General features: G+C 36.9%; 1 protein-coding gene, 5 non-coding genes and 1 pseudogene across 7 annotated transcripts in view; 5 read left to right on the top strand and 2 right to left on the bottom strand.

Moving 5' to 3' along the window:
- Window positions 1-7,042, bottom strand: part of ZNF184 (zinc finger protein 184) — a 20,454-nt gene extending 13,412 nt beyond the window's left edge. The window contains exons 1-3 of the mRNA XM_012638583.1: window positions 6,659-7,042; window positions 6,214-6,366; window positions 2,048-2,115 (exon numbers count right to left, since the gene is read on the bottom strand). Of these exons, the coding sequence (XP_012494037.1) occupies window positions 2,048-2,115; window positions 6,214-6,220 (75 nt within the window). The 5' untranslated portion in view covers window positions 6,221-6,366; window positions 6,659-7,042. The remainder of the gene's footprint in view (window positions 1-2,047; window positions 2,116-6,213; window positions 6,367-6,658) is intronic.
- Window positions 7,043-13,597: 6,555 nt separating this feature from the next.
- TRNAS-AGA lies at window positions 13,598-13,679 on the top strand. Its single transcript has one exon. It is a non-coding gene; the product is annotated as a tRNA-Ser (tRNA).
- A 17,284-nt stretch (window positions 13,680-30,963) lies between these two features.
- Window positions 30,964-31,045, top strand: TRNAS-AGA. Its single transcript has one exon. It is a non-coding gene; the product is annotated as a tRNA-Ser (tRNA).
- A 13,859-nt stretch (window positions 31,046-44,904) lies between these two features.
- On the top strand, window positions 44,905-44,976 carry TRNAQ-CUG. The gene has a single exon. It is a non-coding gene; the product is annotated as a tRNA-Gln (tRNA).
- Window positions 44,977-58,434: 13,458 nt separating this feature from the next.
- On the bottom strand, window positions 58,435-58,516 carry TRNAS-AGA. The gene has a single exon. It is a non-coding gene; the product is annotated as a tRNA-Ser (tRNA).
- Window positions 58,517-62,334: 3,818 nt separating this feature from the next.
- Window positions 62,335-62,416, top strand: TRNAS-UGA. Its single transcript has one exon. It is a non-coding gene; the product is annotated as a tRNA-Ser (tRNA).
- A 6,236-nt stretch (window positions 62,417-68,652) lies between these two features.
- Window positions 68,653-70,286, top strand: LOC105805674 (annotated as a pseudogene). The gene has a single exon (XR_001137222.1). The product of XR_001137222.1 is annotated as an arginine/serine-rich coiled-coil protein 2 pseudogene (transcript).
- The last annotated feature ends 1,803 nt before the right edge of the window (window positions 70,287-72,089 follow it).

The following is a 72,089-nucleotide window of genomic DNA, read 5'->3' as shown; positions in this document are numbered from 1 at the left end:
AACCCAACTACATGATGTCTGTAAATAACTCACTGTAAGTATAAAGATAAAAATAAGTTAAAAGCAAAAGGATGGAAAAAGATATATTATGCTGACACTAATCAAACATCAAAGTAAACTTCAAGGCAAGTGATAATACCAGCATTAAAAAGGCCATTCCTCAGTGATAAAGGGGTCAACTGATTAAGAGTACATAACAATCCTAAATGTATATGCACCTAATAACAGAGTTTCAAAATACATGAAGCAAAAACAGAATGGCAAGTAGAAATAGATAAAACCACAATAGCCTAATATATCAATACCGTTTTCACAACTGATAAAACAAGTAGATGGAGAATCAATAAGGATATAAAAGACTTGAACAATACTATCAATCAACTTGACTTAACTGATATCTGTGGTATACAGAAGAATGGCCCTCCCAAAGATGTCCATGTCCTAATCCTTAGAGCCTGTGAATATGTACCTAAAATGGCAAAAGAGATTTTGTAAATGTGACCAAGTTAAGGGACCTTGCAAAGGGGAAATTATTCTAAATTACATGGGTGGGCCCAATGTAATCACAAGGGTTCTAGGACTTCCTAGGGTCCTAGGGGAGAAGCAAGAGAATCAGAGAAGGAAATGTGAAGATAGAAGACAAGTCAGGAAAAAATTTGAAGATGTCATAGTGCTGGCTTTGAAGACAGAAGGGGACAATCCAAGGAACATATCAGCCTCTAGAAGCTGGAAAAGGCAAGGTAATAGATTCTCCCCTACAGCCTTCCAGAGGAATGCAGCCCTGACAACACATTTTGGACTTCTGAGCTCTAAAACCGTAAGACAGTAAATCTGTGTTATTTTAAGCCAACTAAGCTTATGGTGATTAATTACAGCAGCAATAGGAAACTAATACATTTGTAAAACACTCTACCCAACAATAGCAAAATATACATTTTTTTTCAAGCACTCAGATGGAGCGTATGCTGGGAAAAAAAAGTCTAAATTTGAAAAGATTTAAGTTATACAAAGTATCTTCTCTGATTCTAGTTTCTTTTCTGATTATAGATTATAGTTCATTCTCTTGATTGTGGTGATAGTTTCATGAGTGTATACATATGTCAAAATGTAACAAATTATATACTTTAAATATGTGCAGTTTATTGTCACAATACACCCCTCAATAAAAAAAGCAATACCAAAAGTACTTGGGACTATTTCTTAGGTACAAAGGAAGATTCAGTTGTAGGACAAGAAGCAAGCAGAAGGGAAAATCGAAGAAGATAAAGGAAATCGATTAAAGGAGGGCTTGAGGTTGATTATGGCTGATGGAGCAACTGTTACCTTTTTGATCTAAGTTCTTAATCAGTTATCCTTTTTTCCTAAAACATTATCAGGTCACTTTTTCTCCATTAAAAACCATTAATGGTTTACAAATGACCTACAGAATAATGCCTTCAACTTCTCATCCAGACATTTAAGGACTTTCATACTGTAACCTTATTCGACCATTTGTTTACCACTTGCCAAAATAAACCATCTCCTCCAAATTTTTCTGAATCTTGTGTAACACCTGTGAATTCTTGTGAACTTCTGATTATAATCTTCTCCATACCTAGAATTCAGCCCCCAACCTTACTTGTTCAAATATCCAAATGTCACCTGTTCTTTGAGAGGTAACACAAATACGCCATCCATGAAATTCTCCTAACCCGTTTAGATCACATACATTTTTCTGTTCTCTGATTTCTACAATACTCATTTCACCTTTCTTATAATTGCCTGTTTTGTTTTTTAGCACTCATTTTGGTCTATTCAAACAAAGGATCAAGTTTTGTACTTCTTTTGCTCTCCCATCCCTGGAGCATAGCAAGATACTAAACAAGAGATTAAGTGGGGAATATATTAGTTAAAGCTGGAGAGGTAGAGCTACAAATGAGGTCACTGGGCAGATGAGAGCCCAGAATGAATTTCCAACATTGGTTTTTGGACAAAAATACCCCTCTGCAAAAGAATGTACACTCTCATTGTAAGGAATAAAATAGCATTTCAGGAAATCCCAACTCACCTGAAAACTGGATGATGGGAATAGAGTATGTCCCCCTTGGAGAAGGGCAGAGTCTGAAGAGGATAGATCTAGGGGAAGAAGAAGAAGCCAAAATGAATTGTCTACAATTTAGCTACTCCCAGCAATCCATAAAGCCCATTTACTTTTCTGTTTGAAACTAACAGAAACTATGCCATCTCCTTTACATTTCAGAATCAGAAAAAAAGATACAAGAGAACTGCTAACTGGGGCCCTGTTTAAGATTTGCTTTAAGATTCAGTTTTGTCCATAGATACTTAGTCATATGGATCACACAACTCAAGCTACAATCCTCATTGAGTCAAAATATTTCTCCTGCCTTTTCTTTGTTACATATAAAATATGAAGAAATAATCAGATTACTTTCCAAAAGTCTTCATATGTCCTTTGAAAACTTTGCTATTAATGCAAATTAAATATCACAGTGACATACACTGTTTACACTATCCACCTACCAGAATGTCTTAAATTAAACAGACATAGTCAATACTAATTGCTGGCAAGAATGCAAAGCAATTGGAACTTTTGCACATTGCTGTGAGGGGTGGGTACATTTATCAACCCTTAGGAAAGTATACACTAAAGTTAAACATAAGTATCTAAGTTAAACATATGTCTACCCTTGATTCAGCAATTCCACTCCTGTGCATACACCAGTAGAATTGCTTGTGTCTATCAAAATACCTGTACAAGAATGTTCGTTGCAAGTTTATTCATAATATCACTAAACTGAAAACAACCCAAATGTGTTTCGACAGGAAAAGATATAAACAAACTGTGGTATATTCATACAAGAGAATATTATTCCAAAATATAAGAGCTACTAACATAACTAACAACATGGATACATCTCATAAATACAATATTGAGCAAAATAAGCCAGACACAAAAGAATGTGTATAGTATAAGACTACATATATATTAAGGTCAAAAGCAGATTAAACTGATCTACAGTGATGGAAGTTAGAATAGTGGTTACCTCTGGAGGGATTAGTGACTGGGCAGGTGCACAAGAGACACTTGTGGGCATTAGAAACATTACATATCTCGGTTACACTAGTATGCACATATATAAAAGTTCACCAATATGTACATTTTATACATCATATGTGTGCACTTTACTGTAATGTGTACCTCAATAAACAAAATGAAAACAAACTTTGCTCTTGAGGAGGTCTATTCAGAGTACTGATTGATAGGAAAGCCTGATTCTCAGAACAAGTCCTCTGATAATTTCTCATGTATAATTATGCAAGTCCCTTGTTTTCTCTAGGCTTCAATTTCCTCATCTTTAAAAGTGTGGAAACAAATATCTGACAAATATACCTTTCAAAATGTTGTTAAGGAGGAGACAGTGGTGGGGAAAATTAAACTAGGTGTACTGTTTCCACAAAGAAGTAGGCAAGAAGAATTTTCTCCCCTTTGAAGTTGAATGTATGCAGAAAGACCAGTGAGGGAAGGTATCTCTGGAAATAAAATCTAAATTAGAGACATGAGGTATGAAATAGAAAGAATAACAATACTATAAGAGATATCTGGGAAAAAAACAAGAAAAAACAATCACAACATATAAAGTTCAGGAAGGATATTTATGACCACAGACACAAATGCATCAGATAGGGGCAATAAACCAAGTGAATTTACACCTGGAAAAAAAAAAAAGAGGGACAGATAGTCTTTTAGGTATTATTAAGGCTTGTTGGGATGGAAGTCATAATGGAATAAGACCCTCAAACTATAGAACCTTTTTAAAAAACTAAAAATACTAAAAAGAAACTAAATATAAGGACATTGGGGAATAGCAGAATAAAAAGAAAAGCTAAATAATCAAAGGCACAGGACCCATATCATTTCAGAGGATCCAGATTGCACCATTAGGGTGCAAGGACAGTCTCTTTGGGATACCACCACTAGGGTGGGTCAGTGGCATCTGATTTTAGGCCCAAGATTCAAATTCCAGAGAAATCCCACTAGCCTACTGTGGGTTTCATGATCAAGCCTTGGTTCAAAGAAGGCTGGGTAAAGTTTACTGAAAATGATCTGATAGAAAGAGATAGACTAAGGGATGGATTACTGTATGCAATGCAATAATCCTGAGTGTGAAACCTGATGGAAACTGTAGATAAATCAAAAAGGAGAGAAAAAACAAAAGCAGCACCATGCTGACAGCAGCATGGCATTGACAGCTTAGGCAAGTGGGGATGATGAATATCAAGAAAACCTAGATGGTTTCAATTGCCTGGATACGTATATAAGTTTCATTTTGTAAAAAATGTGTTAATCAAGAAATTCTTGATTTATCTTAATGGTGTCATGCCTCGGAAAATAGAGAAAGCAATAAAGGGAATTATTATCCTTGACTCAATTTTGGCCAGTATGGAAAAACTTTTGTAACAGAAATCTTACGAAAAAAATGAAGATGTCATCTTGGAGTTTTTAACAGTGAAAGAATTGTTGTACAGTAACAAATAGGTATCTAAGACTTTAGGAAAATAAGGTAAAGAGAAATACTACCTGAAATCTTACCTGAAGGTAAGATGCTTTTGAATCCAAGTAACAGAAACCAAGAGAACCAACAATAGTAACAGTTACAGAAACAAACTGTGTTTCTTGCACATAGTAAATGCTCAGTAAGTGTTACAAATAGTATGATTACAAGGGATAGAAGGTCAGGAAAATTAATCCTAGCTACACAATTGTGAAAAATCTCCCCCCAAAAAAAGAAAAAACAAAGACTTTTAATCAAACCATTTTGGCTGATTTAATTCTTAGGAACTTAGAATTTAAAAGAACATCATAAAAAGACATTAAAGGCAAAAAAAATTGAGAAAAGTATAGCTCAAACCTACATGAATAATATGGGTAATGCTAAGACTTCTTGTGATACTATTTTTAAAAGATGCAAGAAAAAGGACTGACTACATGATAATAGGCTAAACCAAACGTGACTGCATAACCATATCTAAAGAATGTAAAGACAATGACAATGCAGAGGGAAGTCTATAGTGACATGTCACATGGTTTTATCCTTACCTTCACCTGTTTGATTACATGTAGGAAGAAATAGAAGGAATACTCATCAAATCTGCTAGTGACATAAAGTTGGAAATGACAATTAAAACACTGAAGAAGTAAATTAGGATTCATAATTATTCTGACAGGCTAGAACACTTGGCCAAAAAATTGAGCAATCATAAATATGAAGTCCTGAAATTAAGGATAATAACAATTCCATTACACAAGAATGGCAATGTCTAGTTCTTTGCAGTTTATGTAAAAAAGATCTAGGATTTAAAATATAATATTGTTGTTTTCTTTTAAAAGCAAATACAATCTGATGCCAAACAGCAGAAGTATAATCCAAATCAAGAGAAGTAGTACACCATACTTTCAGGTATTCTTCAAAGGACATCCAAAGAATTATGTTTAGTATTAGGTATTGCATTTCAAGAACAATGCTGACAAGCAGTAGAGTTTTTGGAGAAGAGGTCAAGATATATCACATGGACCCATCAAAGGAACTGAGGCCATATTGCTCATAAAATAATTTATAAGGAGGAGTTTTAACAGCTGAATTCACGTATCTGAAGGGCAGCAATGTAAAAGAACTTTTGCTTTGGGGCACTAATAACTAAGAGCAACACAAAAGTTACAGGGACAGGCACTTCTAATATAAAAAACTAAAAAAAAAGAAAGCCAACAAGGGAATAGTCTGCACTCCAAATGGCAAGTTTAATGCCACACTTGTTCTGGTATAGTCTTGACAGACGGCCATCTGCCAAGTATATTTCAAAACTGATTCTTGAATTGAAGGGATGATTACCAAGATTTTTTTTCTGACTACAAGATTATCATTCTAATGTTTAATAAATAGGAGTCATATGGGGATCACAGATATTCTGAATCGTTGTTCCTTTTCATTCCTCAATATGGATGCCAGGAAAAATTAACTCTTTCCCCAAGTTTCTCCCTATAAGGTAAATATGAGTATCTCCCTGAAATGTAATTAGGTTTCTTTACTTACCCCTAAACATAGTGTTCCTTCCTTCCACCTCTTCTGCCAGCTCTGACATCCAGTATTTGATCCTCCAGTCATGACTGTTCTCTAGCTTCCATTACCCCGTTCTCCCCTGATTTGTCCCCATTACCTTCCATCTCAGGAGCTCATCTCGTTCCTCGGGAACTTGGACGCCAGGGTTCGCCAAGCAGCCTTCCTGCAACTCGTACCTCGCTATGACACTCAGATATCCAGCTCCTCTTTCAGGAAGTCTGAGCTCTTACACACGCTGAGGTTGTCTACCCTAAAAGACACAGGATGGAGTCAGCAGCATACGTCACAAAATCACACCTCAGAGTCTTGCAGAGTGGCCAAGAGGTATTACACAAGAGAAGTACCCCAAGAGAGCACTAGAGAGGCATGTGGCACTCCGATGAACAAAAGGAGTGGTGACTGAGTACGCAGGTTCAGGCTCAGATCCAAAAAACCCTTGGTGCCCATCCTACAAGCTGGCCAGGGGCGCCCACAGACCCGGCCCGTTCCCTCTGGGCACAGTTGCAACTCACACCCCTGGGGTCTGATACAGGAAGACACACCTGTTGCGGAGCGTAAAAGCTGGAAGGTGGACCAGCAGGGCGGGGCCCAGCATATGACTTCCCTTTACGCCGGAACAAAAGAACAAAGCCCTCCAATGGATCAGGGCGGGACCGCCCCACACAGAAGGAGGCGAGGGGCGCCCCCCTTCGAGGACTCCCCAGCTTTCTCACGCAGAGGCCTCTACCGGCGAAACCAGAAGGGTGACGTCATGTGCCTGGAGGGCTGGCAGTTGCCATGGTGATACCTGGGCTCCCCTCCCCCTGGCGCGATCCACACACTCGGCTCCCGGGTCCAGAAGCCCTGTAACAGTCACCAGACCTAACGAAGGGAGCCACAGCAACTGGACTTCCAAAGCGCCCCTTTCAACGCCTACAGCTGGCTTCAATGGTCACTTCCGGCCGTGCGGAGACAGCCCCGCCCCGCACGCCTGCTGCGCTGACCCGCGCCCAGCGGACACACAGGACTACGCTTCCCAGAATGCTCCGCGACGATATTTCGGAACTTCATTTCCCAGAAGCTGCAGCAAACGTGGACATTCGCGTGGCGCGGTTCCTGGCGTTCTACCAGCCAGTCATTTGCCCCTGATTGTTTCCAGCGTCCGTGTTCGCAGAGCGATGACTCCCAAACTTGCCCGACTGGACTGATTGTAAGAAAGACATATTTACACGCATAGAATTTTGAACCGCAAACAAGCGCTTCACGATGCTTTATTACATGTTCGACGTTCTATTTTGTGTTCTATTCGTCTTAAAAATATTGGTAGTTATGCATTAAAATTGCTCTCATGACTCTCAATTATATCGCGACCCACATTTTAAGAAATGCTTAAGGAAACCTAGAGGTGATGTTCCTGTGTTTTACCCCTTAGTATTTCATTTTATATGCCTATGTCAGTCAGTACATAGCTGTAAATGGAGCAAAAAGCCAGTCTGTCAATGTGTCTTTGGCTGGAAAGAGTCCAATAAGTTAGTAGGTTTTCATATTTTTAAAGATGTGATCCTTGCACTTTACTGTGCTTCAGTGCGTCTCCAACATTTGGATAGAAGGGCCAAGGTCAAGTCTCAGCCTGTTGCCTGACAAAACACTAAACCTGAAAATCCTAACACTGAGTATACGAAAAACAAACTTACAGTCAAGGTAAAGGGAACAATATTTAGAAGTCTCTAAGAGCAGATTTCAGAAAAGGTCTGTAGGATTTAGAAAAGAATTTCAGTAAACAATCTGGTTTTCTCAGCAGAATACAAGAAGACATGGCATGAATGGAACAGAAAAGCTGTGAGAGAACAGGCTTGTAATAAAAAGACACTAGATACAAAGGGATAAGAACATATAGCAAGCATATTTAAAATGCAGCAACATAAAGTCATATTGGAGAAAAACTGAATTGATGCTGTGGGAAAGTGAATCACTTAGGTATAGAATATTCTTTTGAAGCTTCTCCATGATTCAAAAGAAAAAGATGAGTGAAACAGAATAAGAGAAAATGATATGAAGGACAGAGGATAGAAAGCCAACATGTGGATAACTGGCAATTGTAAAGGAGTGACCAGATAAAAACCAGCTATCCTTTAACACTTCCTATGTGCCAGGCATCATTCTAAGTGTTTTACATCTATTAAGTTACTTAATTCTTAAAACGATCTAATGAAGTTACTTCTTTATTATTATTTCTACTTTACAACAAAGGAAACTACGGCACAGGTAGGTTGAGTAACTTGCTCAAGGTCACATAGCAGCCAGTAAATAGGGAAGCTGGGACTTGAATTTTAGTAATATGGTCCCAATCACTCCCTCCTAATCTCTAACACTAGATTCCTTAGTAAAGAAATACAAAAATTTCCAGAGATTAGGAAAGAATACATCTGTATATTAAAATACTTCATAATGTTCCAGGAAGAGAACGAGCGAGAGTGGGAGAGAGACCTAGGCATCTGCTGGCAAAGAAAATTTAAACCACAAGGGGAAAAAAAATTCCTACAAACAACCAAGAAAAAAAATAATTATAAAGTATCAAAAGTCAAAATGCCTTTATCTTCCTTTCGCTACGCTGGAAGCTAAGAAACAATGGAATAATAACTGCAGAATTTGAGGGGAAATATCTGTAACCCAAGAATTTTATATCAGCCAAGTTATCTTCCATACATAAAGTCCCAAAATAAATTTTAGTACCGAAAAAGTTTTAGATAATACCACTTTAAATTCCTTTATTTGGCAGATGCAACTATTTGTAGTAATTTGTTATGGCAGGCCTAGGAAGTTAATACAGATTTTGGTACTGAGGAGAGGGGTGCTACCATAACAAATACCTAAAAATGTGGAAGTTATTTTGGAATTTGGTAATAGGTAGAAGCTGGAAGAATTTTGAGGCACATAAATTATAGAAGCCTAGAGTGTCTTGAAAAGATGGTTGATAAAAATGTGGACTTTAAAGACAATTCTGGTGAGGAATGGAAGTGATAGAAGTAAGGAACATGGTAGAGAAAGTTTCACTCATCTTGGAGAATGTGTATATTGTCATGAATAGAACATGGGTAAAAAAAAAAAATGAATGTTTAAGAGAATGAAAAGACAAGCCACAGACTGGTAGAAAATATTTGCAAAACACGTGTCCGATAAAGAACTGATATCCAAAATATAAAAAGAACTCTTAATAAGAAAACAAGCAAACCAATTAAAAAATAGACTAAAGCTCTTAACAGACACCTCACCAAAGAAGACATGTAGATGGAAAATAAGCACGTGAAGACATGCTCTACATCATATATCAGGGAAATGCAAATTAAAACAACAATGACATACCATCACATACCTACCAAAATCTGGAACCCCAAAAACAAGTACTAGGAAGGATGTGTAGCAACATGAATTCTTGTTTCATTGCTGGTGAGAATGCAAAATGATACAGCCACTTTGGAGGACAGTTTGGTAATTTCTTACAAAGCTAACCATATTCTTACCATAGGACCTAGCAACTGTGCTCCTTGGTATTTCCACAAATAAAAACTTATGTTCATATAAAACGTGCACAAGAATATCTATAGCAACTTTATAATTTGCCAAAACTTGTAAGAATGAACCCTAATGTAAACTATGGTCTGGTCTTTAGTTAGTAATAATTTATGAATATTGGCATATCAATTATAACAAATGTACCACATTAATACAAGATTTTAATAATATGGAAAACTGGGGGAGGAGGGAAGAGAAGGGGAGTATAGTGGAAGTCTCTACTTTTTACTGAATTTTTCTATAAACTTAAGACTGTTCAAAAAAATAAAGTCTATTAATTAAAAAATATATGAAAGTTAAAGGTGCTTCTGGTAAGGTCTCAGCAGGAAATGAAAAAGATGTGATTAGAAACTGAAGGAATGGTGATCCTTGTTATAAAGTGGCAGAGACTTTGCTGAATTGTACTCTATGATTGGGTGGAAAACAGAATTTGTAAGTGATGAACTTGACAATTTAGCTGAGGAGATTTCCAAGAAAAGTGTGGAATGTGCAGGCTGGTTTCTCATTGCTGCTTATAATAAAATGCATGAGGAAAGAGATAAACTGAGGAAAGAATTCTTAAGCAAAAAGGAACCAACACCAGATGATTTGGAAACTTTTCAACCATACCTTATACAAATGAGGCTTTCCTGTTGATGATAACAGGAAGATATATATAATTTCTATCTTCAGTGATTTCTCTATCTGCTCTTATCAATTGAGTCTACACATTAAAAGATACACATTAAAAGATAAACAACCAAACAACCATAGAAGTACCATATAGATGCTCCCTGAGTGTATAGGCAAAATATTTATTGAACACCTACTATGTGCCAGGCACCAACAAGAAACACTGTCTGCAAAGAAGATAATTTAGTGAATAAAAAGCCAAAGTTTATTTTTTACTTGATGCCAAGCTCTATTTTAAACATTTTACTTGAATCAATTAATTTAATTAACTCAAAGTGCCAAATAGAGAACAGAACAAAATTGAAATTCACAGAAAATGCATAGGTTAATAATTTATATACAACCCTGCCTTATTAATGTGTCATTTTGCACAATAGGTAGGATTTTGGTAATGACCAGATTTTTTTACTCAAAAAATACATAATATCTTACTGTGTCATTAGAATAAGTATTAATGTATATCATACTTTTTAGTGGCAGGAAAAATATTATATCCTCCTCAGGAAGATTTTTCTAAAAGAAAAGTATTTACTGAAGTTTAACAAAAACACAAAAGCATATGAAAAATGATCAATAAAACTCAATAGATTTACACAAAGCAAACACCCCCACATACTCAACACTCAATTTGAGAACTATTAAATAAAACCATTACCAGAATCTTAGGTATTCCTCTCAAGGGAAATAGGACCTTCCAGTCACTGCCTCCCAAGAATAATCAGTATCCTGACTTCTAACACCATAGATTAATTTCACCTGCTTTTGAACTTTCAATAAATGGAATGCACTACAGTATGCATTCTTTGGTCTTTTTTTCACTCAATATTAGTTTGTGAGATTCTTCCATGTGGTTGTGAGTACTTGTAGTTCCTTCACTCTCTTTGTGGTATGATATTCCTTGTATAAAAAAAAACCTTGGCTATTTATTTATTTATTTTTGAGACAGGGTCTGGCTCTGTTTCCCAAGCTGGAATACAGTGGGGTGATCATAGCTAGCTGCAGCCTCGAACTCCTGGCCTCAAGCAATGCTCCCATCTGGGCCTCCCGAAGTGCTGAGATTAAGATATGAGCCACTGTGCATACTCTTTTAGTCTTTTTTGCTATAAATGGACATTCGATTTATTTCCAGTTTAGGACTAAAATAGAACCTGGATTAGTTTTTGTTTCCTGCAACTAAATCCTGATTCTACCTTTACTGAGATGCATTCTGTCACGTTTTTATTTTCAATCCAGTAAAACAAATAAGATCGCAGCTGTGGCCAGCCCCTATTCCCAGTCCCTGTTCATTGTTACCCTAAAATAAACAAACAACAAGTTGATTAGTAATTTTAGTTCAAATATATCACTAATTGCTTTCTAATTTGCTGAGTTTTTAAGCATAAAAGATTTTTGATATTTCTTTGGTATCTAACTTTATTCAAAGCTAAAGTTCCAAATGACTTTAGCAAATATATATGGATATATATGCTTGATAAAAATGTGTACACCAAATAGGACACAATACGAATGAATTATAGACAACAATCTTATAGCATAATTAATATTAATATTTATATGAACACCTGGCTACCCTATCAAAACTGCTTCATGTCTATCCCCTCTAAGTAGTCTTCCATAAAACTAGTGAATTCTTACAGTACTCTTTTGAGCCTGTGGGGACGAGAGAATCTTTTTTCTCTCCTCTGGAGGTTGGGTATTTGAGTCTGAGAAATAAAGCTGACAGTAGACAGATTAACAGAAGAAAAAGCATACAAATTTATTATGTCTATACGAATGGGGGGGAGGAGTCCCACAAAGTAGGAGACTCAATGAAGGGCCAGATGGTTGAAACTTAAATAGCATTTTGAGCTACAGACAGAAATAGGGGCTTTAAGGCTCCGGGAAGGTGGTGGTGAGAGCCTTGGAGAGGGTGAGGAAGGAACTGCACTGCAAAGCTTATCTTACTATACAGATAAAGTCTCTCGGCTAGCAGCCCTCAGAACAAGTGGTGAATAGAAGAATAGAAGTCTATCTGCGCGTGGTGTCCTGAGCATGGAGACCTTTAGTTTTCTTTCCTGTGATATGAGTTAATCTTCCCTGGTTAATGTAGATTCTAGGGAGGGTGTTGTTGGCAATCTCATTCCTTTTCTGGAGGAACTTTCAGGTCACAGAGACCTTAGTTCTGAGACTGCTTCTTTAGTTCGAAGGACTCAGGAGGTCAAAACGCCACACTTCGGTGTATGTTTTCCGAGCCGTAACAAGGCTCCTTAGAAAATCTAACTCCCTGTCTCCTTCCCTCCCTTCCTTCCCCTCCTCCTCTTTCTCCATTATTCTCCTTCTTCTACCTCTTACTCTCCCCGCCCCTTTTCCTTTCTCTCTTCTCTCTTCCTTCTTGTCCCATTTCATCATTTATCTATTTAGGCGACGTGATTTCTTCGCTTGTGATCATTTTTCTCATTTCTTAGATTAGTACATAGTAGACAAAAGCCAATTACAGTAATTTATGCACCCGAAGGTCTCAGGAAAACTCTATGACAGTGTTGGACTCTAAGGCCGAAACACAAGAAGAGGAAAAGAAAACATACGCATTGGTTAAATTTCGAGAAAAGGAGTGCCTACCTTGGCCAAAGATCAAACTAGGATTTTCCTTTTGGAATATAACTTGGTTCCATAGGAACTCATGAACTATCTACAAATTTCGTTTTTAACCCGACTGGAGCGTCGAAGCTCATTGTGAAATGCAAAATGCTGTGCAAACGCAATGGGATTGATGCTCTCTTAAGATTGACAGGGGCGTAGATGCTTAGGGACGTCAGAGCAAGGAGGAGCAAGGAAGCTTTTCCGCATGATTTTCTGTCCCTTCACCTGAGACACAAATCAGCAGTAGTCTCTCCCTGAAAGCCATTAGCATTCATCTAAGTGCCGTAATGTCCGGAAGTTCCAATCAAAAGCTGTATACGTCAGACGTAGAACTAGGCTAAGGGGCTGATTCTACTTCTTTGCAAGGTGAGTTTGGTTCCAGGTGAGGGAAGTATAGAAGACTCAAGTTGTCTGGAAACGCTATTGCTGATACCGTGAGGACTCCCTGCGGCAACCCGAGGGAGGTTGGCCTCTTTTATCAAACTTTAACTTACTTAACCTGAGAGTTTGTATTCAACTTGCGGAGTACCGTTTCTGGCGCAGGAAACCATTTTTATCAGGTTTTCTTCTTTCAACTGTTTCCTATGTTAGCGGGCAGAATTTCTCTTTTAGGATTTGAATAAGTGTTTTGAGCTCGTGTAGTCGTGGCCGAGTGGTTAAGGCGATGGACTAGAAATCCATTGGGGTCTCCCCACGCAGGTTCGAATCCTGCCGACTACGGGATGTTTTACTTCGCGCACACGCCCAGGAAGGAAACTGGAACGTAAATTTGGTCTCTCTTTGAGAGAAAAACTCGTGATGGAGCTTCTGCGTGCACTTTAGGGAATGGATCAAGAACTTTCACAATTTTTTTTCCTCAGCGGAGCGCAGGTCCCGCCTCCGTATTTCCTGCCTTCGAAACCCGGCTGGAAACCTCGGTGGAGTCCAAGGACGCCCCTTTCAGGGTTTCCAACTCCCTTCTATACTCGCGAAAGCTGAAACCATGGTTAAATAGACGGGAACCAGTGCGCCATAAAGGAAGCTAGAGAGGGCGCTTTTTTCTTCTTTTGAAGTTCTCACAAAGCGCCATCGCTGGCTGTCCCGCCGTGCTGGTCTGTTCCGAGGAATGAAGGAGTGGACTCAAGGCAGGGCGCGGAGGAAGCCAAATCGCATTGACTATAGTGAATACCGGAAACGGATGATTATCGAGCAAAGAAATAGGGAGAACAATGAGTAATTTCATGGGGATTTCCTTAGACGTGCTTTCTTCTTTTGTCACGTCTTAGTTAGTATAGTGGTGGGTATCCCCGCTTGTCACGCGGGAGACTGGGGTTCGATTCCCCGACGAGGAGTTGATTTGCCTTTCAGGAAAACATGCGTCTTAGTTCTTCCAGTAAAATGTTGGATTTCTTTCTTTAATAGGGTCCCCTTAAACTACTGAAATACTAATTGGAAAAAACATGAGATTTAGAAATCACCAGAGTCATACCAAGAGAGAAATAGCAATTCCACAGCGGAGAAAACAGGCACTATACTATGTTAATCAAGGGATCAAATCAGTGTTGTGACAAATCAATATTATAATATCTCTTTATATGAGGCAGTCAGAAGAGACAACGTCACTTTTGTGATATTCCTGGCAAAAAAATGAATAATCTGAATCAGAGAAAACATCAGACAAACTCAAAGTGAGGCACATTCTACAAAATAACTGACTCGAACTCATCAAAAATAGCTATGTTAACAAAACGCAAAGAAAGGCTGAGTATTCTGCATTAAACAAGACCATAAAGATATGACAGCTGAATGCAACACATGATCTGGGATTTTTCTCTTGCTATAGAGGACATTATTGGAATAATTGGTGAAATCTGAATAAAGTCTACAGATTAAATAATACAGTGCTGATTCCTGTTGCATTAATTGTTCTACAGTTCTATAACAGAATGTCTTTGTTTTAAGAAAAAAACACATTTAAAAAATACATACATATTTAAGGAAAAGGGGTGTGTATGTCTTCAAACCCACTCTCAAATAGTTCATAAATAGACATGTATATATATGAGAGAGAAAATAAAAAGAAAATTTAGTAATATGCTAAATATGCTAACATGGGGGGTGGGGTGAAGGGTACTCAGGAATATTCTGCATTATTTTTGTAAGGATTTTGTCAGTCTGAAATTACTTCAAAATAGAAAGTTAAAAGAAGAAAACAGTGATAAAGCTGTAAATTAAAAATATACTCATTTAAATTTAAAAACTCAAATGCACACTTTGAACAATAAATGTGAAAGAGGTGATGAATAGATTAATGCATAGGAATTTAGAACTGATGAAGGAATGGGATTCAAACATTATGAATGAACAAGGAAATTCATAACATGAGAAAAGCTGAATGAGGAATGAATGCCTAAAACAACATTGTTTGATAATGACTACATTTTGGAATATGAAAACAAAATGATACTATGATTCAAAACAGCAATAACTTTTAAGATGGAAAGGTATGATCAAATCCAAATCATTCTATGCTCCTTTATAATGATGAATAAGGTTAGAATTAGAAGTACACCCAATATATACTTTGGACCAATGCTGAATGGTTAAATGCTAAAATCAGTATTTTGGTGAGCCATGGTCAAACCCAAACATCATTGTTCTTTCAGTGAAGGAATACTCTTCTAGCATATAACAATAAATCTGAGATTTTTTTAAAGTTAATTATTTTACATTTTCTCATAAAATTTTCGTAGTCAAATTTATAAGTTAATATTATTGTGCAGCAGTGTCAGTCAATAGATTATTTTTTCAGTAACACTGCTGCACAGTTGAGTGATTGATGCCCCATCCTTTTCACCTAACATTGAATTTCATTTGTCTCTATTACTTCTTTTCTTCATAGACAAAATATTCTTTATTTTATCTAGCGGAAAAATGATTCATCATGGATAAAAACTATAAAGCAATTGTTTGAAGGCACTGACGAGTACTCAACACAAGCAAGGCTTGGAGGGCTACAATCCTTGAGGGAAAGGAAGCACATGGGATGAGTTGCACATTCACAGGGCTTTCCTCCTGAGGGTGTGTTCTATACTACACCATTTTAGAATAAAACTCATGTGAAAAGAAACAGTTGTTTTAAACTGGGGAGACACTGGTCAGAGTTTGGGGCTACCAAAGTGCATAGAACCTGATGGTCAGATTTCAGGTGACAACAGGAACCACAGAGAAGAATCTCAAATTTCTATGTATAATAAACTCTCCATATGTCACTCGCTAATTCCTAAATTGTACATACATAGGAAGATGTTCCAAGACTGTAGAAGAGAGCAGCTGGAAGTCTAATTATCTGTAGAGCTCCAGCAGCTGCATGGTTCTAGGGAGACAGATTATAGTTCTTGCTTCTCCCAGTTGGAGTGAACTCAGTCAAATGGCTGTTGTTTTGAGACTTCAGATGCATTAATCCTTAGCAGTAAGTGACAAACCCTAGCAGTAAGGTCCACATAAAAGGAATAAGGGCTGTTTTCACAGTATGTAAAAAGTAACCTAGAACAATTGTAAGGAAGCTTCAATCTTTGTGTATCCCAGAAAACTCTGAATGTTTGGAAATAAAGCAGTACATGTCTCTATAATCTATGAGTCAAGAAGAAAACACAATAGAAACTTCAAAATGCTTTGAGCTAAATGATAATAATAATAAGACATATCATAATTTGTCTAATGCATTTAAAGCTATTTTAGAGGGAAATTTTTACTTTTAATCGCATGCATTAGAACAATGGAAAGGTTGAAAATCATTGATCTAATTCAAGAAACTATAAAAAGCCAGCAACTTAAATGCAAACAGTAGAAGAAGCTATTTAAAAAGTGCAGAAATCAATAACATGAAAAGCAGACATCTGTCAAAGAAAATCAAAAAAGTAAAAGGTTGGTTCTTTTAAAAGATCGATAAAGTAGATAAACCCTGAATAAGACTGATCAAAAAAGAGAGTAAGATAACACATAAATGATAGCATTAGGAATGAAATAGATGATATTCATACATATCCTAATGATATTTAAAAAATAAGAAAGAGGTACAATAAATATCTTTATGTCAATATATGTGAAACATTTGATGAAATGGACACATTTCTTGAAAACACAATATATCGCAACTGACACAAAGAGCAATGAGAAATCTGAATTTTCCTATACCTATTATAAAAATTAAATCCATAATTTAAAGAGCCATTCACATACACCTCCAGGCCTAGGTAGAGTCACTTGTGAATTCTTCCATACAACTAAAAGATAAATAACATCGATATTTCAGAAATCCTTTCTGAGAACAGAAAAAGAGAAAACATTTTCAACTCATTTTATGACAGCAACATAATTCTGATCCCCAAACCTGAGAAGAGACTACAAGAACGGAATATTACAGGTCAATATTTCTTATAAACATAACTCAAAACACTTAACCAAAATATTGGCAAATCAAATCAAGCATATTTTTTTAAAGTTAAAACATTATAACCAAATGGGATTTATTCTAGGAATGAAAAATTAGTTTAACATTTAAAAATGTAATTTACCACATTAATAGAATAAATGTAAAAACTAAATAATCATCTTAGTAGATATAGAGAAAGAATCTGATAAAATTCAACAATTCATGATAAAAACTCTCAAAATGAGAATAAATAGGAATTTGTTTAGTCTCATAAAGCTTAATTATGAAACACCTATAATGAACCTGAGTTTTGGAACATGACAAGAATGTCCACTATTATCACTTCTATTCAACACTATAGTGAAAGTAATAGCTAGTGCAATAAAACAAGAAAAAGAAATGATTGATATTAATTTTGGGAAATAAAGCTTCATTGTTGAAAGATACCTTGATTATAAATGTACACAACTGAGGAATCTAAAAAATGATTGGAATTAGTAAGTGAATTTAGCAAGGTGCTGGCTTCATGGTCAATATACAAAATATCAAATATGTCAATATATACTAGCAACAAGCAAGTGAAAAATGAAATTTTAAAGATTCCATTTTCAACAGTATATTAAAACATTAACAGGGTAGTAATAAATCTAACAAAAGTGTGCAAGCAATGTACACTGAAAACTACAAAACATTACTGAGATAAATTAAATAAGACTTAACTAAGTGAAGTGATGTACCAGGTTAATATTTTAGAAGATTCAATAGTATTTCAATGTTAATTCTTCCAAAATTGATCAATAGAGTCAATAAAATCCCAATCAAATTTCAACAAGTATTTTTGTGAAAATGTACTATATATTGGTAAATGCAAAGGAACTTGAAAAGTCAAGTTGATATTGTAGAAGATAAACGAATCTTGAAGACTTGTGCTGCCATTTCCAAAATAGGTCATAGATCAACTTAGTCAAGTAAGGATAGTGTGTTTGTTTATTTATTTTTTAGAGAGACAAGGTTTCACTTTGTTGCCTGGCATGAGGGCAGTGGTATCATCATAGCTCACTGCAACCTCAAACTCCTGGGCTCAAGTGATCCTCCTGTCTCAGCCTCCCCAGTAGCTGGGACTACAGGTGTACATCACCACAGCCAGCTAATTTTTCTATTTTTTGTAGAGACGAGGCTCACTATGTTGCTTAGGCTGGGTAATCTTTTTAATGAATGTTGCTGGAACATTTATTTTACCTATAGAGTAAAATAAGCCTTGACTCCTACTTCGCATTATAAACAAAATTATTTCATGATAGATCTCAATGTGACAGAAAAAACAGTAATGTTTCTAGAAGAAATCACAGTAGAATATCTTCATGAATTTGGGCTAGGCAAAGATTTTTTAAAGAAGAAATAAGGAACCTAAATCATAAAATAAGAAGATGAGTTGAGATTTAAATTAGGATATATTGACTGCAAAAGACACCATTAAATGAGTGAAAACACAGTCATGGAACCGACATTGTATTTGTGATATTTATATCTATATCTATATGTAACTGTCAAATGACTAAAGTCCAGACATATAAAGAACCTCCATAAATCAATAAGAATTACATAAACAACCTAATTTGAAAATGGGCAAAAGACTTGGCAGACCTTTTAAAAGAGAGATTCCAAAATAGTCAATAAGTATATGAAAAGTCACATCATTAGTCATCAGAGGAATGTAAATTAAAACCAAAATTAGAAAGCCCTACACATCTACCAGAATGGCTAAAATTAAAATACTGATTGTTGTTAAGAATATTTTCATGTGCTATTAGAAGTATAAATTGGGATAACCACTTTGAAAATAATGTTCACCATAACTAAAAAAGCTAAACATAATACTTCCTATGACCCAGAAATTCCACTACTTGAATATATGATAAATATAGCAAATATAAATAACATGCACAAGAGTGTTTATAACAACTTTATTTGTGTGGTAAATTTGAAATCACTTAAATATCCACCAGCAGTAGAATGGAAATGGAAATTGTGTTGTACAAATACAATGGAATAGTATGCAGCCATTGTAAAGAATAACTACTGATACAATAACATAGATAAATCTCATAGCTATGTCATGCAAAGAAAACACAGAAGAGTACATACTTCACACTTACACTCATAGAAAGTACAAAAACAGCAAAAGTAATTTATGGTGAAATCAGGAGAGTGATTGTCCTTAGAGGGAAGAGTGATTGTCCTTAGGGGGAAGGCATGTACTCACTGGAATGAGACTAACAAAGTCTTCTGTATTACTAAAAATTTTCTATATTTTGATCATGCTGGTTGTTACACAGGTATATACATACATAAAAATTCATCAAGCTGTATAATTAAGATTTGTACTCTTTATAGTATATAAACTATACCTAAATTTAGAAAATGAGAAAAATTAAGGCAAAGTAATGATGGTTTAAGTCAAACAAAAGCTAGGATAATTCTTTATTAGCAGATGTGCCTTACAAGACATAATAAAGGTTGTTCTTGGGCCTGAAGAAAAATAAAGAGTCTGAAAATCGGAATTAATAGATGAATTATTATAGCATGGTAGCTGGTTTCATGGTTGATATACAAAAAAAATTCAAATGTGTTTATATATATTAGCAACAAACAAGGAGAAATTAAAAATTCAAAGTTCCTGTTTCAATAGCATACAAATGTCAGCTGCCTGGGAGTAAATCTAAAAATAATTTGCAAGATAGCTACACTAAAACCTTTAATATAAATACTTTTCAATCTAAAAAGAGGCAAGAGAGCAGGAATTAGAGAACAAAGAACATTTTGCTAAAATTAAAAGAATAACAAGATGGTAGACTTAAACTCAGCTAAATAAATACTTACTTTGAATATAAGTAGACTAAATATTTCAATTAAAAGACAGATTGTCATATGAAAAAAAATTTGCCCCAAACTATATGCTCTGTATAGGCATACACTTTAAACATCTGTATATAAAAAAGAAGCAAAGTAAAAAAATGTAAAAGATATATCAGAACAAGTACCCAAAAAAGATAAACTAGGCCAGGCACAGTGGCTCACGCCTGTAATCCTAGCACACTGGGAGGCCGAAGCGGGTGGACCCTTTGAGCTCAGGAGTTCAAGACCAGCCTGAGCAAGAGCGAGACCCTGTCTCTACTAAAAATACAAAGAAAATTAGCTGGACAACTAAAAAATATATAGAAAAAATTAGCTTGGCGTGGTGGCATGCACCTGTAGTCCCAGCTACTCGGGAGGCTGAGGCAGGAGGATCGCTTGAGCCCAGGAGTTTGAGGTTGCTGTGAGCTAGGCTGACGCCATGGCACTCTAGCCTGGGCAACAGAGTGAGACTCTGTCTCAGAAAAAAAAAAGATAAACTAGAATCCCTTTAGTAATATTAATTGTATATTATAGACTTTCAAGGAATAAGCATTACTAAAAATAACGAGGCTATGTCATAATCTCAAGGGTCAATTTATTAGGAAGATATTACAATCCTATGTTTCTATGCACATAAAAATAGCTTCAGAATATAGAAAGCAAATAATTGAGAGCTGAATAGAAAAATATAAAAATCCATAATCATAGCTGAATATTTTACTTGTGGGTTTTGTTTTTTTTGTTTGTTTGTTTTTTTGATAGAGCCTCACTCTTTTGCCCAGGCTAGAGTGCCGTGACATCAGCCTAGCTCACAGCAACCTCAAACTCCTGGGCTCAAACCATCTTCCTGCCTCAGCCTCCCGAGAAGCTGGGACTACAGGTGTGTGCCATCACTCCCGGCTTATAGTTGAACATTTTAACACTTCTATCAAAATAACTAATGGGACAAACAGACAAAAATTTAGTAATAGAGAAATTTTGTGCAATAAGGTTAATCTCAACTGCAGGATATCTAGGCTTTTGAGGTACACATGGAAGATTTATCAAAGTCACCATGTGCTGAGCTTAACATAAGTCTCAATAAATTTCAAAAGACTGAGATCACACAGAGTATTTCTCTGAGCATAGTGTAATTAAATAAATATAACTAACATGAATAAATAGAAAGTTCCCAAATGTTACAGAAGTAAGTAGTATAGACCTAAAAAACCCCATGTGACAAATAACTTTTAAAAAATGAAACTATAAAATATTTTTAACTGAATGATAATGAAAATAGGATATATCACAACTTATGGCATGAAGTTAAAACAGTGCTTAATGTCTAATTTTTAGCTCCAAATTCAATACTAAAAGAGAAGAAAATTTGAAGTTGAATGATCTAAGCTTTCATCCCAAGAGCCTAATTTTAAAATCTAATAAATTAGATTAAAAGGTTAGAAAGAAAAATACAACAAGAATAAGAGCTGTAATCACTGAAAAAGAAAAGAAAAATAGAGAAAATAAACAAAGCAAAAATTTGCTTCTTAGTAAAACTGTTACCTCAAATCAACTTCTTTTTAATGGAGAAAAAATACCAAGGATAAAAAGGGAACAACATTAAATATCTGACTGATCTCAAGATGAGAGTCATAGGATATTAATGCACAGTTTTAGAACAATAAATCTGACAATAGAGGATAAATGACAGGTTCCTTCATAAACGCAGCTTACCAAAATAGACCCAAAAATAAATTACAAGTTCAAGTAGTCTGAAGTCTATCAAGGAAATGAAAACCATAATTACCTTCTGTACTAGTCTGCTAGGGCTGCCATAACAAAACACCACAGTCTGGGTGGCTTAAACAACAGAAATTTATTTTCTTACAGTTCTGTAGGCTAGAAGTGCAAGATCAAGATGTTGGTAGGTTTGGTTTCTTCTGAAACCTCTCTCCTTGGCTAACAAATGACTGCCTTCTTGTTGTGTCCTCACAAGGGCTCTGTGGCACCAGATGCATCCCTGGTGTCTCTTTGTGTGTTCAAATTTCTTTTTCCGGTAAGGACAGCAGTCAGATTAGATTAGGGCCCACCGTAACAGCCTCATTTTGACTCAATAACTTCTTTAAAGGCTCTCTTTCCAAGTACAGTCACATTCTGAGGTACTGGGGTTAGGGATTCAACATACAAATTTTGAGGGGACACAATTCAGCCTATAACACCTTCTGACAAAGTAAACGCTATGCAAAAATGGCTTCATTGTTGCAGTCTTGAAACATTAAGGAAAAAGTAATATCTCACTCTTCTAGAAAATAGAAAAAGCGAAAACTCCTCCCAATTCATTTTATGAGGCCAGTATAATCTTCATACTAAAATTTGACTAAAGAAAAAATTACTGAGGCAATCTCTGTGTTAAACATTCTAGATGCAAAACTACTGAACAAAATAATAGCAATCAGACCTGGTAATATGCAGAAAGAACAGTCAAATGTTAAGCCGTAATGTGCATTTCAGTAACATGAAATTTTTTTAATATCAAAAATCAATCACTTTAAATTTACCACAAAGTATAAGAGAAAAAAACCAAATCATCATATTGGTAGATGCATAAAAGTATTTGACAAAATTCAACACCATTTATATTACTTAAAAAATTTTAAATATTTAACACTTTCTACCAAATATTGGGACCAAGACAAGCACAGCCACTATCACCACTGCATTTCTTAGGCCATGAAATAAGATGAGACAAAGTATTAAAAGATATTAAGATTGGAAATGAAGAAATAGGGCTGCCATCATTTGCAGACAATATGATTATGTGTTTGGAAAATCTCCAAAAATCTACAAATTATTAGAATCAATAGTGAAAATAACCAGTTCGCTAGATACAAAAACCAATATTCAAATACATGTTGTTTTCATATATACTCACAAAATTTGGACAATAAATTTTTAAAATGTCATTTAAAATAGCAAGAAAACTATCAACAATCTAACAATAAATAATAAATGTATTAAAATGTGTAAGAGTGATACAGTAATAGCTCCAAATCACTTTGCAAGAATGTTTAAATATCTACATAAAAGAAGAGATATAATATATTCGTTGATTGAAAGGCTCAGATTTAATGTAATTGAAATAAAATATTCAAACAGGACTTTTGGTAGACTAGACAAGTTGTTTCTAAAATGTATGTGCAAGTGGAGAGGATCTAGAATAGCCAAGGACATTTTGCAAGAGAAATCTGAAGGACTTTTACTACTACAAAACAAGACTTATTCTAAAGATACGCTGATTAAGAAAGGTGTTTCTGGCATAAAGATAAAGAGACAAATGAAACAACATAGATATGTCCATATAAAACCACATATATATATATATGACAAAGTGTCACTGCAATTCAAGGGGGAAAATGATAGATTTTTCAAAAGGTGGTGCTGAATCAACTGGATATACAAAGGAAAACAATGTGGACATCGATGTTTTCCCTAAACTTATTCAAGATGGATTAAAGAACTAAATGTGCAAGTTAAAACAATAAAAGTTATGAAGGAAAACAGGAGACTATCTTCATGAACTTCTGGTTGGCAAATACTTCCTGTTTAATAAACACAAAAAACAATAACAATAAAAGATTGATAAATTGGCCTATTTTAAACATAAGAACTTTAGTACATCCAAAGACAACAGTGTGAAAAGGCAAGGGACAGAGTAGAAGATACTTGTAGTACATATATATGACAAAGGATTCATGTCTAGGACATATAAAGAACTCCTTAAGAGTTCTCCTTAAGAAAAAGACTATAAGCAATAAATCAGATGGTGAAGTCTGAGTAGAGTCTCCTGGGGAAATGGCTGATAAACTGGTCACTTACAGTGGGGTACTCTTTCAAGGATAGTGCCAATCAGTTTCCTCTCAGTGCAATGCTGATATATTATTTATAATCCTCAGGGAAAACCCTCTATTTTGGCAGAACGTTTCAGCTTCAATGTCTGTACAGGGTATAGTAGATTGGCAGTAACCATCTATTTCCATCTTCTCCAAGTGAGCCCTACTGGTTTACAGAGGCTAGAAGGTTAAAACTGCATTTCCCTAACTCCTGCAGTTAGGGTTCTAGATTTAAGCTTTGCCTCAGAGTTTTCAAATATGGAAAATAAGGCACCTTATGTTTCTGTTATTTTTTGCTCACAAACGTTTTCATGGACTCATGGGGATTTTCTGCAGAGGAATGCAAGGTGAGAAACATTAGTTGTTTGCTAATTCACATCTGGGAGGCCTGGTGTGCTCCAGAACATGTGGTTCTCAAAGTATTGTTCCCAGACCACCAGCAGTAGCGACTGGCAATTTGTTTAGAAATGTAAATTGCTTTCTAACTGTTCTGTGTTTTCTTTAGAGTCTGCAATTGTCTATTTGGCATCCATTGATCATCCATATCACAGGGCAAACCCATAGCCAAAGTTGTTTATATCTCCTGCTATCCAGAGCCCACACTCTGAATGACCTCCTATATCTAACTCTTACTCTTAAAAGGAACATATAATTAGTTATGGCAACACCTAGATCACAACTTATATTTTACTTTAAATTTGCATTTAGTCATGTCGTAACTTGTCGTAACTCTTACAAGCCAAGCCAATATTTCCCCTGCCCTAAATCAACGAAGGGTCAGATCCCAGGCATCTAGGGACATCCCCTGTTTCCTAAAACCTGCCAGAATTATTCAAACTGACCAATCCTAAACTATTTACCCTGACCTGCCCTACCTTTCCTGTGGCTACCCCAATAAACATTATAGCTTATGCTTTCTCCTAACTCCTTTCTACCTCTTCATTGACCCTGGTACTTCCCTATGTGGCCCTGCGTGGTGGGCTGTGCTTCTCCTTTCTAGGAGAATTGTAAATAACATTAAAATTTTCTTTCAATGGCATTGACCTCTCTGTGTCTTCACTCAGTCACCTTTATAAATTAAGACCTGGGCAAAAATCACTGACTGACTTCCTTTCTGTCATGATAAATTAGATTTCATGCTAAATTTTGAGAACTACAGCCCTAGAGAGAATTCCACTGTTGCAGAATTTTCGTCATGCCTCACCTACAGTTCCCTGAAATTAACAACCCTAGTGACAGCATCTTGATTTCCTACTTTCTTGATTGTGGAGACAATAACAGCCTCCCTGAAGACCATTTCTTTGGGAGTTGTTTTGGGAATAATTCCCACAGGCTCGAATTAGATCTGGCATATCCCTTTATCCCTCTCTTCCCAAAATTTGGTAAGCTTCTGTATTCTTTATTAATCCCTTTTGCTTAAAATAGCTTGAGAGGTTTTGCTTTTTAAGTAAATTTTAATTGATGATAATATAACATAATACTGATACAGAAAAGTACATAAACCATAATTATACAGCTCAAGAAATTTTCACAAAGTGAACATATTATGTACCTAGCACCAAGACTGAGAAGCAGAACCATTCCCAAGATCCCCAGGAGGTCTCCTCATAGCCTTTTTCCACTTTCAACAATCACCTTCCTGATTTCTAACACTGTAAATTTGTTTTGTCTGTTTTGACCTACAGTATATATAAACAAAATCATGTATGCCTTTGTGTCTGACATCACTTCAATATTGTTTGTGAGATTATTCCAATATGTGTGTAATTGAAAATTCTTTAATCTTATTGCTCTACTATTCTTTGTATGAAAAACAACTATTTATCCTTTCTATTGTTGAGGGATTTTAGACTGTTTTCAGTTTGGACCTAAAATGTCTAGAATAATTTTGTTTCCTATGGCTGAACTTTTATTCATTTCTTTCAGCAGCATCTATTTTGTTATGCTTTTTTTTTCTTCAGTCCATATATATGAATGAAGAGAAAAATAAACAAAGTCAAGGCTCTCTGTTCATTTTATTCTAAGTAAAAAAGAATTGATCCAATAAATTTAGTTTTCATTAATATTAATCATAGCAATTTTCCTTTTTGCTGAGATATTTTAAAGCATGAGAAGTTTCTGTTATTTCTTCAATATTTAACTCCCTTCAAACTAGAGTTCCAAAGTGTGAACTTGGATCATACAAATTAAGTCATTTTTGTAAACTAAAACAGATTTGAGAAACCGAGGGGAAAAGCACTCAGGGTACAAAACATTGCTCCAAAAATGTAACTCTCCGCAAGCCTGGCAGCTGAAATAGCCAGTTGTATCTAATGGCTACTGAAACAATCTGCTGCAACTCTAAGACTAGTTCTGCTCACTGCCATCGTTGACCAATCAGAACTTGCCAGCTCCTCAAAATCTTACTAGTGCCAAAGAAATTTCTCAAAGAGAAATACGTAACATTTTTCTTTTTTATGAAACCTCTAACCTTCTCTTTGTTCTTGGGATATACTGAAGACCACCCGGTCTGCCTGTGTGCCCCGAATTGCTATTCTATTCTCCCAAGTAAAACATTTTAATATCAAAAATTGGTGTCTATATTTCTTTGACAAAAGTAATTTAACGAAATGTTATACGCTTGTTAAAAATGTGTAGACCAAATAAAAGGAACATATAATTAGTTATGGCAACACCTAGATCGCAACTTATATTTTACTTTAAATTTGCATTTAGTCATGTCGTAACTTGACACGGTTTTTAAAGTATGTTTATGTGATTAAAATCCATTTTGATGGGAAAGACAGTTCAAATAATAGACTGCTCAGTTAGATATGGAGTCTGGCTCCCTTACCCCAAACTCAGCTTAATACTCCTCTCAGAACAGACTTTCTTCCATTAAACCATGGGGTTTCTTAGAGTTGATTTTATCTCTGTAGATAAGCAATCTCTCTTCATCCCCCTTACCCTGCCTTGACTCTTCTTTCACCCCTCTCCTCCCTCCTTTTCTTCTCTGTTTCAATGTCAAAATAGATCCCTCTGTCATCGGTGTCTTCTCTCCCCGCCTCTCTTTCTCCTCCTCCCCTCCCCCTCCCCCTTCTTTTAAAAATCAGATTGAGGTTCTCTAAGCAGGGTAGACAAAATAAGTCTCAGGTCTTGGAAAAGCACTATGATTGAGAAATTAAAGTTGAAATGTAAGAGGTAGAAAAAGTTGGTTTGAGTTGGTTAAATTTAAGGGGAGGAGGAGCCCCTACCTGGACCAGAAATCAAACCAGAGTATGAGCCTGCCCTAAAGATTTACCAGTATCACAGCGAGAGGACCTAGAGGAGGCTTTTCCACATAATTTTTCGCGCCCTCCACCTGGAACACAAATGAGCGGAAGCGATTTGATGCCTTGAATCCACTGCAATGGCGCGCCTGCTTGGCTCGGTGAAGTCCGGACATCCCGGACTAGTACAAAAGCCTGGCTGGAGTCTCGGAGCAGGCAGGCGCTAGCTGGGTGTTACCTGACGGACCTGAAATTATTGGAAACGCTAATGCTTATGTGATGAGGACTCTGTCTCTCTCATTCCAGTGCTCTCGATTCCCAAGGATGTCCGAAAGGTTGACCTCTTTTCCTCAAATTCTCACTTCACCTCACCATTTCCAATAAAGTGGTCAAGGACAGAAGTTTGCACGCATCACCGGCTACGTGATTTCATCAATATATAAGTTTGAGCCTAGACTGTTGTCGTTGTGGCCGAGCGGTTAAGGCGATGAACTGGAAACCCATTGGGGTTTCCCCGAGCAGGTTCATAATCCTGCCAACTACGGGGTGTCTTTTCCTTTGTTTGACAATCTGAAGTTGACAAGAAAGGAACATCCTATATATATTACCCGTCCCTATAACAACTGTGCAGTCTTCTTGACTAACCTTGTTCTGCTCTGGCATTCACTCAAATCCTTGTAGCTACTGGGTTCCCGTGGGGCTAAGGGTCCGGATCTCTTTTCTTCTTTATTTTTTTTCCACTTGTCTGAAAAGAAGCAATCTCTGAGCAAAACGGAGGAAATGCTGCCTCATTTCCTGTCTCGAAACCCCTGCCTCGAATTTTGTTCTCCACGGAATTGTGCCCATAGAGAACACAAATATTTATATTTGTGAAATCTCTCACATATGTCTTATTTAGAAAAGTAAAGTCTATCAAATGCTTTCTTCATTGCCTCGTTTGCAGGGGCTTGAATTTAATATAGCCTGTATATGAGTCTAGAACCATTGCATTATCCAGAAAACAAATTCTGTCTTACTGGTTCAGTTAGCCCAGGATCTAGGACAAGGCTGAACAGAGAAGGTTCCTCCACCCCAGGCATTTTCTTTTTAGCACAGTAGTGTTTATCCTCACTTGTCTCCTGGAATAAAGGGGTTCATTTCCTGCATGAGAATGCTAAATCTTTTTTTTTTTTTCCAAAGGCTGGTCAAGTGGAGCAGTGGGAGTGGAGAAGGAACAAAGGAATCTGTAACTGGTTGTGATCAATTAATGGTAAACACCACTGCACTCGGACCAACCGGAATGCTAAATCTTTTCATTGAATTTTGTGATTCTGACAAACTGTTTCAGTTCTTTTTCTTTTTTTAACATTTCATTTTTACATAATATCTGATTTATGGAAAAGTTGCAAGAATAGTACAAAGAAGTTTCATAAATTCTTTACCCAGATTCTCCAATGTCAATAATTTACCATATATGCTTTGTTTCTCTCTATTGATAGATATGCAAATTTGCATATATAATCTTTTTTTCTAAACAGTTGAGAGTGAGTTTCAGACAAGATGTCCCTTTAATCCTAAATATTTCTTTGTGTATTTTCTAAAAACAGAGGCTTTCTCTTTCCTAACCACTGAACAATTATAAAAATCTATAAATCTTGTTAATCTTTTGTCAGTTGTGCAAATCCTTTGTTTCATGAAAAAATACATTGCATTTACTTGTCATGTGTCTTTGTCTTTGAATCTAGAAGAGTTCCTCAATCTTTCTTTTTCTTTCATTTTGTTGACTTTTTAAAATAAGTAGATTAGGCATTTTTTAGAATGCACCTTCAATTTGAATTTGTCTGGTGTTTCCTCTGAGAGTGAGATAGTGTCCTTCACAGTTCTTCATATCAGGACACACACTATATTGATTAGTCCTAACACTCACTATGCTAATTGTGATGAATTAGGGTCCTATCAAGTTTTTCCACTGTCAAGTTACCTTTTGTATTACTCATCACACGATTTATGCAGCTCACTTATTTTTCATTATATTTGGTTATTTTGAAAAGAAATTAAAGGAAGACAAAATTTAATAGCTGAGCAGATGAACAGGAACAATTTGTCAGAGCCAAAAAACTCAACAAAAGGATCCAGCAATCTTATTTGGGTGTGAACCTCTGTGTTCTGGGTGATAGATAAGGATACACAGGACTATACTTAAAAGGAAAAAAAAAATCAGCCTGTGAAAATTACACTTACTGAAACAAAAGTCCAAACACAGTTTGAACATTAGATATAACATAGGTGAAGAGGAAATTAGTAAATATGAATTTAGACCTGGTGAATGCAAGGTATGCAAAATTCTATGTAAACAAGGAAATAATAAACATTATTTTTAACGATGACTGATATTTAAGATTTAGATACCAGATGACAGTATTATACAGCAGTATTATGCATGGTTGGAGGGTGAGAATCAAATCAAATCATTCTGTGGTGTCATGATTTTGTACCAAAATGAGACATGCATTGAATGCTGAGTGTTAAATCTACCAAATATTTCAAGAGAAAATAATACAATGTCTACATAAACTTTTCCAGAAATTGAAAGAGGAGGAAACATCTTCCTACTCATTTTACGAGGTGACTATTACTCTATCAAAACCAGACCATAGCTTGATAAAAACAAAAATTATGAACCAATGTTTCTTATGAAAATAGGTGTAAAAACTCTTAACGAATGTTAGCAAATTGAATCCAGTAATTTTTAAAAAGGGTAATATGACATGGCCAAGTGGGGTCAAGTCACATTGAAGCAAGTCGCATTGTTTGAGATTCTTGACTAAACTTAGTCAAGACGAAGACTAAACTTAGTCTGCCTCCCCCAGACCAAAACTCCACAGCAGTAGGGGATGGAAGTTATTACCCTATCATTTTTATTAAGATTAAAGGTGCCTTAGTAAGTAGAGCCCTTTATTTAACCCTGCAATAGGAATGCATCATATCATTCCCTTACTGGTTAACATGTTACTTTTCTCTGCTATTCCAAATAATGCGGCAACAGACATCTTTGTATTGTAACCGTGTAAATCATCAGCTCATTTTGTCCAGTTTCCAACTCGCTGATTTCAAACAAGCTAGCCAATCTCCCTTTCTCTCGTCAATGTACTTTATGGGTGTTCAGGACTACCGGAAGACTGATTGTTCAAAAGCGATGGATGAGTGGGGGCTGGAAGTTAGGGTCTGACTCCACCTCGGAATAAGCAGTTTACTTCCAATTGCAGAGACTCAAGTGTCTGAGCTCAGACCACAGCCTAGTCTGGGGAGCTGGTGGGAACTCGCTCAGTGTATACTGACTTGAAGTGTTTATTGTTTGCTTGGGACACTGATGCTCATGCGGTGAGGACTCTTATCCCAGTGTTCTTGACTGTTCAGGCAGCACAAAAGGTTGACTTGTTTTTTTTAACCAAACCCTCATTTAACCTGAAGGTTTGCGTTCAACTCACAAAGCCGATTTTCTTGCACACGACATAGTGTTTATCCTAATTTGTGTTTCTTCATGTCTCTCACGGGGGACGGGGATGTAGGGGAACATACACACATGCACAGCAGACTATGTAGTCGTGGCTGAGTGGTTAAAGCGATGGACTAGAAATCCGTTGGGGTCTCCCCGCGCAGGTTCGAATCCTGCCGACTACGTAAGGTTTGTTTTAGACAATTAAACAAGAAATAGAAGCAAATCACATTGTGGGAAATTCTTGACTAAACTCATCCGGTGCTTCGCCCAGGACACAACTAACTCCACAGCAAGAGGAGATGGAAGCTACTGCTGTATCATTTTTACTAAGATTGAAGTAAAATAAGTAGAACCTTAATCATTTTCCCTTGACCGGAGCCTCCGCTCAATTCTCTGGGAAGCCTCGCATTTCCCTGTCCTCTAAACACGCTTGAAGGCTAGACAACTCTTGATAGTATTTTCTTCCCCTGTGGAAACGAGCCCTAGTCAGAGGTCACAGTTTTTGATTAATTAGTAGAGAGTTTTCGTGAAATCAACGAGTCAACTGGTTTGGTCGCTCGGTTTCGCTGCTTGCAAATCTAGTACGAGAAACACAGTCAGAGGAATCGACGCAATTACTGTCAAAAGAGCAGGCTGTCCTATCCACCAGACAGTTTCGGCTCAGGCAGCAGTGGGTGGAGTGACAGGGCCGAGAGAAGGGCCGCAGCGAGACTTGATTGGTCGCGGACGAGTCCGTATGGATTCAGGTGTGTAGATTCGCCAAATATGATCAACTTAGTAGAACACAAACCTACAGACTCAAAAGATGTAGCCAATAGTGTTTCACTTATTAGAGGTAGACTAGAAAACGTCAACTGCTTAGTGTTTCCTCGTTAGTGTAGCGGTGAATATTCCCGCCTATCTTGCGGGAGCTCAGGGTTCGAATCCCCAGTGGACACCTAGGGTGTTTAGTTATAGTGCTTCCATTATCTGTTATGGTCCCCTACGGGACTCTGGGAGAAGAGCTCTAGTGACATCTGGTCATCACCCAACAACTAGTCCTAAATTAGTTCATTCTAAGACATCAAAGCTACAGATACTTCAAGGCCCAGAAGAGAATCTACGTTTAAATGACAGAGGGTTTGGGTTTAGGATACTTATTGAAAGTTAGTAAGAATATGATTGTCTGGCGTCTGCCTCCTGCTTGCTTGCATGCTGAAAAGAACCACTGAGGCAGCGTAGAAAGATCACAAAGCCCATGTTGGTGCCCAAGTCCATCTCCTAAGCTTTCTCCTTCCGAACCTCTTCCATCTTCTTGTTTTTCCACATGTTCTCTGCTCCTACCTGGACTTTTTCTTCCCAATTTACTTCTGTATGAGAACTAAAGCCGTGAGTCTCTGAATTTACATTTGTTTCCTGAATCTACTGTAAAGCCCAGATAAATATTCTTTGTCCCTGAATGTGCTGGAGAACAGACTGGGGCCAAAGAACTCCACCCTGGAGTCTCTAAGCTATAAGACAGGCATTTAACATAATGAGTACTAGAGGGAAATGCAATAAATTTGTGAACTTTTCTCTAACTGACCTAATTTTCATTTTTTATTTTTAAATCCCATTGCTTTACAGTCTGTGTTGTTTGACTTTCAAATCCAGCCATCTTTGGGCCAAATCAGAAGAGTAACAAAACAAGAAACTAAATCTTTCAAATGTCATACTATGAAACACACAGGAGAGAAACTGTTCCAAACCATGATGTGCACGATAAACTCCCTAAGTCCAACTTTTTTTACCTCACTTTATTTATATATTTCATGGTAATATCATAGTAAAAATAATTCCACAAAGAATTAAATCTCAAAGATTAGATCCCAAAGATAAAATAACTGCTCCAGTCATTTGATTAGTTTACAAATTCTTATCACTTGGAACAGATCTCGTTTAGTAATTTCTGCTCTAACATCATCCTGTTTTATAACCATCCTGTAACTAAGCCTGGCCCCCAAAACTCTTATCCCCTTTACTCTTCCCTTTGAGACACTATAGAGAAGCTTTCAAAATGGGGCTCTCCCTTGCTCAGTTAGTTCAATAAACCCAGTTTACCAAGATTAACAGGCTTTCCTGTTGGTCTTTGTATGGGGCTCAATGTGAGTTTTGTTTTTACTCTCAAACGAGAAACATTTCTGGGCTTGGCATCTAGTGGCCAGCCTTGACATCCATATCCTATGGTTTAACAAACCTTTCTCACTCTTGGGCTCTGGAGTTTTCAGGAGGAGAAGATATAACAGGTGTGGTACTCTTTATAAACTAATCATTTATATGAAGCTACATTCACAATCACTGTTAATATTGCTCCAAAACTGGCAAATCCTCATTGCTGTTGAATGATATTCCCTAAACTTGGGATAACAAAACACTTAATACACAATAGGCAACAACCTCACACTGCAGACTAGCAACTTAGAGATTTATTTACAGAGAAAACTAAATAAAAGAGTTAGGCAGTGGCATTAATTTTCAACTGTAGACAGTGGCAATGAAAGCACTCCTGATCTGCCGCCATGACCACCCCAACTGTTTGACTCCCTGGCTACAGACACAAACACAGGCAAAGTTCAAGTTTAGCCCTACCACTTACTAGCTGGGCGACTTGCTCAAATTATTTTACTCCCATGGGTCACAGTTTCCAGATTTGGAGAAAGAGGGTAAGAGTAGTATTACTGTGTATGGATGTTGTATTTATCATATAAGTTAACATACACAAAGCCCTTGAAAAAATATGTATGTAATAAATGCTTGATAAATAGGAGCTGATATTAAAATCATTTCCGTGTAAACTACTCTAGGCTAAGACTTCTAACCACTTGTTTTAAAAAAAATATTCCCTGTAGTACTTGTGAAAAAGTGACTTCACATCCATATTTAAGTAAGTCCTTGGTGTAGGTATGATTCTACTGTTTGATGTTGGGCAAATCAGTTATCATTTTCTATAATACATCTTTAAAGTGGGACTAATATTACCTACTTGATAGGATTATATTGGTGATTAAATTGGTGAGATAATGCATGTAACGCCAATTCAGTGTCTGGGACATAGTAAAGGTTCAAAAAAAGGGTAGCTGTTAGAGTAAATACATTTTTGTAAATCCCGAGTTCCCTAGAACAGATGGTAGCAGAAGTCACCTCTACCACAGGAGAGGATGGAGTCTGACCTCGATGCTCCGAGCAAATCCAGGTTGGCTGTGGCTTGTAATTGAGGAAAAGAGAATTGCCTTCTTCAAATCAGGATTAGCAGCCAGCTAAGTTTATGCCGCAATAGATCCCCTCCTCCACTTGAGACTGATGTCAATTTTGAGACTGTCTCTGAAATTGGAGGAAGTTATTTGACTCAGAGAGTAACTCTGAGGTAGGTGAGGTGTCAACAAATGTGACAACTGGAAGGCAGTGCACCGTTATCAACTCAGATGACAGCTAGAATGCCATAGTATTACTATACCTCAGTATTACTACTCAGGGCTGCCAACGAAGGTGACGACAACTAGAATGCAGGAGTTTTGCTTACCTTTGGGGTGCATGCAGCAAATAGACAATGATTTAGGAACAACTGAGACTTAGCGGTAGAGGATAAAACCACAGCCAGTAGGATTCAAACCTGCACCGGGAGGCCCCAGTGGGTTTCAAGGCCATTAGCCTTAACCACTTGGCCATGACTACTTAATCTTAAAAGTACTCTGTTAAAGTATTTGAAGATGTGAGCAGTGTGCTAGTCTTGGGTAGTGGAGTTGATACGTTAATAAAGGACCTTTTTGTGTGTGGATGCTAACTAAGTCTGGTAACAAAGAATTTCCTAGATACATTAAGAGCTTCTAGCTCTTAAGTGAAAGTCATCCATAGTACATTGAAATTCAATTGAGGAGGGTGGTATTCAAAGGAGCATTCTGAGACAAAAGATGTTAATTTTGTCTGCCCCAGAACTCCATTTGCTTATCAGTGTCCACGCACCTATTCACATGTGTTTGTCACAGATTGGCAGAAATGGAATTTGGAGCTGAGGGTGGCCCTAATAGCGTCAGATCTACAAGTGCCAATGGCACAGGAAACTGGCTGGAAAAAATGTGAGAGAATCAGAAACCTTGGAGTCATTTGCTTTTGCTTTCATCATTGAATACTAAACCAGAAATATCTTCGACGGCTTTGAACTGCTTTGCCCTTTCCCTGGCTTAACGGACTCCGCCAATTTGAGCAGGGCCATGGGATAAGAGGCAGTGGGGAGAATCCAGCCCTCTTACACCCTCTGAAGAGAAACGCTGGGAAGGTCTCCATCCGATCGGCAAAGCTCACTCCTTTCCTCCTTCTCAAGTGAGGGAAGCCGGCAGTCTCAGGAGCTGGGGGAATATGGAAAAGCTCAGATAACGGGTTACCAGTTTTCCAGTTTTTCAGCTTGAAGACATTCTCTGTCCCTCCTAACACACAAGAGCCTGTGAATGCCAGACTAAATCTAGCAATATTAATATTGCATGATTTTTTTTTCTGGGCTTAAAGAGTGTTGATTCAGGGAAACACTACAGAACTTGGTTTTTATTGTTTGTTTGTTTAATGGGGAAATCTCAGGGATTATTGCATCGAGTTCTGGGAATTGAAGTTCTTCGACAAAGCACCATCATGTAAATTCAGACAAACTTTCAGATACAAATAGGAGAATCCCTTTTATGTCTGAAGCCCTCAGACTGTCTTGCAGTTAAAGTTCTCCCACACTGGTTTTCATTTAGGGTGGGCAAAAGGACAATTACTGCTGTAGCGATTGAATTGTGTTGCCCAAAAAGATATGTTGAAATTCTAACCCGCAGTACCTGTGAGTGTGACCTATTTGAAAATAGTCTTTGCCCGTGTAATTAACTTAAAATGAGGTCATACTGGATTAGGGTAGATCCTATATCCCATGACTAGTATTCTTAAAAGAAGGGGGAGATTTAGAGACACACGGAGACATAGTTACCAGAATGAAGGCCATGTGTGAGGGAGGCAGACATTGGAGTGACACAGTTACAAGTCAAGGAATGCCAAGGATTTTCCTCAACCACCAGAAACTAGAAAAGAGGTATAAAATAGATTATCCCTCAGAGCCTCCACAAGGAACCAACCTGGCCAACATACTGATTTTGGATTTCTGGCCTCTAGAGCTGTGATAATAAATTTCTGTTGTTTTAAGACCTTCCATTTATGGTAATTTGTTAGGGCAGCCCTAGTAAACTAATCAGCTCCCTTCCCTATACCCTTGGAACAAGATCCTTGCTCTTGCCCCCTCAGCACTTGTACATTCCACCATGGAAACTCATGCAAATAGTTACTCCCTTCATCTTGTAGAAAATTCTCTTAAGGAAATAATCCAAATTTTAAAAAATCATTTATGTGCAAAGATACGTAGAATATTTTAGTTATAATAATAAAATAATTAAAATAACAAACATTTCCTACAATGGGGGGGGAGTGATTATATAATTTAGGTTATATCTACCTGGAAGGATATTACAAAGCCATTAAAAACAATATTTTAGAAAAGGTTGTGATAGTTCAGGGAAGAAGCACATGATATAATGTTAAATGAAAAGAGCAGGATAAAAAATGTATGTACTATATAACCTCAATTATGTAAATTTTTGCATTATAAATATTCGGGGGCTAGGGGAGAATCCACTAACATATTACCAGTGTGCTTTCGGGTTGTGGGATTGTGTGTTAATTTTTTCTTTGTTTTTCTATGATATGAAGCAGACATCATTATCCAGGTCTAAAAATAAAGAAGTAGAAATATGTTTTATTGCTGGAACAAGAAAACAGTAATCTCTACATATTAGGACTTTGATGTTACTCAGTAGTCAAACATTTGGTCCAAGTGGTCACATTGTCGAAAGGGACTTCTGGTTAAAGATGGCATCGAAGCCTAGGACTTTACCTTTGCTTTCTTAAGATGCCCATAAGCTGACAATAAAAGCAATTTAAAAATGTGTAAACCCACAATGATGAAGAGAACACGAGAGCTTTTAAATAATGGATAATAAGAAATATTGTTTTCTTTCTAAATTAAAGTATTAACAACTTGATGCCATGGAGATTTATTCCTTACTAATGTAGGAATCCATTTGCAGATTTTTGTGTCAGCAAAGAAATGAGAAACTGTTTTTGTTTTTGTGGCAATTTAGGGGCCCAGTCTCCTTTTACCTTATGGATTTGCTGTCCCCTGAAGCTTGGGGAAATGCACACTTCTTAAAGGCCCAGAGAAAAACACGTTACTTGCATTCATAATCTATTGATTGTAACTAATCATATGGCCACACTGAGATGTAAGGAATCTTGGTAAATACAGACCCTGGCTGGGTAGCTTACTCCCACAGTTAACACTGTACTGTGGAAGAGGGAAAATGAATGTAGGTGGATATCACATTTATCAAAAAATTTTAGGGCCGGGCGCGGTGGCTCACGCCTGTAATCCTAGCTCTCTGGGAGGCCGAGGTGGGCGGATTGTCTGAGCTCAGGAGTTCCAGACCAGCCTGAGCAAGAGCGAGACCCCGTCTCTACTAAAATTAGAAAGAAATTAATTGGCCAACTAAAAATATATAGAAAAAATTAGCCGGGCATGGTGGCGCATGCCTGTAGTCCCAGCTACTTGGGAGGCTGGGGCAATAGGATCACTTGAGCCCAGGAGTTTGAGGTTGCTGTGAGCTAGGCTGACGCCATGGCACTCACTCTAGCCAGGGTAACAGAGCGAGACTCTGTCTAAAAAAAAAAAAAAAAAAAAAATTTTAGGAGATAGAAGGGAGTTGGATAAGTAATAACTAGTAGAGTAGATAAAGCTGAAAACTAACTGTTTGCAAGGTGGGAAGCAAACAACAATAAAGTTGATATCACAGCTTCTTGGAAAGCCTTAGGAATTGGAAGAATCATGTAACCTCAGGCTCATTAGTCTGGACTGCCCTTCCTTCACAGAGGTGAAAGATAGGAAGTTTATTTTTGGGCTAAAATGCTCCGAAGATGCTCTTGACTTAAGGACACCAGGCACAGCTGAAGGTGGGGGTAAAGAGTATATTAAGTATAGGGGGATTTAATGAAAGGCTCTTTAGGAGACCTCCAGCTCCCTTTCTGCACTTGTTTCAGAAAGCACGGACAGCTAAACTTGCACTACTCTGGCCCTACACAAGCAGAAGATTGAAAGATTCCTCTCTTCCAGAAAATTGACAGTCATAAGAAAACTGACCCATAGTGGACATATCAGGGGTCCTGAATGAAATGGCCTATCATGCACAATCATACTAGAACGAGGCCCATTGATTGGCATACCATACCTATAGTACCAATTAGATTTTAGGGCCTACCTCCTAAATATGATTAGTCTGCTAAATGCCACCAGAAATCAGAGGAAAAATAGATACTAAATCAAGCAAATGAAAGAAAGAGACCTTGGTGGTCACACAGATGAATAGGTAACAGACCCAAAAAACAAAACAAAAAAATTATCATTAATATTCTCAGAAAAATAAGAAAACATTTTGTATGGATGAGAATTATACAATATTATTATTTTTAAAAGAGCATTAAGAGAACAAGAACCCTTGGAATTAACAAATACGATAGGAAAAAGTTTAATAGAAGGGTTGGAAGATAAAGTTGAAAAAATTTTCCATAAAAAGAAACAAAAAAGAAAGATGGACAATACAAGAATAAAAGATAAGAAAATTCGAAGGCCAGTCTAGAAGGTCCAACAACGTCTAATTGAAAGAGTTCCATAAAAAGACAACAGAAAATAAAGGGGGTGGGGGAAATTATTAATGAATGCAAGAAAATTTCCCAAAACTACTGCCCAGCACAAAGGACCAAAATCCAAACCAAAACAATAACAACAACAACAAAAACAAGAATTATCCAGAGAGTGTCTATTTAAGAATGGCATTTAAATTAATCACCACACTGATAACTAGAAGACAATAGAACAATGCTCACCAAATTCTAAGTTTTTCCTCACTGGAAATCCCTACCTGGCCAAACTAAATCATTTATGAAGTTAGAATAAATATATTTTCAGAAATACATTATATTTTTTAGGGACTAAGCAGGAAACAGAAAGCTCACAAGGACTTAAACCCAAGAGTCTTTAATATAGGAATTGGTTACAGAGGTGGTGGAAGATCAAAGAAACCAACTGGGGGAAACAAGGCAATGTAGAAATCAGAACCCAAAGGGTGGCATCTCCCTCTTGAACAACCATGTCTGGCAGAATCTAGAGTTATGGAGAAGAAACAACTGCTGCCAGAGATGCTGCAGGAAAAAGGGAAGGAAAGCAAGAAAGACCCTAATTTCTTTCTTCCCTCTGCCCCTCTATATTCCTTTATTGTCTTCTATTGGCAGAACTCAGATAAATGTCAGCGGTTGTCAGCGGAATCTGGGAAATACAGTGGCAGGGGCCAACCACTGGTGCTACAGAGATGATCAAGGGAGGGGCCAGGAATGTATCTGAGTGCAAACCAGCTTCAGACTGTGAAATGCAAAGTCTCAAAAAAATTTCTCTCCTTTCTCACAAAGTTATTGGAGAATATTCTCCACCAAAAATAGGAAATAAACCAGGAGATTTGTCACTCCACAAAAAGGGGATTCTAAACAGGAAAGAGGTAAAGAGACTCTTCAGCAGATGGAGAAGTGTCAGCATGATAGCCGTAAAGCAGACTTAGAGATTAACCAGTCCATACTGAACCAGTTAAAAAAAAAAAAAAAAGGAACTGAAAATGTTTGACCAAATTCAGAATTTTGCAGCCCTGGAAGAGAGTTTGGGGATGAATTAGTGTTAGATACACAGAAAGGAAGCAAACCAACAACAAAAGAGGCAGTATCCAAATCAGGAAAAACAAGAAATAAAATGTAATTGTAGTGTACAAAGTGATCCAGCTGTGAACAATATTTACATGGGCATAATAAGGAAAACACCATTTGGCCACGATACTGTGATACAAATATATTGAAAAGATGTGGGTAGAGAAGTGTGTTCGTGTGTTAGGCTGTGTGGAAGAGCTAAATGTCTTTTTATTTTTCAGAGAAGGAAGTCTTTAGACAATGTCTGTATCTATCAGGACAATAGCAGGAAATGAGGTGTTTACTCAAACTAGAACGTTTGAGGATAATTTGTTTGAATGATTATTTACAAATAAATGGACAGCATGCAAGGCAACAAGGGTAGTACAGTGTCCTAGTAATACTGCACTACTGTTACCAAGCAATCAATAGGCTCGTTGCCCTATGCACGTAGAAGCCAATACCATGGTGCTGTGGAATAGGTCTGCAAGAAAAGAAACTTTACTGCAAGTTGGCTGGCAAGAAGAGAGGAGGAAACACTTAAATCTATCTCCCCAACCTGGGAATGGGTCGAATTCTATAAGCATAGGATAATGAGGAGGAAACTGATTGGATCTTGCAATGGGGTCATGCCAGGAGGTGTGCTCTGACTGGACCATCTCATGGGGTACTGCCAGGGCTTGATCAGATTGGATCCTGGATCCTGCCATGGGTGTCCGCGTCTGAATTTAGTTCTCCCGCTCCTTGGTCTGAGCACATAGGTTCCACCCTATGTGGAAGGTTGCACACTTCGTTCATCTGCGCATGCTCAGGTTATGTGCTCTTCAACCTGGGGGTCCATGGCAACTGAAAAACAACTAACGGCTTTATTACGTAAAAGTTGAACCAGATTGCTCTGGTGTGGTTACACTATCCTTGAGATTGAGGAGTATAAGGTGGAGCCTGAGGACCCGCAGCTTTTTGGAGACAGCTGTGTAGAAAGGGTTTCCTGACAGGTGTGAGGACATATTCTGGGGGGATTCAGACCACAGCCAACAGAACCAGAGGCTAAATATGCCAACCTCACTCTTCACCCTCCCTCTACATCTCGTGTAGATATTCCCTTGGCCAAACTCGACCAGAAGCCAGAGGACAGTTTTACAGGTGAAGAAACTAAAACAGAGAGAGATTAGATTAAGTTCCTTATCAAAGGTCATAGAACTAGAAGCTAAAAGCAACTGGACAGTTACCTCTAGGAAACCTGAATTCTATTTGGGGAGGGTTTAGGCAGGAAAATGCTGTGCTTGTTTGTTTTTGTTGGTTTTTGAAAAATAGGCTTTGTCAATCCATTTGGCTTTTAAAACTATGTGTTGTACAGATTTATTATCCTAATAATGATAAGAGAAATAATTTGGGAGATTGGGGTTCAAAATCAGCTATAACCATGAAGGTTGTAGCTGGAAAAGACTGCCTCTCTGATGTTCAGAGTTTGAGAATTAGTCCTTAATGAATGAATGCATATACTGAATTTTTTGGGGGGGAGTATACTTTTCTTGTTTGAACAGGACAGAATCAGCGCTAAGCAGAAACCATTAAAATTCTCCGTAACAAATTATCTCAGTAGAAGTCCAATTACCCTGTGATAAAAATGTGCCTGTTCCTCTCCACTCTGATTGACCTAATTATGTCTTGAGTCAAGTCTCCCCAAACTGTATTTGCACCCTAAGAGCCCTTTGAGAACTGGTTTAACCAGTATCTCAGCTTCAGTTGTGGGTGCAACTTTGATCTAATTTACACAATCAAGATTAATGAAATGTTCAGCCACGATTAAAAGATGATTTTATTTTAGTAGTATAGTGCTTAATTTCTACTTATAGAATTTGTTTCTTATTAGTTAAAAATAAAGTTAGGTGACATAGAGAAGAATATCAAATGAAGAAGATTCTTAATCTGGTTTCCATAGACTTCAGATATTTCACGAGTACCCTGAGATACTTTTAAAAATGGTGTATGTATATATCTAGGGACATCTTTCAAGGAAAGGAGTTTCACAGACTTTATTCAATATGATCTGGAATCCAGAGTAAAAAAAATAATATGCTAGAAATCTTTGCTCTAATGACTTATTATTGGAAATTAGAGGGAGAAGAATTTTCCATCAGCACTTTGTTTTTTGGGAAATAAATAAAATGCTGATGAGCAAATATGAAGACTCCAAATCAATTTCCACAGACTGGTATCAGTAGCTCCTGATGTGGAACCAGCCTCGGTCTTGCAGGGAACACAGCAAGGCTATTATACTTCCAAATGGGTACAAGCACAATTGGAATCTCCTATGTTCCCTGAAGTCACCCATGTTGCTCCCTGATCTTTACATTTCAAAGCAGATAATTGTGCCCCTAAAGCAAACAACCCTGAAGCTCTGGCCCTAACTATGTTCTCAGTCTGTCATCCAACTTTTTCTCCGGCCTTCTTTTACTTTCACTATGGTGTTGTTGCCCAGACAACTAGTCCACGGACTGTGCCCCTATCTTGTAACTTATAGTATGTGAAAAAATTGAGGCCAAGACTCCCTTCTGAATTGCATCTTTGATTCCTGCCAAAACTCAAAGATCCAGCTTTTATTCCTATTTTAGCTTCTTAGCTTATCTAGGCTCTTTGCTTCCAGTCACCTGCAGTTTTCCCTGTGTGGGTGTTATTTCATTCACAGTTTTAGTCAGCATCCCATTGCTGTAAACCAAAATACACACAGGCAGGGCCACCGCTTGATGTCCTGTTCAATTCTATGTTCATAGAACTGGGCACAGGGCTTGGCATGGCACAAAAATTTCTCCTTTCCAAGTCTATATACTCCTAGGACAATTGTAGGCTGTGCAAGCTAGACACTGGGTCTGGTAATGTGGCTCATTAGTAAAAACAAGAGGGAGTTGTATCAGTGCACATTGCAAGCCCGAGTTCTGAATTCACTTTGAAGAAATAATTACATTTAATTGGTAAGATAGAGTTCCTGTATACTCCCCACTCAGTTTCTCCTATTATTAAAATCTGACATTAGTGTGTTTGATTTGTTACAAATAATGAACAAATATTTGTATGTTATTACTAATTAAAGTGAATATATTATTTAGATTTTTTTTTAGTTTTTACCTAATTTCCTTTTTCTGTTCCAGGATCCTATTCAGAATTCCACATTATATTCAGTCATTGGCTTAGGCTCTCTTGGCTGTGGCAGTTTCTCAGATTTTCCTTGATTTTGATGATCTTGACAGTTTGAAGAATTCTGATCAGGTATTTTATAGACTGTCCCTGAATTGGGATTTATCTGATATTTTTCTCATGATTAGATTGGGCTTAGGGGTTTTGGGGAGGAAGACCACAGAGGTAAAGCACTATTTTTATCACATTATATCAAGACTATATACTATCAACATGGCTTATCATGCTAGTGCTGACCTTGGTCACCTGGCTGAGGTAGTGTTTATCAGATTTCTTCACTGCTTACAAACCCTCCCCCTCTTCCATATTGTACTTTTTGGGAGGCAATCACTATACAGAGCCCACAGTTAAGGAGTAGGAAGTTATGTTATTTGGAATTGTTCTGCCCAGGAGATTTCCTTGAAACACTGAGGTTGTTTCCACATCAAGGAAGCTATTGATACCAGGCTTCAGGAATTGGTTTGAAGTCTTCACATTCACTTATAGGCATTTTATTTATTTCCCAAATGTCTCTTTTCTCCCATTTATTTGTTTATTCAATAGTTCATAAAATTAGCAAGGAATCATAAATATTTACTTTCTACTTTGGGTTGTAATCCAACATTATTTTATTTATTGTAGCTCAAATTGTTTCAGCTTTGGCCATTGCAGGCATATATTTTTACATTTTTTTTTTTTTTCAGAGAGGTCAGAACTTGGTACAAATCCTAGCTCTTGTTATAAATTTGTTACAGGGACCCGAAGTTTTTCAAAAGCCTGCAGTGGGCCACAGTTATTTTGAAAGTGCTTGTGTGCCTCGTGTTTCTTGTTCCCGAGGCTCCTGGAAATTACCTTTATTTATTCCACTTGGCAGGAGGGTTTCATTCTATCTTGTTTTCTGGTGAGTGGATCGGGGTGGGGGGCGGTCATGGGGGGCTGGAAGAAGATGGAGCCGATGAGATACATGCAGATGTTCTCTTTGCCACTCCTGCGACCAAAGTCGCTCATGTTGCAGAGCACACGGCCCTGCCTGCAGGGGCCAGTTTTAACCTGGTAGTGACAATGCTGCTTCATTCAAGCCAGAAAGATTTCCGTCTGTGGTATCAGACGTCTTTATGTAATAAAAATAGTTTTGGCAGAATGCCTATACCTCTCCTGAGATATTGGGGAGGTTCAAATCCTGAGATTATTTACACTTTTTTTACTCCCGCTCCCCGCCCCCCCCCCCGCGATTATTTTTTCTTGGTAAAGATTCTCTGCTTCCCTTCCCAGCCCTTCGGTTTGACAATCTAGGATCGCTTTTGTATCCTGCCACTTCCCTATCATTGCTGGGGTGGCAATGAACAGTCCTGGACAAGTCATGTCCCATTCTTGACACCAGGAAATCTTTACTGCTGAAGAATTTGGAAGAGGCTCAGTTATTGCCAGGAGAAGAGACCAAGTCAAAGCTTTATCGGTGCGAAGCGAGTTACAAAACCCTGCTTTGCCAACATTCGAGCTTTTTATCGTGCTTTACCCCGTAGTCTCCACGAGGTGGAGCCTTTCCGGGAAGTAGAAAGCATCTCTCGATGTCCTTCCCAGCCCCAGGTACCGCCACAGCCAGGACTGGTTGGCATGCCGCCACAGATGAAGTCATCCGCAATTTACATGTCACAGATTTAAACTTCCAAAAGTGTTCCTAAAGTTAGGAAGAGAGAATGCAGGACAAACGCTCGGGAGGAAGAGAGCCTTGCCGTTCCTCCAGTAACGCAAGCTGTTAGCGCAGCTCCGTCGATGCCCTGTTGGAGCCGCCTGGCGCCTGAGTCGGGCAGCTAAGAATCTCGGGCAGCTAAGAATCTGGGGAGGCACAGACCTATCTTATCTGTCCCTAGAAACCGGTTTGCTCTTGGGTTTTGTACTAAGAGCCTTGTGAGCGAGAGAAGAGGAACGTGTGCCACGGAAGCAGCTAAGGAAAATCAGGTTGCAAACAGACTCTAGAAAGGAAGACAACACGAGTTGACAAATAGGGATATATTCCATCAGGAAAGAGTGCTAAGAAGGGTGCTTATCGGGTGGTTCCATGGTGTAATGGTTAGCACTCTGGACTCTGAATCCAGCGATCCGAGTTCAAATCTCGGTGGAACCTAAGTTTTCTTTTTTCTTTCTTTGATCATGATTTTTTCTTTTATGAATAAATTTCTCTTTTAGTGATGATTGGTAGGAAATCTCCGTTTCACGTGAATTCAGCGTGACGCAGGCTGTGTGAGGGTCCCACTAACTCCCTGCCGTATCATTCTTCTTACCTACATCACTCCATTCCCCGCCCCCCGCCCCAGGTATTCTGATACCCATAATAATTTTGAGTTGAGTTGAACTTTTTCATCGATTTATTGCTTTATAAAATGTAGTGAACTCACTTCATGTAGGAGAAAAAGGACCCAACAGATCTGAGGAAGAAGTAAGATCCTCACGGATATATCTTTTTGCCCAGAGAGAATGAGGCTTTATAATGCCTATGCGGTACAATCATCAGAATTTATAGGTGTTTCATCTTCCACTGAAAAATAAAGATTTGTGAAAATATTAATACATTTGTACTTTAAATAAAGAATTGCTTGAACTCTCTCAGTGTTTGAACACTGCTGGATCGCCCCATGAAAACTCGAAGCACTGTCAACAGAGTAAGTAAATATCCAGATGCATCGTGTAAGTGGTGTTAGAACCACGTGGTGTTCTGTTGGTCATTTCTATGACGTTAACCCACGACGCAGAATTGTTGTTTATGCCGAATATGTCCCATAGAAATCTTAGACAGAGCTTTAAAATTGTATTCTAAGATGTCTCTGCGATCATTTTATCTTCATCAAACCGTCTCCTATTGCAAGTTAGTTCATTTTCTGGTAAATGTCTGGATTTGTCACAACTTAAGGCAAGACAAAGAAGTTACTGAGTCTCTCAGGAAGTAAGTCCAAAGTGCTATCCTTAGTTTGATCTTATCTATTAGTATTTCTAAAAATTGTGTATTTTTACTTCAGCTACAGGATATCAGACTACATACCATCTTATGGGTCTTTTTTCATTTAGTAATATATTGCTAAAATTAGTTATTACTCCTGTTGTATGTAGCTACCATTCATTCATTCATTTCATGTTAGCTGCTATATAACATGAATATGACACAATTCATTCATTTGCCTTTCTGTTAATGGGAAACCCTCTGTATTATATACAAAGTTGTATATAATATGAATTTGATTTTGAATTATGCCAGCTCTTGATCCACAAGAAATTAAAGATTGTTTTAGAGCAGAGGAAATCCCTGATACTACATTTAGCTGCAAATTTATAACTTTTAAGCTGTTGTTTTCTCCCTCTAAATGCTTCAACACGTTTATTCACCTTTTCATATTGTACCCAATCCTTCTAATTTCTTATGCATTTTCTAGTGTTAACTGCTAGCAGAATTATATTACCCCATGTCAAATGCCATGCTAGACCCTATGCCACTACTGCCTCTAAAAGCTTAAATATCTACCTGCATTTGTTGCCTATCTATTCTTTCACTTTTACCAGGGAGCAATTCTGCATAAGACTTATTCCACATATTTCTTCTGAAAGAAGTCTTATCATAGTACATCTGGTAGGCAAAGCTTAGGGCACATGCCTTCCATCCTAGCTGCACAGAAGCCTAGGAAATTGTCTTAGTTTGGGCTGCTATAACAAATACCATAGGCTGAGTGGCTTAAACAACAAACGTTTACTTCTTACAGTTCTGGAGGCTGGGGAATTCCAAGATCAAGGTGCTGGCAGATTCAATGTCTGGTCAGGAGCCCCTTTCTGTTTGCAAACTGCTGTCCTACTGCTGCATCCTCACATGCTGGAGAGGGAGAGAGAGATCATTTCTCTCCCATTTCTTCTTATAAGGTCACTAATTCCATTCATAAAGGATTCACCTTTATGACCTAATTACCTACCAAAGGTCTCACCTCCAAATACCATCACATCGAGGATTAGGGCTTCAACATATAAATTGGAAGGGGACACAAACATTCAATCCGTAGCAAAAATTTAGTTATGATTTCTCCCTTGAGGATACACAGTTTATTGCTAGAGAATTCTCCCTAGTTATATGAAGTCTTAGCCATATTAGACCATTATGTTCACCAATAAGATTATCATCTGTAATTGCTTTTTATGACTTCCCAAACTTTTCTTTTTCTATTATTTTTCTCTTCCATTGTGATTCATCCACAAAATCTATTAAAATGTTAGTTAGTAATGACTAAATTATGAGATCTAGAAACAAGATGGAACTACAATAGTGAATAATCATAATATATGAAATACGATGTGGTGTTCAGAGTCAAATTATACTAGAGTCATATATGATAATAAAAGATAATTAAAAATAATGTTTACTGAAATCACAATTCAAGCAACTGCTGAATGACTATAAAATTAATATTTGTCTGAGGTCATTGCCAAAGCTATACTTTTGCTTTGTATAAAATGCCAGGATATAAAAATTTAAAAAATTATTGAAAAATTAATTACTATTAGCATTCTATTTAGTGTATTATATTATGTATATTGATAAATTAGAATCACATTATAATCAAAATTTTAGTAATCAAAATTTAAAAGATTGATATTATTGTGTATCACTGTCATTTACCAGATTTTTCTTCAGTCACTGTAATGCACACTTGGGCCACAAAATAAATACCCACTTTCAACCTAGACAGACCTCATTTGTTTCTAAACATTTCTTTTTTTCTTCATAGACTTTATTATATTTGCATAAGGAAAGATTTATCATGATATAACAGATGATATTGGAGTTTTTCTGCCTTGTGAATGTTTAATATGACAAAATAGACATTCTACTTTTAAATTATTTTGACAAGATGGGAAGAATTCTCAAATAGAACTTTTTATTTAAAGACTCAAGGCCAAGATAGAAAATAGCTTTAAAAGTTATTTTAAAGTACTCGAGAAATAAAGAATTAAGATATAATTATAACTTTATTATTCCTCATTGTATTCTAAAGTAAATATTTATAAATATTTGTTGGAAATAAAATGTATGACATTCTTCTTCTAGCTAGCCAGCTAAAGTAGTCTCTCTGAATATTTTTATTAACTTTATCATATTAATTTCATTTTTACTAATTCTTAATATTGCATAAAATATACATAAATTTTTTCCCAAATTATTAATTATTGAAGCATTTTACCCCTGAAATAGTAAAAATTCGTATTTCAACTGATTGATAGTATTTCAATACATAAAGCACATATGGAGATTTTCACTCTGCTTAATAGCTAAAATTCGTATTCTTGTTTTAAAATGATTGCACTATTCAGATAATAACAGTAAAACCGAATGATATGCTTTATTCATATTACTTAGAGTTTTACAATGATTAGATACCATGGTAAACAACACAATCTCATGACTGTTTATTAAACTTAAGCTCAAGGATCCCAGAAATGATATGGAAGTAGGCAAGTGGCTATTTGACTTTCATTCTGATTGGGGGTGGGAGGGTCTGTACAACCTGGGGCAGTGAAAGTCTGGGCTCCCTGCTCTGTTTTCTCTGAGATACTTGTGTGCATATACGTGTGTATATATGTATTGAGGGTGGGAGGAAAGCACCTTGTTACAGCCTGATGGAGGTCTAGACTCCCTCCTCTGCCTTTCTTGCTGTATGTGAGGGTCAGACTACAATTTTTTTCCCTCTTCCAGCTTCCTAGAAGTGGAAGTTCCTAGAAATGGAGTTTTTAATTCCACTAAATACACAAAGCTAACTCAAAAATCACAAATTGTAAGGCTGAACAAATTTTTAAAATACAAAACTTTTAGAAAAGGAGGCAGGCTTAGGTTCAATAACTTGTCAAACGATCGTGACTTCCTGTCTGAGAAGTGCTCTCAGCCTCTTGTTTGTCTATCCTTGCTTATTTTCATTATATATATTATGAAGCACAAGCATTAACTGGCTGACTGACCTTTAAGGACACTAGTCTATTACTGTCTTCACAGCTCTGCAGGTTAAGCCCCTTTGACTTAGTTTAAATAGCCAGCTAATCATTATCGTATGGCCTGGTATCCACACTTTCAGCTGTCAAACACGCGAATTATCACAGACATTTCACAAAGTCATCTCCACCACAGAGACTTTTAAGACATCTATCTCAAGAACTCAAACAAAAAGCAGAAATTTTTAGCCATCATATGCCACTTTGTACCAGAGATTCTTTGAGCCCCCATACCACTCAAGATGGGGTCCTTCTTGCCAGTTTGGTAGTGAGTGATACAGTTGTTAAACCACATTTTACCATCTGCTTTCACAGACTTTTTCTGATACCAACTGTAAAAGTGTGAAATCTTTGGAAAGCAAACACTAATGTGGTGTTATCAGCATTAACTGCCTGTTTGACTTTTAAGGACACTATGGTCTATTAACTATCTTCACAGCTCTGTAGGTTAACCCTCTTTGGCAGTAATGCCTGTAACAACAAACTAAGAAGAGAGGGACCGGTTGTATGCAGGAAAAGCTTTCAGGTCATGATGTAAGTCTGGCACGTGCAAAAGGAGGGTTTAGTAGAATAAGCTTCAAGTTTTGGCACAGTTAAGAGAAAGTCTGGTCCAGCCCAACGAACGGGAAGCTCTGATATAAAGATTTCCCACAGATGAGACCTGTGTCAAGCAGAAATGGCCAGGCTTTAGTGTATGCACGCTGTGCTCAGTGGGAAGAAAATGACTTCAGTTTGAACACTGTGGAAGGTGGTAAAAGTGTTGCAGCTGGAGGCTGTCAGCATTCCTTGTAACTGAAGACAAATTTTTTCTTGAAGGGAGATCTGAGCAGCACATCTCCATGGCCAAAGAGGTTTTTTGTTGTTGTTTTGTTCGTTTGTCTGTTTTTTGTTTTTTAAAGAGATAGTCTCACTCTGTCACTAATGTTGGAGTGCAGTGGCACGATCATGGTCCACTGCAGCCTTGAACTCCTGGGCTCAAGCGATCTTTCTGCCTAATGTGTGGCTGGGATTTAAGTTAGGAACCACTGCCACAAGCTTGCCACAGAGATTCTTTAAAAACCCATATTTAATGAACTTTCAGTATAGGTAAAGATTATTGAAGCAAATTGATTTACCTAATTAGCAAAAATATAGAATATGACACCCAACTAAAAATAAATATTTTTATTTTTTTAAAGAAATTTTATTTTTATTGTGTATATTTGGGGTTTACAACATGGTATTATGGGATACAGGTAGATAATAAAATGGTTAGTGAAGCAAATTAACATCTATCATCTCACATGGTTACTTTTTTTGTGAGGAGCAGCTAAACTACTTATTTAACAAAAATCCGTAACAGTACAATTTGATTAACTATAGTCCTCATGTTGTACATTAGATCTTTAGACTTAGTCATCCAATACATCTGCTACTTTGTATCCTTTGACCTACATTTTCTCCTTTCCTCCTTCCACCCACTTTGGGTAACCACTGTTTTATTCTGTCTGTATATTTGACCTTTTTTTTTTAAAAGATCCACTTATTAGTGAGATCATGCAGTATTTTTCTCTCCCTGTCTGGCTTGTTTCACTTATCATAATAACCTCTGGGGACATCCATGTTGTGGCAAATGGCAAGATCTCCGTTTTAAGGCCGAGTAATATTCCATTGTACGTGTGTGTGTGTGTGTGTGTGTGTGTGTGTGTGTAGTGTGTGTATGTATATATATTTTTTTTCCCCACAGGTTTTTTTATCCATCCACTGATGGACACTTAGGGTTTTTTCCATATCTTGGCTATTGCGAATAATGCTGCAATGAACATGAGAGTGCAGATATCTTTATGAAGTGATGATTTTATCTCCTTCGGGCATATTTATAACCAGAAGAGGGATTGCTGGGTCATATGGTAGTTCTATTTGTTCTATTTTTAATTTTTAAGGAACCTCCATACTATTTTCCATAATGGCTGTGCGAAACTACATTCCTACCAAAAAACAATGTACTAGGGGGTTCTCTTTTCTCCACACCTTTGCGTTTGTTATCTCTTATCTTTTTGATAAAAGCCATCCTAGTGAGTATGAGATGATATCTCATAGTGGTTTATTTGCATCTCCCTGATGATTAGCAGTGTTGAACATCTTATCATATACATGTTGGCTATTTTTATGTCTTCTCTGGAGAAATGTCTGTTCAGGTCCTTTGCCCATTTTTAATTGGATTATTTGTTTTTTTGCTGTCCAATTGTAAGTGTTCTTTATAAATTTTGGATATTAACTCCTTATTAGATTAGATTTCTAACTACACATCTAATAAGTATTTTTTTCCGACCCATAGGTTGTCTTTTCATTTGTTGATTATTTTCTTTGCTTGGCAGTTGCTTTTAGTCTGATGTAGTACTATTTATTTATTTTTGCTTTTGCAGTCTGAACTTTTCATGTGATATCCAAAAAATTATTGCCAAGGCCGATGTCAAGGAGATTTTCCTGTATGTTCTCTTCTTGAAGTTTTACGGATTCAGGTCTTATATTTAGGTCTTTTAATCATTTTTAGTTTATTTTTTTGTGTATGATGTAAGAGAAGGGTTAAATTTCATTCTTTTGCATGTGGAAATTGAATTTTCTAAGCACCATTTATCAAAGAGACTGTCCTTTTCTCATTGTGTCCTCTTGATGTCCTTGTCACAAATTAGTTGACAGTATATGTTTGTGTTTATTACTGGGCTCTCTATCTATTCCATTGGTTTATATTTCTGTTTCTATGCCAATGTGTTTATGGTGTTATCAGAACAGCATGTTTTGATTATTATAGCTTTGTAAGTAATAATATAGTTTTAAGTTGGGAAGTATGATGCCTCCAACTTTTTCTTTCTCAGTATTGCTTTGGCTATTTGGATTTTTTTGTGGTTTCATACAAATTTTAGGAGTATTTTTTCTATTTATGTGAAGGATGCCATTGAATTTTTGATAGGGATTATGTTAAATCTGTATATTGCTTTGGGTAGTATGGACATTTTAACAATATTAATTCTTCCAGTTGATGAACATAGGATATCTTTCCACTGATTTGTGTTTTCTTTAATTTCTTTCATCAACGTTTTATAGTTTCCAGTGTACAACTCTTTCACCTCCTTGGTTACATTTATTTCTAAGTATTTTCTTTTCTTTTTTTTTTTTTTTGATGCTGTTTTAAATGGGATTGTTTTCTTCATTTCTTTTTCAGTGAGGTCGTTACTTTTGTTTAGAAATGCTACTGATTTTTATATATTTTTAAGAATATATTTGGTGGGCCTAATGTAAGTCTTGAAAAACTTAAAAGGATTGAAATGACAGATAATATATTCTGTGAGCCCAGCCTAATGAATACAAAATCAATACCAGAAATAAAATGGAAAATCCACAAATGTTAGTAAATGAAGAAACAACACTATTTTAATGCCATAGTTTAAAGGAATCACATTAAGCTAAAATAAATGATAATCAAAATAAGATGTATCCAAATTTGTGTAATGCAGCTAAACTGTGCCCAAAGTCTAATTTATAGTTCCAAATGCATATATTAGAATAAAGAAGTTTTAATATTCAATGTTAGAAGTTTTTCCCCCAAGAATTTAGGAAAAAACAGCAAATTAAAGCATTACAAGAAAAGAAAACAGAAACTATCAATATCAGGAATAAATATAGGATAACATTACATGTTAATTACAGGGACATCAAGAATATATTGAGAAGATAATATGAACAGTATTTTGTAAATAGATTTGACAACTTAGGACAGATTCCTTTAAAGAGGTGATTTTCTAAAACTGACAGAATAAGAAACTAAAACTCTGAGTTGTTTTTTTTTTTTTGAGACAGAGTCTCACTGTGTTGCCCGGACTAGGGTGCCGTGGTGTCATCCTAGCTCACAGCAACCTCAAACTCCTGGGCTCAAGCGATCCTCCTGCCTCGGCCTCCCGAGTAGCTGGGAGCCCGGCTAATTTTTTCTATATATTTTTAGTTTTCCAATTAATTTCTTTCTAATTTTAGTAGAGACGGGGTCTGGCTCTTGCTCAGGCTGGTTTCGAACTCCTGAGCTCAAACAATCCGCCTGCCACGGCCTCCCAGAGTGCTAGGATTACAGGCGTGAGCCACCGCTCCCGGCCTAAAACTCTGAGTTTTATATGTATTAAGAAATTGAAACAATGATTAAAAATATTTTGTCAAAGTAAACATTATGCAAAATAGGTTTCAAGGATAATTACTTAAAACATCTAAGAGAGAATAATTCCAGTCTCACATACATTTTTTTCCCAAAAAATTGACTTCCAAATACATGGTCCCTCTCCAGTACAATTCTTCTCTAATCATTCTTGCATTTGGGTCCCCTGGACTACATTTCCTCATCTGATATAATACTGGTAAGTGAATAATATCATGTATTAAGCACTATCAGAAGCCCTATCTCATTAAACTTTTGTAACATTACCATTATAGATGTTCTTATCTTCATTTTAGAAATAAAGAAACGAAGGCCCGGAGGCTATATTTTACCTGCTACTGTGCTGAATTTCATCTATTTGACATTTTGCAGAATGTTACTTTATTGTTATCTGTGAGAGAAAAATGAACTTTATTTTGTTTGGGACATGGTTTTCGTTGTTGTTGTTTTTTTTTTTTTACTTTTAGCTGAACTTAATCCAACAGATAGAGATCGGCTAGTAGAAACATAGGAAGTTCGAAGGCTGAGGGTATGAATTTATGGATACAAGTCTGTCATGGTCCATGTTTATTTCATGGCTATACATTTTTTTGGAGCAGTCAGGGCTGCCACAGAATAATACAACAGCTCCTATCATTTCTTAAAAGACTGTAGTCAAATTAATTCCAATTTTTTGCTCTGTCCAGATTGGTTCATGATGTTTTCATCAATCATTTGATCCTAAAGGGTTTGTACTTTTATTTATATACATATTTGTTATGAACTATTTATGAAGTTAGTATAGACAGAGTTGATTTATTGGTTTTCAAATAAACTTATTTGCAATCTGTTATGGGCTGAATTGTGTCCCTCCCTTAAATTCACATGTTAAACCCTTAACTTCCAGTACTTCAGAATATGACTATATTTGGAGGTGAGTTCTTCGAAGAAACCAAATGTGCAAACACCTTGATCTTGGACTTCTAGGGTCCAACTGTGAGAAAATAAATATCTGTTTAAGCCTCCCCGTCTGTGGTGTTTTGTTATAGCAGCTCTGATAAACTAATACGAAATCTTTCTGGATTCATCATAAAGCAGTGTTTCCCTGAAGAAGATTTGAGAAGGCATTATTTGTCAGAATGCACATTTGTCCTTGAAGCAGGAAAGAATAGAATGAAGTCAGACTTATTTGCAATTCCAGAGAGCAAAAGGATCTTCCCTTTTGCCTTTTTTCCAGCCAAATCACCACTAATTACTTGTGGTGCTGAATTTATTTTGGGAATTCTTGTCAAGTGCAGCTTTGGAGAGAGTGAGCAGAAAAAATGAAGTAAAAATAAAGAGAGAAACAAGGTTAAAAGAGCAATTGCTATTCACTTGAAATGCTTAGTATTTGTATTATTATTGTTTTTTTCCAAATACCTTAAAGATTGAAATGTCTAAATTTTGAGGGAAAGTAACTTTGATTTGTTTGAACTATACCTTAAAATAGACATATCAGCCTAGATCATCATGACCAGTTCCTCTTTTTCTACCAAACTCTTTCATTCTTAGTTCTTACTTCTTTCCAAACTTAACCTCTGAATTTCTAAATCTGTCATTTGAGTCCCCAGCCGCCTATCCCCATTATCATTTTGTGTGTGTTAGAGTGAAGAAGTTTACACCTATGCATTTGTAGTGAACTGGCCAAGTATTTAGGCAAGGGCTGGCTAAACCATTGTGCCCTTAACATGTGGATTTTATCACATCCTTATTGATTTTTCTTTTAAAGCCAATGTCCTTGTACATAGGAGTTAGGAGCTGTTTCTTTCTGAGGCTTTTTGGGAAAAAAAAAAAAAAAACACTCACCAATTTAATAATATCTAGGGCTGCTTAAGAGATGAATTAGAATTCATAATTAATCATCCTCACCATTCCTTTTTTATGGTCCTGTGATTAATTCACCTGTGGTGGAGCTCCTTCATGCCAGCCAGGAAAAAAATATATCATAGTCCTAATGATGCTTTCTTTTTCTTTTTCCCCAAGAAGAGTCTGAGCTCCAGAGATGTCTTGGTGTTTCCTGCAATCACAATCCTGTTTGAAGTCAGCCCTTTCAAAAAGAATATAAGTTGGCAGGAGTGAAATTGTTAGCTTTTCATTGTACCTACATAGAATTGTTACTTTTTCAGGGATTTCCTTTTTTCATATACTAATTTTATTCCTTAGATATCCTAATACACTCATATTTTCATCTGCCTGAGTGAGGGAGATCTAGAATTCTATGCTTGTTTCATGCAAATCCAGCCTGTTTATGGGGTAAGTAAAGAAATGTCAAATATAAATGCTACATGAAGACAGCAAAATCTTTTTCTTCTGTGTGACTGGAAAACCCAATCTAATAAAAAGATGTAATCAACTGATAATAAAGTTTATTTTCTTTGTATATTAAGAATTTTAATACTTAAAATATTTTACAATAATAATCATGATATGAAGCTCAAATGATATTGAAGTATATGCAATGCATAATAAAATCTCTTTTCTACCTATGTGATCTAGCTGTTCAGTTTCTCTCCACAGTGATATGAGTTTTGCATAACCTTCTAAAGTTATATGTGTGTATAACATTCATTCCACTATTTATTTTTAAATGAATAATAGCAAAGTTATATACAGTGTTCATCTTGGCTATTTCTTTCTCTTAAAAATATATGCTGACCCATATAAATAAGCCCAACTGATTTTTTACAAAAGTGAAAAAAAATTCAATGGAGAAGGGATAGCCTTTTCAACAAATGGTGCTAGAACAATCAGACATCTGCAGGCAAAAGCAAAAACAAAAACAAAAACCCACATTGACCTAAATTTTATTGCTTATACAAAAGTTATGAAATGAACCACAGACAGAAATGAAAAATGTAAAACAATAAAACTTTTAAAAAATAACGTAAGAGAAGATCTTCAGGATCTAAGGTCAGGCAAAGAATCCTTGGACTTGATACCAAGAACCCAATCATTGAAAGAAAAAACCCATAAATTGGACCTTTCAAAATTTAAAAATTTTACTCTGCAAAAAAGATCCTGTTAAGAGGTTCAAGGAACAAGCTAAAAATTGAGAAAAAATACTTGCAAACCATATATCTGAAAAAGGACAGTAAATATATACAGAATTCTCAAAACTCAACAGAAAAACCAACAATCCAATTAGAAAATGAATAAAAGACACAAAGAGACATTTCACTGATGAGACGATATAATAGATAGCAAATGAATACATCGTCAACATCATTAGCCATTATGGAAATGCAAATTAAACCACAAGATATCACTACATACCTATCGGAATGGCTAAAATAAAAAACATTCATATACTAATGGTGGGAATATAAAATGGTACAGCTGCTCTGCAAAACAGATTGACAGTTTCTTATAAAACTAAATATGGAATTACCATGTGACCCAGCAATTGCATTCTTGGGCATTTATCCTAGAGAAATGGAAACTTATGTTTCCACAACAATCCATATGTGATTTTTTTCACAATATCTTTACTCATAATATCCCAACACTGGAAACAACTTAGACAAATGGGTTGTTAACCAAACAACCAGGTGAATGGTTAAATAGTTGTGTTATATTCATACCATGGAATTCTGCTCAGCAATAAAAAGGAATGGACCGTTCATACATGCAACAACTTGGATGAATCTCCAGGAAATTATGCTGAAATGAAGCCAATTCCCAAAAGGTTGTATTTTGTATAACCGCATTTATACAGCACTCTGGAAATGACTACAGCTTATAGAAGTAGAGAACCAATTTGTAGTTTTCTGGTGTTCGGGAGGGAGTGTAGGAAAAGGAGATAGATGTGGTTAAAACAGGGCAATAGGGGAGATTCTAACAATTCTGAGAGGTAAATACTAGTGTCTAGTCACAATACATTTTGCTGGATATCAATTAAAAATTGAAAATTGTGTTATGTTGGCAAGATAAGAAATGTGCATATGGTTCAAAGAAAATATCTAAATGGTAACTACAAATACATTGAAAAGAATAATATTGAAAATAATACTTATGAAATATGTTTTGGGCAGCCAAAGGTGTACTTAGATGGATGCTTATACTCTTAAATACATATATAAAAATGAAATAAAAGCTGAACATCAATGATCTAAAATACACTGGAAGAAATTAGAAATTAGCATATTTTACTCAAAAAAATCTTAGGGAAGGTAATAAGAAAATGGCTGATTTAATGCAATAAAATAGAAGCACAAAGTGGAGATGACCAACAAAGGCAAAAAAATCATTTGGAAAAAAAACTAACAAAATTGTTAAATCCTTGGATAAATTGATAAAATAATAAAGAAAAAAGACATAAATAACTGATATCAGATATGAGAAAAGGAGAATGACAGGTTTAACAAACTTCAAAAATAAAAAAGAGGACGTAACATGGCAAGAAGTGAGGACAAGTTCCACTAAATTGCCAAGGCAGTGATTGACAATGCCTCCTAGGAATTCCTAGGAAGGTACTCAGCTGTGATTAGCATTCCTTTGGTCGGCAGCTTAACCCATAGTTGTTATCACACAATACGATTCTGCGTCTGAGCTGGGGCTGTTTCTGTGCTCAGAATAAATCACAATCTCATTTTGAGATTTTTAGTCCCTTTCGCTTCACCACCGTCTTGGCCTCCAAGACAAGCCAGCCAGTGTGACGTCATCCATTCTTTTTTTTATTGGGTTACAATGAAAATTGCTTTGCTTAACTTTTATGCTTGTGTGGTGGTTTGCTCATTAATGCCTAGTTTAGATTCTCGTCGTGGCGACAGTAACTATGAGTCTTGCCTTTCTTTGATCCTGGATTTCCTGGCACTTTCTTTTCTATGTGAACATACATGACTGGAGAAGATCCCTGATGAAGGAACAATTCTGTGGAGACACAAACACTCCTGTTAACCTTTTCTTTAGGAAAGGCTGCCTTCAAAACAGGAGTTTGGCCTGAGCAAGAGCGAGATTCGTCTCTACTAAAAATAGAAAAAATTAGCCGCGCATCGCGGCGCTAACCTGTAGTCCAGCTACCCCGGAACCTGAGGCAGGAGTATCGCTTGAGCTCAGTTTGAGGTTGCAGTGAGCTATGATGACGCCACTGCACTCTAGATGGGGTGACAGCGCAAGACTCTTGTCTCAAAACAAACACCAGGATTTTGATTGCAGGAAAACCGAAAGGCATCATCAATCCTTGGGCTGTTCTTGGGGGTAAAGAAAACACCAATAAGATTTTTGGGAAGTATGTGAAGTATTTTTAGTGTGTCCATATAAAAGGAAAGAAAGTTCTTGTCAGGTTGGCGAACAACCACGTTTTTCTTACTGGGAGACACTACGAGACTCTCAACCCATAATAGTTTCCCTTCCCAAAGGGAAGGGCACCGTAGTCGGCAGGATTCGAACCTGCGCGGGGAAACCCCAATGGATTTCTAGTCCATCGCCTTAACCACTCGGCCACGACTACATGAGAATAATGCTGTCTATTAGCATAAGTAGCTGTATCGAACTTTAGAGCTCTTCAAAAGGTCAAATTTTCTACCAGAAAGTGTATTCGCTGTCAATGTTTCTCATTTTTCGACATCAGTTAGATGAAATTCATGCTGTTGTGGCAAACTGACAAGTAACATTTTATTCTCAAAACTAGGAGGACCCCTTATTCTGATGGCCTCATGGAAGGAGACTAAGCCAAAGACAGTCCCAGAGACCAAGCTTTCTGCTCTGTCAGCTTCTGATGGGGATGCAGGAGATACACCCTAGTACTGGGACAGCTGTAATATTCGCTGCAGAATTTTGAGTTACAGCAACTAGTTGGGAAAACTCGAAATAAACATCATTAAAAAAAAAAAAAAAATTCGGAGGCTCACGCCTGTAGTCCTAGCACTTTGGGAGGCCAAGACGGGAGAATCGCTTGAGGTCAGGATTTTGAGACCAGCCTGAGCAAGATTAAGACCCCCGTCTGAACCAAAAATAGAGAAAATTAGCCGCGTGTGGTGGCCCGCGCCTGTAGTCCCAGCTACTCAGGAGGCTGAGGCGATCTCTTGAGCCCAGGAGTTGGAGGTTGCAGTGAGCTGTGATAATACCACTGCACTCTACCCCGGGCGACAGAGAGAGATTCAACTTCAAAAACAAACAAACAAAAAATGGAATCCATATAATGGATGCTTCTGTAACTGATAGAACGAATGAAGTACATTTCTATAATGCTGATATGTAATACACTCCAGGATATACTTTTAGCAAAATAATGCTAGTCATTATATAATACTTCACATTTTGCAAATATCCTCATTCTCATTTAGTCCTCACGTCACAAGTGAGGAGCTAAGAGAAATATCCAAGCTCACATAGCATCTGAGAATTACATTTAGAGCAGTAGCCTAGATATCTTAGCTGACATTCTCTGTTCTTTGATCATGGACCCTATTTGTGCCTTTAGGATTATTTCTACATGGCCTACAGAAGGAAAATCAGCAAGATGGTTAAACATGGATGGTTAAACATTTTTCTCAGGTAGCTATTTATGAAACTAAACTGGTAAGCAATATACGCCATCAATAAGCCCTAAAAGGGAATGGCAGTTGTCATCCAATATTTGTCAGTAAGCCAAACAACTGCCGTTTTTCTATGCATCAGGAAGAGTAATCCATAAATATGGAATACTCAACGGAATAATTGATTAGCAGATTCTGACATTAACTATTAGTCCACTTCATGCCAAAATTCAAAGGTTCACAGTTCCCCATTCGATGAACAGAAAAATATTTAATAGGTTTTTGGTGAGATTCAAGGCAGTGGATACACCTTGAAAACGCAGGAAAAATGGCCTGGGTTTGTTCATAAAGTTAAACTGTAAGTCCCAAAAATGCTTCTTTTAAATAGTGTTCATTTTCATTAAGATGTCAGTCAGAAAAATCTTATATTTATTCTAAGACTTAGGTATAATGCAAAATAAAATAATTTTCTTTCACTTGTATCCAGATAGATCAACTGTGCAATCAGTGATGGCTGGAGACATGGGATAATCAAGAATAAGAATGCATCATTCGATCTCTGAATAAATAGATTCAGAACATTTCTAACATTTTTATTAAAGCATTGGTAGTCTTTGAGAAAACTCACAACCATTTGATTTAAAGGATGTACCACCTATTTTAAGACTTTTTCTGTATATATATGCAGAAATAAATTATAAAGCAGACCTCAAATAAAATGTTTCCCAAACCGTAAAAAAGTAAAAATTTATACTTTAAATATAAAAGACTCATAAAACTGTTCTCTATCCCAGTGTCCTTTCAAAATGATTTTTAAAATAAAAAAATCAAGTTAAACATCAGCAGGCAAGAAGGAGAGGAAAAATCTTCATTAATTCTAACAATATCTGATGAGCATTGGTTATTTGAGAAACAAGTTCAAGATGCATGCATTCACTGTGGAGTACATTGAACAAGATAAGTTGATTAGTCCAAGGTCTACTTCGAGCAAATGTCAACTCATAAGCAACATCAATAAATACCCAATTAATAAAATACATGATTCTGCTAATTCACTCATAAAACTTGGATGATAATGATTATTTCACACTGTAGAAAAATAAACAAAAATTAACACATAATCCCACAATCCAGAAACCAGCACTGGCAATATTTTGGAGTATTCCTCTTTTACTTCTAGGATTTTATATTCAAAAATTTTGCATAGATGAAGTCATGTTTGTTGCATCCTGCTATTGTCAGTGAACATATATCATAAAATTTTCCCTGAGCAATTACAGTCTTCCAACATGTTTTTAGTAGGTTTGTAATTATCTATTAGGCAAAAGGAGCCAAAAATTATCCATTTTTAATATCTATTTTTCACTATCGTAATTAGAAATAAAAGATTTTTGTGCAGTACATTTTTTGCTTTGGTTAAGATTATTTCTCTGGGATACTGGGTTCTCAAACTTCAGCGGGCATCAGAACCAGTTGGATGCTTGTTAAAACAGACTGCTAGACATCATCCCCCTATCCCCACCACCCCAAGTTCTGATTCTGTTGATCTGAATCAAGCCCGAGAATTTGCACACCTCATAAGTTCCCAGGAGGTGGGCAAACTGTGGGGCTAGGACAGCACTTTGGGAAGACTGTTCAAGGACAATGAACTTCAAAATGAGTTTACTGCATCAAAGGTTATAAACCCTTTATAAGTCCGAACGGAGATATATAGCAAGTGCCATAGTAGTGAGACAAAACAATACTTGCAAGAATACAGTGAAGGAAACGTTATTCTTTTTATTTTAGAGGGAAAACAAATGTGGGAGAGCTTTCACTGTCAGAGAGAAATTGCCGGCCTTGGTCATAGAAGTCACTCACCTTCCCTTTGTATCTGCCCCGGCGACCCACTTCCATTTGTAGAATTCGGAGATATTTTTCCCGACATTTCCGTAAAAAAGAATATAATTCAAGTCCCCCTTTGTATCCCACTCTAATAAACCACATACTGTAGTCTCTGATGCAAGAATCAACACTATTAATTTAGCTTAATTTATTCTGACATTTATGTGTTTTCACCTCTTTTTCTAGATTTTCTGTGTTAGGGAGGACAGAGATGCCCTCTCTCTCAGTCAAGATACTTGAAAACCTTTTTCTGAGTTCTTCCCTTTTCCCCCGGGCTCAGGTGGCCGAGGGCTTCCATCTCTTGGAAATGGTCTAGAGTCCTTCACCAGAACCAACTGTAGTAATCTTTCCCTGAAGGTCAGAGACTTCCCCAGCAACCTATCTTCCAGTTAGGACAGAAACCAGTCCTCTCCTCCCAGTCTATCACCTCATCAGTCCGGGTTTAACCGTTTCTTTGGAAGGACAAGTCAGTTGAATACCACTGAAGAGATTCCTGATTTAAACTCTGTAAGTAAACGCAGATGATCCCCATTTTTGCACGTTCCGTTCATTCCTTCCCCCATTGGCATTTACAAGCTTTAGATTGCTTGGAGCCAACACTCAACTCAAGATTCCCTTTCTGCGGGTTCTTGGGAATTAGGTGTCAACGAACGTGCGTGTCTGTGGATATTAGCGGCTAGCGGACAAACTCCAGCACCCAGGAAGTTTGAGTCGCTTGTTTAGGGGCCCTTTTTTGAAATGCATCTGTTGGTTCTTAATTTGCTCTGGGCCATCGCTTGCATTCGTGTGGGAGAGGCCTGGATAGAATTATGAAATTCTTTATTGCCAGAACTACTGTTTCCAAATGCACCACACATTTACTCATAGTTTACCTCTTCTTTCAGCTGGAGTAGGTTGTAGTAAGTACGTAGTCGTGGCCGAGTGGTTAAGGCGATGGACTTGAAATCCGTTGGGGTCTCCCTGCGCAGGTTCGAATCCTGCCGGCTACGGTTTTACCAGGAACATTGCAAGACTTTCCTTCGGTTTTCCCAGCTAATTTAACCAAAACCTAGCCTCTCCTCCACCTGCAGGTTAAGATAAACATCCTCTTTCCTCAATCAATGGGGACTACCTTTCCTTGGGTTTACTTAAAAATTGGCTTCACCCATAGAGGATTTACTTCATTTAATTCTTTAGATCACAGCCAACAGGGAATCTCACATAACTTCCTATCAGATTTCAGCGGCCTCTTCCTTTCTAAATAGGACCATGGTACCCTCGTTAACTACTGTCAACTCAAGGGAAGTCAGGGTCATAAAAAGTAGTGATACTGACAGGTAATTTTCATGGAACACTTAAGGATGGTTTAAGATGTGAGTTTAGGGCAAACCACATAATACTTTTATCTCCATTTTACAGATGAAGAAACTACTAAATGCCTCACAGCGTAATGGTATTTTAACTGAGGACTTCCAGATAGGATTGTGAATCCAGGTTTCATATATTCCACAGAGGGCACTCCCAGAATTATTACGTTGTTAGCAGATTCAAGGTTAGATTTGTTAGTATCCAAAAACAATAAATAGCAGGTCCTGTTTTTCAAGTACTTATTACACACCACCATTCCAAAGGCTTTACGAGGTCTGTCCGGAAACTATCCGGCCGTTGTTAATATAACAAACGGTTAGCACGGCATGGATGTAACCTGGCAGCCAAGGACAGTGGACTGGAATGCGCATGTGTGAATAATGACCTCTTCACTGTACTGCTCAGCTGGGGCTCGAAACTGTTGAGTAAGCATGTGTACTGCGTGGTCATTGCATTCAAAATGAGCGAGTAGAGCAAGGAATCTGCATCAAATTTTGCGTTGAGCTTGGACATTCCTCTGCGGAAACTATTCGGATGATTCGGAAGGCTTTTGGGGATGATGCACTGAGTGTAGTGCACATGTAAGTGTGGCACAAACGCTTCCAAGATGGTCGAGAATCTGTGGAAAGTGATCCACATTCTGGAAGGCCTGCAACAAGTAGAACACCTGAGAATATTGAATGTGTACAGGTTAGGTTAAGAGACGCTGGGAGAACTTTGAAGGGGATTGAGGCGTCATTGTCCTATGCACAGTGTTTCTTGTATCTTGTGTGATCTTCAATAAATGTCTCTATTTTTCCTATTACATGGCTGATACTTTCCGGACAGATTGCGTACATGTCTGAAAATTTATAGCTCTCACAACATATTCATTTTACAAATCAGAAGGTCCACGGAAGTTTAAATATACATGAATGGCTGAGATCTCAGAGCTAGAGGGCAGCAGATTGGAACATAGAACGTCTCTTGATTTTGGCTCCAAGGTCCTCGCACACAGCAACTGTACCAGTCTGCTTCTGCCTAGGCTGGAGATTAACATCACCACCTACCTCTATCATTCAGAGTTGGTTCACTGTTCTGACTTTATTCTCTGTGGTGATGAGGCCAGGAAGTGGTACAATTTAACCTGCTGGATTTAGCCTGGGCTAGGATATTGCTGCCCATGGGATATTGGTGTTTGTGTGATGCAAGGAGTACCGTGCTCATCGGTCCATGGGAGTTTGTCTGTTTTTGAGTGGAGTGTTTCTTAACAGTTTATAAAGAGCTTCCCAACATATTAGACCTTTTCAGCCACTGGACACCAGAAGCTGATACTGAAAAGACTCTTGGGAACAGAGTCCAAGACTGGTTTGAGAGAAAGGTAAAAACTATCTTGGGCCCAGAGATGGAAAGAGATTGTAGTTATGCTACACATACTAGAAGGAACTGAGATTTTTTTTAACAGTACAAAGCAAAGAGTCATAAATTTGCCCAAATTTTACGTTAGTAAGAATTAATACCTCAATTCTCCTGCATAGAGACCCCAGAGCAGATTCTTTCATCAGTGCTTCCTACTTCCTCCATCATGTTCAGGTGACAAAAGTGTTTATGTGGGCTTCACGAATGATTGGAAGACACAAATAGTAGCTTCCGAGGCTTATAACTTCTTGTCCAGAAGACAGAAAGATGAGAAATAGCCTTCTCTAGAGAAATATCCAATGTTATGAGAGTGGAGAAACACCTACAAAATATTTAAGGAGATACAATGTGAGTCAAGAATTTTATATTCAGCTAAGATGTATTTTGTGTCAAAGACAGTGTATTCACACCAAAATGTATTACACAGCATTTAAAAGGAATAGAGGTCCTGGGTAGAAAAGAAACTTGCTATTAATTGTTATTAACTGGTACCTCCGATGCCATTAAATTACTTTCCATGTTTGAAATATTTAACAATTTCAAACGATCTTTTTGATGTGCAGAGAAGATAAGCATTATATGGGTCAATGATTACTTTCTATCAGAGTTACTTTTCTAGTCGCAGCGGAGCACAATTTTTGTCATCTTTCTCTTGTATTTACTTCTGATGCTTCTTTTCTTACCCCTAAAATAAATTGTATTATACTGAAGTAGAATTCTATCTTGACTCTTCACCTAGATGTAGATCTGTCGGTACTTGCAGGAATTCACAGGAGATATCAGGCAAAAAACTGATTTTAGTAATTTATGTCAAAAGTGTTTTCCCTGAGGGGAATTAAAGCGAGAGACGGAAAACCCACAGCAGGTTTCCCTGAGACTTGAACTCAGATTGCTGCATTTAGAGTCCAGAGTGCAAACCATCACACTATGGAACCACCACAATTGAATAGCTCTTGGTTACCTGTGATATGTTATAGAAACTCTACTGAAAGCATTTAGTTTGTCCAAGTCAAAAATTCTTAGTGTAAGTCCATTCTCTACACTCGTCTGAAGAAAACCTTTGCCCGGGGGAGGGGTTATTTATTTACTTATTCCACCAATTACATTAAGCCATAAAATATTTTTTCTCTTTTAATTAACTCAGAAACTTGGTGGTCCTGGGCCTTGTTTGCTTTCTTAAGAAAAACTGTGTGATTCTTATACATATGTAAGAACTGGACTGAATGTCTTATACTCATTAAGTGATTTAATGCTTAAAAATTAGGTGAAGTGGGTTTTAGTCCCCATGTAGATGGGGAAACTGAGGCTTGAAGATCTCATTTCTTTTATCTGCAACTTTGCTCAACTTTTGTTACTTGATATTTTTCTCCACATAGATTATTTAGTTATCAGGTCTATTGCCTCTAGGCAAACAAGCTTTAATATGTTGATTCTAATATTATTTTCACAAAATTATTAATGACTTTTTGCCCCAGGCTAAAAATCCCTGCATTTGGACTTCCCTTCTTTTTTTTTTTATCATGTAGTCCTGTATTAATAGTAACTTTTTAAGAAAACAAATCAGTCAAGTGAAAAAGCTGCTAAAGAAACATCCTCTTTAAATTGAGGCTGCATGGCTCATTAACCTCAACATTGTAAATTAAGAGGCAAAGGTGCACCCACGCATGAAGTTGAAATTCTAGTCAAACCAGTTCCAAGTGTCTCTCTCCTTTCAGAGTGGTTATGGGATGTGGGTTCCTTAGGATGCAGTTTTGGGAGACTATAGAGTCAGCCATCTCTAGGTCAGGCCGAGTGGATGGAACCAGGCTCATTTTTAAGCAGACAGTGATTGGAACCTCTACTGCAGCATCTCCTCAACCCTTATCCACAGTTTCTCATGAGAAAAAAATATATATTTGAATTATATTTTTCCCATTTCTTTTGAGAAAGGAAACTTGTAAAAGTATGTCTAAGTAACAGTATTTCTCTTAAGTCTCAATGAATATTCTAAATCCTGTATAAAATAAAGTCAGATTTTTTTTTTCTCCTAGGCTTCTCTTGTCACAGTTGTTCACTTGGAGGTAGTGCCTGATATTTCCAAGTCATACTACATAAATTATGCTATATCCAGAATTTCTTGCTCCTAGAACATCAAAAGATAGAAAAAAAAAAACAGGATTTGATGGAAGTAAAAGGAGAAACTGATAAAACCACAATTACAGTGGAATATTTTAGCACGATATACCTCTCTGAAAACTAATAAAAAACATAAATGGAAAAATAACCATCAGACAAAGTAATACAATTCACATAACATACATATATAGAGAACAGTGCATACATTAACTCCAGGATTTAAACTTTTTTCAAACACACATGGAATTATCTCAAATTTGACATTTTACTAGACCACAAAGTAAGTCTCCAAAAACATAACAGGTTAGATACATCTATGATTTCACAGTAATAAAATTATGCCAGAGATCAAAACATAAAAATTAAAAAGTGTATTTATTTGCAAAACAATAAATATAGTTCTAAATAATTTGTGGTTTAATGAAGAAATCACCATCAAAATTAGGAACTATTTTGAAATAAATGATAATAAAAATTGTACATATCAAAACATGTCGTATGCAAATAGAAGTGCACTTAGCCGGACATCCTTAAATACATGTATATAAATAAAATAAATGCTTAAGAATAACAATCTAAGCAGCCATGACATGCAATTAGTTCAACCACTAATTTACTCCCACAGGAACTTTAGGGAAAGAAATAATGAAGCAAAGAGCAGATATTAATAATGCAATTGAAACTAAATACAAAATAGAGACTATCAACAAAGTCAATAAAATGACAATCTCTTTTTATCTTTTTTTATTGTGATAAAATATACAAAACATAAAAGGTATTATTTTAACCATTTTTAAGCATGCAGTTCAGTGGCATTATATACATTGCATTATTGTGCAACCATCACCACCATCTATCACCAGAACTTTTTACATCTTCCCAAACTGAAACTCTGTACCCATTAAACAATAAGTCCCCATTTCCCCTGAATTTTTGATAACAATACCATCAGGTTTTTGTGCGGAGATTGATAAATTGATTTAAAAATATTATGAAAGTGAAAAGGGCCAAAGTAGCCCAAATCATTTTAAAGAAGGAAAGTAAACTTAGAAGACTTACTTTACCAAATATAAAGACATAAAGGTAATATAATTAAGAAAATATGACATTGTCCAAAGAAAGGCAATATCACTAAATAGAATTGAGACTTAGATCTCCACATTTAAAAAAGCAAAGATCTCCCTTGCTTTATGACCAAGGGCGCACTGCAGAAATATGGACTAAGAATAGTCTTTGCATAAATCGTGAATATCTATAAGGAAAAAAGTGATTAAATGACTGTTCACAAGGAAAAATGATAAATTTACTTATTTCACATTAACCACAAAGCCAATTCCAGCTAGACTGTATATCTGAATGTAAGTAAGCAAACAAACAAATAAAGCTTCTGGAATATAACAAAGAGGAAAATCTTCATGACTTTGACCCAGGGAAATATTTTTTTAAATTTGACATTAAAATATTAGCCATAAAGAGCAATCCTTTTCATCTAGATTCTGAAGTCCTTCAGTTCTGAGAATTTTTCTTGTATGTCTTGATAAAATTCTCCTCTATTTTTTTTCTCTTTTCTTTTGCTGCAATTTCCAGTAATCAGATGATATTAAATCTCCTGAATTGGTTGTTCAATTTTCTTTTTGCTATTATTTTCCATCTTTGATGTTTATCCACTTTTTTGGAAGTCATTCTAAACTTTGTCTTCCAAACCTTCTGTTAAATGTTTTTCCTGCTATCATATTCTTTATTTCCAAGAGATCTTGGTCTCTTATTATAATTTAAAAAACAAAAAAACAGTATCCCAAGTCCCTATTTCCAGGAGAGATAGAATAGGTATGTTTTATTTTTTTCTCCCATTGAATACAACTAGAAAACATGGACAGAATGTGTGAGGCAACTATTTGAAGACTCTGAAAACAAAAGGGCAAGAAGCAAGCGTATGGAAAAAGAACACCAACATTACTTTGTTCATTCTCTCCAAATTGATCTATAGATTTAATGCAATTGTTGTCAAAATCCCAGCAGGATTTTTTGGAGAGAGTGAAAATATGCTTCTAAAATCTATATGGATAAGGCAAAGGAACTAAAAAGACTAAATCAATGTTGGAAGAGAAAAATGAAACGAAAAATCACACTACCTGATTTTAAGACTTACTATAAACTTCAGTAATCAAGATAGTGTGGGAGCGATTTAGTCTGTGGCGAAGCGTCGGGACCGCAGGAACTGTTGAGAGCGGCAAGTGGAGGCGCCGCCCTAGCGGCTAGGACTCTGAACTATGGCGACTAGTGATACAGAACGAGATGGACTAGCCCCAGAAAAGACAACCCCACACAGAGATGATAAAAAAGAGCAGTCAGATGTATCTGTTTCTCCTAGAGCCTCAAAGCATCATTATTCAAGATCACGATCAAGGTCAAGAGAAAGAAAACGAAAATCGGATAAAGAAGGAAGAAAACACAGGAGCCGGAGCAGAAGCAAAGAGGCAAGAAGACATGAATCCAAAGATAAATCCTCTAAGAAACACAAGTCTGAGGAACATAATGACAAAGAACATTCTTCTGATAAAGGAAGAGAGCGACTAAATTCATCTGAAAATGGTGAGGACAGACACTAACGTAAAGAAAGAAAGTCATCAAGAGGCAGAAGTCACTCAAGATCTAGGTCTCGTGAAAAACGCCATCGTAGTAGAAGCAGGGAGAGGAAGAAGTCGCGATCCAGAAGCAGGGAAAGAAAACGGCGGATCAGGTCTCGTTCCCGCTCAAGATCAAGACACAGGCATAGGACTAGAAGCAGGAGTAGGACAAGGAGCAGAAGTCGAGATAGAAAAAAGAGAATTGAAAAACCAAGAAGATTTAGCAGAAGTTCAAGCCGGACTCCTAGTCCACCTCCCTTCAGAAGCAGAAACACAGCAATGGATGCACAAGAAGCTTTAGCTAGGAGGTTGCAAAGGGCAAAGAAATTACAAGAACAATGAGAGAAGGAAATGGTTGAAAAACAAAAACAAGAAATAGCTGCAGCAGCTGCAGCTACTGGAGGTTCTGTTCTGAATGTTGCTGCCCTGTTGGCATCAGGGACACAAGTAACACCTCAGATAGCTATGGCAGCTCAAATAGCAGCCCTACAAGCTAAAGCTTTAGCAGAGACCGGAATAGCTGTACCTAGCTATTATAACCCAGCAGCTGTGAATCCAGTGAAATTTGCTGAGCAAGAGAAAAAAAGGAAAATGCTTTGGCAAGGCAAGAAAGAAGGAGACAAATCCCAATCTGCTGAAATATGGGAAAAATTGAATTTTGGAAACAAGGACCAAAACGTGAAATTTAGGAAATTAATGGGTATTAAGAGTGAAGATGAAGCTGGATGTAGCTCAGTTGATGAAGAGAGCTACAAGACTTTGAAACAACAGGAAGAAGTATTCAGAAATCTAGATGCTCAGTATGAAATGGCAAGATCACAAACCCATACACAAAGAGGAATGGGTTTGGGTTTCACATCTTCAATGCGAGGAATGGATACAGTTTGAAAAAGTTCACACATGTAAAGTTTGGGACTTTATAGACTTCCTCCTCTGATGTCAAGTCCTTGTTCACCAAACAGCTAGCATTCTAGTTTGCATGGGTGTTGTATTGACTTTAATTTATTGAAAAATACGATTTTTTGTAAATATCAGATCAGTGATACTGGTGTTAGTGTTGTAATCAGGTTAAACCCACTTCCATTAAACTTGACAGGCCTATAGAAGGACAATATTTTTTAGTTCATAAATTCTACTTTTCAAATATCTAAAAGCTGCAGGTGGGATAAAATCTCATACATGAATTTTTTCGTGTCCGCTGTCTTGTGTACTTTTGTACTTAACCTTGTACAGTTATTTTCATCTTTTGAACATGAAAGAAATGTTATGTAGATGTTCTTTAGAAGATCTGGCCATTTGGTTACATAATCCAGCACAAATAAGCTGGGTGGTGATGATAATAAAAATGGTTTTCTCAAAAAAAAAAAAAAAAGATAGTGTGGTATTGGCAGAAAGATAAACATATAGATCAATTGATCAGAATGGAGAGTCCAGAAATAAACTTACACAAATATGGCTAATTGGTTTTTGACAAAGGTGCAAAAAAAAATCAATGAAGAAATAATAATCTTTCAATAAATAACATTGGGACAATGTGATATTCATACGCAAAGGAAGTTAGGGAGAGAGAGAGGAAGGAAGAAAAGGTGGAAAGGAGAAAGGAAGGAAAGAAGGAAGGAAAAATGGAAGGAAAGGAGGTAAGTAAAGAAGGAAAGAAATCCTGGCATAAACCTCACAATTTAAACCGAAATTAACTAAAAATTGACCATAGATATAAATGTAAACATAAAATAAAACTTTTAGAAGAAAACATAGCAGAACCACATGACCCTGAGTTGAATGATGAGTTCTTAGATATGGCACTTTCCATAAAAGAAAAAAATAATAAATTGGGCTTCATCAACATTTAACACATTTGCTCTACAAAAGACACTGTTAAGACAATGAAAAAAAGAAGCTTAAAATTGACAGAAAATATGTGAAAATCATGTATCTGACAGAGGACTTGAATCTAGAATATATAAGGAATCCTCAAAACTCAGCAATAAGAAAACAACCCAATAAAAAAATGGGCAAAAGGCACAAACAGACATTTCATCAAAGAGCATATAAGGAGGTAAATAAACACACAAAAAGATGTTTGACATCAGCTATCATTATGAAATGCGATTGCTCACACCTGTAATCTTAGCACTCTGGGAGGCCCAGGTAGGAGGATCTGCTTGAGGTCCTCGAGGTTAGGAGTTCAAGACCAGCCTTAGCAAGAGAGAGAACCCATCTCTACTAAAAATATAAAAATTAGCTGGGTGCGTGATGGCGTGCACCTGTAGTGCTAGCTACTCTGGAGGCTGAGACAGGAGGATTGCTTGAGCCCAGGAGTTTGAGGTTGCTGTGAGCTAGGCTGAGGCTATGGCACTCTAGCCTGGGCAACAGAGTGAGACTCTGTCTCAAAAATTAATTAATTAAAAAATGAAATGCAAATTAGCATTTGTTATTGTTTTAGTTACGTAGAAGGTAGCATTATAATCTCTGAGACAGCATACTTTTGGTTACAAGGAATGAAAACCCAATTTAAAGTAACGTAAGTGAAAAAAAATGTTTTTTTAAAAAAGGAATTTCTTAAAAGGGTTTATGGAGGTGTGTCTCTTAGAAGCCATGTTCAATGTATCAGTCAAGATCCCAACAAGAAACAGATGGCACATTCAATTTAGGATAATTCAAGGAGGGCTTATTTACAAAGGGACTAATAACAAAAGTGTTGGCAGGATATGAGGAGCTACAGGGACAGGGCAGGACCCTTACCCAGGAGCAACAGAGCTGTCACCAGACAGGATGAGAGGAGGGAAGGGTACCAGAGCCTGAAGGAAAGAAAGTCATGAATACCTGGTTGCTTTCTGTCAGGAGCCCAAAGAACCTGGGGTGACCCCTCATGGAGAGAACAGGGAAAAAATACCCTGACCCCACTTTCCTCCTCCTCTCCAATCGCCTGCTGGGCTTCCCTGTTGATAAAATGCAGGAGAGTATTCTGAAGCAGAGAGGAGGGTGGAGAAGGGTAAAGGGTAAGCCTGGAGAACAAGTGGAAGATGCCCAGCACAGAGAGGCCAGCGGTCAGGCTTTAGGAATGGATGAAAACTCCAGGCTTGGAAGCCATCAGCAGAACATACATGCACGTAGCCTCAAAATCTCTCTCCCAAAATAGATATTAATGCTGTGGTGGTTTGAATATGTATATGCC

This window comes from Propithecus coquereli, unplaced genomic scaffold (genome assembly GCF_000956105.1).
Source record: "Propithecus coquereli isolate 6110/MARCELLA unplaced genomic scaffold, Pcoq_1.0 Scaffold131, whole genome shotgun sequence".
In the NCBI taxonomy this organism is placed as follows: Eukaryota; Metazoa; Chordata; class Mammalia; order Primates; family Indriidae; genus Propithecus; species Propithecus coquereli.
The sequence above is the reverse complement of the archived record's forward strand: the minus strand, read 5'-3'. Positions and strand labels throughout refer to the sequence as shown.